The following is a 72,089-nucleotide window of genomic DNA, read 5'->3' as shown; positions in this document are numbered from 1 at the left end:
ACTTCTCCGCCCTGACTGCTCCTCTCTCCGCTCTGACCAAAAAGGAGGCTAATCCAAAGGACTGGTCACCTGCGGCCGACGCCGCATTTTGCTCCCTGAAGCGAGCATTCGCCTCCTCTCCTGTACTCCACCGACCAGAGTTAAACCGCCAGTTCACCTTAGAGGTGGATGCTTCCTCCTCAGGAGCCGGAGCAGTGCTCATGCAAAAATCCTCCTCCGGGAAGATGGTGACTTGCGGTTTCTTCTCTAAAAGCTTCTCAGCACCTGAACGTAATTACACCATCGGTGACCGAGAGCTATTAGCGGTCAAACTGGCTCTGGAGGAGTGGCGCTACCTCCTGGAAGGAGCAGTGTACCCCGTGATTATCTACACGGACCACAAGAACCTGGAATACCTGCGGTCCGCTCAGCGACTGAACCCACGGCAAGCCAGGTGGTCCTTATTCTTTGCCAGGTTTGACTTCCAGCTTCATTTCCGACCCGCGGACAAGAATATACGCGCTGATGCCTTGTCTAGGTCTCTCATGCCCCTGGAGCAGGAGGAAGAGACTATCCAACCTATCATCTCTCCTAACAAGATTGTTCCGGTGGCTCCTGTCACTCTGGCCCAGATACCACCCGGGAAGACCTATGTCTCTGAGACCGACAGGGAAAAAGTGTTACACTGGGGTCATGCCTCGAAAACAGCCGGCCATGCAGGCCAGAAGAGAACATGGGGTGCGATTGTACGCCATTACTGGTGGCCATCCCTTCGCACGGACGTTGCCGCCTTTGTCTCTGCCTGCCCCTCTTGTGCCAGGAACAAGACGCCCAAACACCTGCCCTATGGCCGTCTTCTGCCTCTGCCGATACCCTCAGTTCCATGGCAACACATAGCGATGGACTTTATTACGGACTTGCCAGTATCCTCCGGACACACAGTCATATGGGTCGTGGTGGATCGGTTCTCCAAAATGGCTCACTTCGTCCCTATGCCCGGACTGCCCTCTGCTCAGGAACTCGCGGAAGCCTATATACAACACATCTTTCGCTTACATGGCTTTCCTTCCCACATCGTGTCCGACAGAGGAACTCAGTTCACCTCCCGCTTCTGGAGGGCTCTCTGCAAACATCTGGGAGTGACTCTGGACTTTTCTTCCGCTTACCATCCTCAGTCTAATGGCCAAGTGGAGAGGGTCAATCAAATCTTGACATCCTTCTTACGTCACTATGTCAACGCCCATCACGACGACTGGTCCACGCTTCTGCCTTGGGCTGAGTTCTCCCATAACCACCACGTCAGTGAGTCGTCCTCCAAATCTCCCTTCCATGTCGTTTACGGACTACAGCCTTCCGTCCCGTTGCCTATATCCCCTTCTTCGGATGTCCCTGCTGCTGATACTGTAGCCCGTGACTTCGCTACCATTTGGGACTCTGTCAAGGCGTCCCTTGGGCGCGCTTCCCAGCGGATGAAGAAACACGCTGACAAAAGGCGTCTAGACCCTCCGTGTTTCTCTCCTGGTGACCTGGTCTGGCTTGCTTCCCAGTACATCCGACTGAAGATTCCTTCCTACAAGCTGGGTCCTCGCTACATCGGGCCGTTTAAGGTCCTCAGCAAGATCAATGAGGTCTCCTACAAACTGAAGCTTCCGGCCACGATGAGAATACCCAACTCCTTCCACGTCTCTCTCCTCAAGCCGGTGTTCCTTGGTCCCTTCTCCGCTGCTGCCAGCCCGGCTCCTCCTCCTATTGCTGAGGACGACATCTACGCGGTAAGGGATATCGTGGCCATGAAGACTGTTCGTGGCCGGCAGTTCTTCCTGGTGGACTGGGAGGGGTATGGTCCTGAGGATAGATCCTGGGAACCCAGGGAGAATGTGGGCACTCCTCTGATCCGTGCCTTCATGTCTCGGTTGCGGGGAGGGGGGCGTGGGGGGGGGGGTACTGTCACGCTCCCCGGGTCCTCGGCTCCCCTTCCCGGGTCCCCTGCCCCGCTCCCCGGCTCACCTGCCACGCTCCCCGCGTCCCAGTCCCTTGTGCCCGTCCTTCCTGGGCTTCCTGGCCGCCGATCCCGGCGCCCGACGGCCTCCCAGGCCCTGCTCGGCTCCCCTGCGTCCTCCTCTCAGCCTCCTTCCCTGGCTTCTGGCACCCGGGCCGCGCGCACGCGCATTAGGGCGCGCGCGCGGTCACTGACCCTTTCTTAAAGGGCCAGCGCCCATTAACAGGAAATGAGGTTAGACAGGTACGGGGTATAAAGGGGGTTCTTGTCCAAGGGGGCGGGGCCTGATCTTCGTGTTTTCTGAGCTAGGAGTCAGGTCTCCTTGTGTTTTCCTGCCATACTTACGTATCTCTCTTCTAGAGCTGATCCCGCCTCGCCATCCAGTCCTGCTGAATCCCGAGCCCCGCACGCTGTCCGTCTGCCATCTGACAGTCCGTACCATCTCGGATCCCTGCGGTGACCTGTCATCTCGCTCCCAAGGTTCCGGACCCCGCCTGACATCATCTCGGCCTCCGAACCTGAGCTACGTCACCCGGACTACCATCTGTGACTCCGTGGTCCCAGGGACTCCTTCGCTACCTTCACTTGCACGGACTGTTCTGCTGCCCATCAGTGCTTCAGCTACCGGACTCCCTACCACCATCTTAGAGTTCGGTCCAGTGGATCCACCTCCTGGGTCTGCCCGACCGCCCGGCCCTGACAGTATACTAGAAAAAGGGTCAGGCAGAACTAGGTTGGAGGAACCCTCTCAAAATATAATAAACCCTTTAAATTAGAGGGGAGCACCATATAGAGTAATTAGAGATAGGCATAATGGTCAGTGCATCAATTCCAAATAATGCGCAAAAAGATGCTTGCCTGCTCATAATAGTGGTGCAGGGGAGTCAGACCGAAGGAATGTCCCAGGCAAAGGCCTGGGTCCTGTGGACAACAATTGTGCTGTTACAGAGTCCCACAATGTGGCTTAGTACATAATAGAGTAGGCCCTTGATTTAATACAATTGAGTGTACTGCTGGACTAGGAAAAAGTGTATATAGCGAGAAATCATCAAGCCCTAAGGCTATGTTCACACTAGAAAAATGATTTTTCTTAAGAAATTTCTTAAGAAATTTCTTAAGAGTGAAGGATTAGTTCACCTGCGTTAAAAAACGCATCAAAAACGCACCTGCGTTTTTGCCGCGTTTTCGGTGCGTTTTCGGTGCGTTTTTGGTGCGTTTTTACCGCTGGTTGCTCCCTGCGTTATTGTGCCAATTATCTATGGCAAAAAACGCAGTTAGCTGCAGAAAAGAAGTGACATGCTCATTCTTTTTCTTAAGAAAATCTACTGAAAGAATTTTCTTAAGAAAAAAACGCAGTGTGTGCACAGCTAATTTTTTTTGCCATAGGTTTTGCTGGGGAATGTCTGCAGAAAGGTTACAAGAATTTCTCAAGAAATTTCTGCCGCAAAAACGGACCCAAAACGCAGGTAAAAAACGCAGTGTGTGAACACAGCCTTACAGTGGAATGAAGGTGGGCAATATGTATTAAACCATATGGAGAGCCATACAGGGGGATAGTCACAGCCCATCAACACGGAGCAAATGGAGTGCTTACCTAGTCACAATGGTGGTGCAGGGGAGCCAGGCCAGACCAGAGGGGAGCCTCCATTGCTCAGTCTTGTAGCAAAAACCTTGGCTAGGATCTTGATATCGGTAGAGAAATGGGTTCGTATAAGTCAGGTAGAAGAGGGCTTAAGTATCACCACTATCACGGCTTCCTGCATAGATTGGGGCATGTACTCCACCTCCGTCGCCTTTTGAAACGTAGTCAGTAGCTGGGGCAACAATACATCCCCAAATTTTTTATAAATTTCCAATGGTAGTCCATCTAGCCCTGGTGACTTATTATTGGCCATGGATGCTACCTCAAGCTCCACCTCCTCTAGCTGTATTGCCTTATTAACCCCTTCAGCCCCAGGGCACTTTCCGTTTTTGTTTTTTGCTCCCCTTCTTCCGAGAGCCGTAACTTTTTTATTTTTCCGTCAATCTTGCCATATGAGGGCTTGTTTTTTGCGGGACAAGTTGTACTTTTAAATGAAACCATAAGTTTTACCATATGGTGTACTGGACAACAGCAAAAAAATTCCAAGTGTGGAAAAACTGCAAAAAAAAAGTGTGATGGCACAATAGTTTTTGGGATGTTTTATTCACGGTGTTCACTATATGGTAAAACTGATGTGTGGGTATGATGCCTGAGGTCGGTGCGAGTTTGTAGACACCAAACATGTATAGGTTTACTTGTATCTAAGGGGGTTAAAAAAAATTCACAAGTTTGCCAATAAAAGTGGCGCACGTTTTGCGCCATTTTCCAAAACACGTAGCGTTCTCATTTTTTGGGATCTATTACTCAGTGTCTGCTTATTTTTTGCGTCTCGAGCTGTCATTTCTAATGGTACAATTTTTGCGCAGATGCTACGTTTTGATCGCCTGTTATTGCATTTTGCGTAAAACTTGCGGCAACCAAAAAACGTAATTTTGGCATTTGGATTTTTTTTGCCACTACGCCGTTTACCAATCAGATTAATTGATTTTATATTTTGATCGGGCATTTCTGAACGCGGCGATACCAAATATGTGTATATTTATTTATTTTTTAACCCTTTCATTTTCAATGGTGGGAAAGGGGGGTGATTTGAACTTTTAGCTTTTTTTTTTTTTTTTTTTTTATTTTACTAGTCCCCCCTAGGGGACTATAGCGATCAGCAATCCGATCGCTCTTATCTATCTGCTGATCACAGCTATACAGCTGTAAACAGCAGATTCAGTCACTTTCTGTTTCTCTCTGCTCGCGGCCGAGGGAAAACGAAAGTGAAACTTCATAGCTGCAGGCGTCATCACATGACCCTGTGCTACGATGGCAACCACCGAAAGTCACGTGATCATGCACGTGACTTCCGGAGGGGGCGGCGGTAAGTAAAAAACATGGCCGTGCGCATTTAGATCTTGCTGCCAGACTTTGGCAGCGAGATTTAAGGGGTTAATGGCCGCGGGTGGAAGCAATTCCAGCCGCGGCTAGCAGGCACACATGTCAGCTGTTAAAAAGCTGATATGTGTGCCGACCGCCGCCACCTTCCCGCGGCAGGGGGCGGGGCTTAACGGTACACTCTCCATGATGGATACATCTGTCCATGGTCGTGAAGGGGTTAAGATATTCACAATCTACATCCGATAACGTGGGGAGAGGGACCTCCTTAAGATATGAATATATTTGCTCCCTGGACCTGGAAACTCTGGAGCTGTACAACTCCTCATAGAAACCTGAGAAAACCCTTAGAATATCCAGAGGCTGATTTAGTATAGTGCCCTCTCTATATCTAATGGCCACTATGTACACATTTCCCAAGTGAGCCCTCGCAATCAGAGCTGACAAATGACTGGCCTTCTCTTTTTCAAAAAAGTGCTGTCTAGAAAACAAAAGATTGCTTTTAAGTTTTTTCCGTTACATGAGCATTATATATGGCCTGTGCTCCCTTCCACTCCGCCAGATCCTCTCCTGTCCCGCACCGTACAAAATGCTCCTCTGTGATCCTCACCCGCTCCTGGAGAAAGCCCACAAATTGGTATGTCTTAGTTTTGGAACTATTAATAGCTTGTATTAATATGACCCTTAAAAAGGCCTTCATAGACTCCCAGACAATGCTCTGTGAAGCCGAGCCAGCATTATTCTCAAACTAATAATAATAATCTTTATTTCTATAGCGCCAACATATTCCGCAGCGCTTTACAATTCAGGAGGATAATATACAAACAAGTAACAGTTATAGAAAATACAATATTTAGAGGGAGAAAAAAAAAGAAAAGAAAAACAACTCTGCTCGTGAGAGCTTACTATCTGCAATTAGATATAGTTAGGTCCAGAAATATTTGGACAGTGACACAATTTTCGCGAGTTGAGCTCTGCATGCCACCACATTGGATTTGAAATGAAACCTCTACAACAGAATTCAAGTGCAGATTGTAACGTTTAATTTGAAGGTTTGAACAAAAATATCTGATAGAAATTGTAGGAATTGTACACATTTCTTTACAAACACTCCACATTTTAGGAGGTCAAAAGTAATTGGACAAATAAACCAACCCCAAAAAAAAAAATTTTATTTTCAATATTTTGTTGCGAATCCTTTGGAGGCAATCACTACCTTAAGTCTGGAACCCATGGACATCACCAAACGCTGGGTTTCCTCCTTCTTAATGCTTTGCCAGGCCTTTACAGCCGCAGCCTTCAGGTCTTGCTTGTTTGTGGGTCTTTCCGTCTTAAGTCTGGATTTGAGCAAGTGAAATGCATGCTCAATTGGGTTAAGATCTGGTGATTGACTTGGTCATTGCAGAATGTTCCACTTTTTTGCACTCATGAACTCCTGGGTAGCTTTGGCTGTATGCTTGGGGTCATTGTCCATCTGTACTATGAAGCGCCGTCCGATCAACTTTGCGGCATTTGGCTGAATCTGGGCTGAAAGTATATCCCTGTACACTTCAGAATTCATCCGGCTACTCTTGTCTGCTGTTATGTCATCAATAAACACAAGTGACCCAGTGCCATTGAAAGCCATGCATGCCCATGCCATCACGTTGCCTCCACCATGTTTTACAGAGGATGTGGTGTGCCTTGGATCATGTGCCGTTCCCTTTCTTCTCCAAACTTTTTTCTTCCCATCATTCTGGTACAGGTTGATCTTGGTCTCATCTGTCCATAGAATACTTTTCCAGAACTGAGCTGGCTTCATGAGGTGTTTTTCAGCAAATTTAACTCTGGCCTGTCTATTTTTGGAATTGATGAATGGTTTGCATCTAGATGTGAACCCTTTGTATTTACTTTCATGGAGTCTTCTCTTTACTGTTGACTTAGAGACAGATACACCTACTTCACTGAGAGTGTTCTGGACTTCAGTTGATGTTGTGAACGGGTTCTTCTTCACCAAAGAAAGTATGCGGTGATCATCCACCACTGTTGTCATCCGTGGACGCCCAGTCCTTTTTGAGTTCCCAAGCTCACCAGTCAATTCCTTTTTTCTCAGAATGTACCCGACTGTTGATTTTGCTACTCGAAGCATGTCTGCTATCTCTCTGATGGATTTTTTTTTTTTCAGCCTCATGATGTTCTGCTTCACCTCAATTGAGAGTTCCTTAGACCGCATGTTGTCTGGTCACAGCAACAGCTTCCAAATGCAAAACCACACACCTGTAATCAACCCCAGACCTTTTAACTACTTCATTGATTACAGGTTAACGAGGGAGACGCCTTCAGAGTTAATTGCAGCCCTTAGAGTCCCTTGTCCAATTACTTTTGGTCCCTTGAAAAAGAGGAGGCTATGCATTACAGAGCTATGATTCCTAAACCCCTTCTCCGATTTGGATGTGAAAACTCTCATATTGCAGCTGGGAGTGTGCACTTTCAGCCCATATTATATATATATATATATATATATATATAAAATTGTATTTCTGAACATGTTTTTGTAAACAGCTAAAATAACAAAACTTGTGTCCCTGTCCAAATATTTCTGGACCTAACTGAATGGGGGGCGGGGGCAAGGTACAAGTGCTTTATTTACAATGACAATCCAGCCATCTCACGGAAATGGGGGATGGTTTCCTGGACCAGTTGGCCAGAGCCTTGAGATGCATTTGGATGCTATGGAGTTTGTTGTGGAGCTATGTTGTGAGACGTAGAGGGACTATGTGAAACGAATCTGATTAGGGAGTGTGATAGGCCGCCCTAAAAAGATGCGTCTTTAGGGTGCGCCTGAAGCTGAGTAAGTTATGATTCGTCCTAACTTCTTGGGGTAGAGTGTTCCAGAGGGTTGGTGCAGCTCGGAAGAAGTCTTGGATCCGGGAGTGGGAGGTTCGAATTAGTGTGGATGTTAGTCGAAAGTCGTTTGCAGAGCGTAGAGAACGGGTGGGGTAATAGACAGAGGGGAGGGTGGAGATGTAGGGGGGTGCCGCACTGTGGAGAGCTTTGTGGGTGAGCACAAGCAATTTGAATTGGATCCTATGATATATGGGCAGCCAGTGCAATGACTGGCACAGAGCAGAGGCATCCGAGTAGCGGTTAGCCAGATAGGTGACTCTGGCTGCTGCATTAAGGATGGACTGTAGAGGTGAGAGTCTAGTTAGGGGGAGACCAATTAATAGAGCGTTACGGTAGTCAAGGCGAGAGTGGAGCAGGGCCACAGTGAGGGTTTTTGTCATTTCCATTGTGAGAAAGGGGCGGATTCTTGAGGTGCAGGTGGCAGGTGCGGGCAAGAGATTGTACGTGGGAGGTGGACTAATGGACAATAGCTTTCTTTACCATTTGGAAATCTATGATTTGAAGCCAGAATGGGTTCTGGGTTCATAGACCACATCGTCTGAGATCTACCAGGATCGGGCAAGAGGCACAATTCCATGATTAAGGGGGAGTGGTCTGACAGCAGCCTGAGAAAATATTCTATCCTTTTTTATCAAGGCAATGCAAAGAAACCTGAGTTTTTATAGTGCTAAACATTACAAAAAGCATTTTTCTTAAATAGACATGGTGACATAAAGTGTATTAAAATATATACAGAAAATCAGGGAATAGTCAGCGATTAAATAACATGATTTCAGCCATGTAAGATAGGCAATATTTGCTCATTAAACAAGCAGTCCGCAGAGAGCCAAAAGTTTTCATACCTAATAAATAATTATAATAGCAGTATATATCTCCATTAAGGTGCATAACAATTAATTAGCTCTATTTGCTGTAGCTTTGTCATATGAACTGTGTGTGGACTAAGCCACACTTACATAGGTAATAATAAGCTGTCCCGATATGGTAACCTTAGCAAGCCCACGCACGTTTCGCAGATGCGATATTTTTAACTTTGTCAGGGAAAAGAGGCTCAGTCCTTTTTTTTATCAAGGGTATAATACATTCCGACTCCTGGATCATGTCTATATGGAACACAGCGTCATGAGATTTGGAGTAACAAGAAAATTGCCTATCTCTTGGGTGACGGCTCTGCCACAGATCTACAAGTGGGAGTTCAGTCAGCATTCCCCCAAATCTAGATACCAGATCTGACTAGCGCTGAGCCACATTTAAATCTGTCGCAGTATGGATGTACAATGTTGTTAAAATCTCCCATGCAAGGGACCACTGCTCTTGGTGTATTATCAATGTATTTCACCACTATGTTTTGGATAGCACCATTATACGGGGGTGGGATATATACTGCCAGCAACAGGTACTCTTTGGTAAAAATTCTACAATTGACCACCACCAACCAGCCCTCCCCATAAGCCCCCGAGGAAATCAACTCAAATGGCACATTTTTATGAATTAGAACGCTAACCCATTGAGAGTAGATGGAGAGCGTGGAGTGGAAGATATGACTAATCCACGACCATTTTAAACAGGAAATTTTTTCCATCTTTAGATGTGTCTCCTGCAGGCAGATCACCCCAGGACTTCACGCTCGCACATAATCCATCCTGCAACCGTGCATAGAGGGAGGCAAGTAAAAAAATCCAGGAACAAGAATAACGGGTTGCAACACAAAAGCCGTCCGCCTGGCTTACAGGAGAAAATACCAAAATATATACGGTATCACTGGGCCGTGGATCAGTAAAGTAACCTATAACCATGTGGCGCCCTGGACAAACCAGGACGTCACAGGTACTACAACACACCCCACAGCCCGGTTAGGCACATCAGTCACACACACAAATCCTTGTTGCCTCCCTCCAGGGGCTGGTGTCCACACAAGGTGGGGCGGGGCCAGGCGGTTGGCCACACCCACCAAGGAGCACACAGTCCTGGAGGCGGGAAAGGAAGGGAGTAGAGAGAGGGAGAGTGGAAGTGGAGGAGCGTGAAGTAGTAGTGAAGGAACAAGAGCAGACTGACGGTGTCCGGGTACGTGGCCCAGGCACTCAAGAGCAAGGTTGGCAGACGGTGGTGACTGTCTGCAGACGAGGCCGATTGACGCACAACCGTAAGGACCGGGGACGGGCGGTGGCTCGCCGGTACCAGACCAGGGAGCGAAGAGAAGCCACCACCATTCGGCAGGGCCTACGACCCCGACCAGGCTTGGAGTCGCCGTTAAACCGGTCAAATCTGTCAGCGACGGGAACCTCTGGGGTTTCTCAGCAGCAAAGACTCGACTGAAGGCAAGCGCTCAACCGTGAAGGGAAATACAGCTACCGCCACAGCTAGAGTTCCCAGGGCCAGAGCCTGCAGGCAAAAAGGGGCTCCTCTGGCAAATACACCGCTGGGGAGTGGGTTACCGGTGGGAAGCCATCGGAGCCGAAGACACATTACAGGTGCAGGGAGAGACAGTCACCGCCAACCTACCGGGAGTGACCATCGCAGCCGGCTGCGGGACCCGTCCATCCAGCCATTTGTTTTATCAGAGACTCAGTCTGCGTCATTGGCTGAGTGAGTACTACCGTGCCGCCTGGCACTGCGCTGCCCCCGCGACCCTGCACCTCACCAAACCCCGCCATCCACCTTACAGTCACCATCACTGGGCCCCGGGACCCCCAAAACCCCCCTACCCACGGAGGGGAGAGAAACATCTCGGCTGCTCCCTGTCATCGCTCCCGGGATCCCCGTCCAGAGCAGCGGTGGTGTCCCAACTTCACCACAACCGTGGGTGGCGTCACGGACAAAATCCCCAAACCAAACCACCCCCTTTCACTCACGGGCGAGGAGCGCCGCTCGAGTCCCCGGATCCGGCCCACCGCTTGAGCCACCGAGCAGCAGCAGCAGCAGCGCCGGACCCGAGCGTGGGGAGCGCAGCGTCCCCTCCCCGCCCACGACAACCATATTAGGACAGTCAGGCAACAAGAAACCAAAGATTGCAGCTTGTGTAGATAACATTACTTGAGGACTGCTGTGGTCTGCGGAGCCGTTGGCCTTTCTGCTCAGTTCAGCGGAGGGCATCCTTGGGATTTTCATAAAAGGCAGTTAAGTCGAGGGCAGCCATCTGCAGCTGATCCGGATAACGCATGGAGTATGGTACCTGCAAATTTCTCAGATGACATTTCACATCCACAAATTGTGCTGTACGCTTGGAAACTTCAATGGAGTAGTCCAGGAAAAAGGAAACTCTAACCATTAACGGATATTTCTTCTTAGGCCCAAGTGGCTCTCAGGATAGTGTCTCTGTCTCTATAATGAAGCAGCTTGATCAATACTGGTCTTGGGGGGCACCAGGTGAAACCAGTGTAGTGGGGACCCTGTGTTCCCTCTCCACCGCATATAGATGAGACAGGGTGCCAGTGCCAAACAAAATGCGGAGCCAGTCCTCAAAAAATTCTATGGGAGTGTTTCCCTTTGTTTTTTCGGGGATCCCTATATCTCCCACATTATTCCTCCGAAGCTGGTTCTCAAGGTCATCAGCCTTAAGTTGTACAGACAAGATTTGCTGATCATGCCTGCAGAAGTCGCGGGACACCTGTGGAAAAGAGTCCTGCATGCTACTGACCCTATCTTCCATCTCCATCACCTAGTCATTGGCTTTTTGGAGAATTCAGACATGAACTGGACACCTCTGTCGGACACTATATGAAGCAGAAGTCCGTGAAGCTGGAAGATGTGCTGGATGAAGTGCTCAGCTACCACTGGCACAGACGGGAAACCAGTCAGCGGGATGAAATGGTCAATTTTGTAAAATCTATCCACTACTACCCAGAGGAGTAAAATGTTGAAGAACAGTCCAGCTCACCTGTTTTAGTTTATTGGAGACCAGTAGTTTTGACCGTGCACGGACCAGAAAGGAGAAAGCCAAACTCCAGGATAGATAAGCAGGTATATTAGAGTATAGTCCAGCAAACCGGTCCAGAAGAATTTTCTTTAAAAATAGTACATTTATTTCATCATAGATAAAAGTTCCATCATGTCAGGCAAAAGAAAATAGAGCAGGAGGACGCGTTTCGGATATCACATCCTTATTCTGTCCTCATATAGAACACAATGAAACAGGCGGTTTTAATTAGGAGTGTTCATGGTGGTAGCCTTGATAGCCTGCAGGTGAATGCCCTGGAGAGAGCTATGCTACCGCGTAGGGGAGGCGATATAAAAAATATTTTACAACGTCAAGAAGCACATTGGATTTTTGATATAAAAACAAGATCACCCGCGGGTCTTAATCTCAAGAATGACTTAATGTATTTGTATTGAATGTTTATTTGTACACATATGTTGCCTAATTAATTTGTACATGCATACTGCTGTTGCTATTTTGACCTCATGTCCGGTTTATTAGCCTTTTTTTAATCTTCTGTGTAGTTTTACAGTCGTTTCCTAGCATCTATGGTTTTGACCATCTTTGGTTTTTCTTTTAGTGTTTTCTCATTGTTTTTGTCACAGATTTTTTACTGCACTTTTAAGTAAAAGCAATGGTAAACACAACAAAAGATGTCTGGACATCTCCCAAGCCTTGCCATTGATCTACATTGTAAAGTACAGAGCATCTTCTGAGTGGAAAACACCAGAAGAATGGAGCGGTCACTTCTTATAACCGCTTGATGGGTTTAGAAACCTGAAGTGGTTAAAAGATGCTCAAAATCCTGAAACTGTGCACAGCGAGTAGATGCAGATGGTCATTCATTTGAGTATTTTTCATAGTAGTTTCCATGGTGGGATCTTCCCCCAAAAATGTCATTGCACATTCCTGAGTGGTATGCACCTAAAATTAGCATCAGTGAAATACAGCTTCCCTGATCACCTATCTGTAGAATAGGTCATCAATATTAGTTCAGGGTGATCTGATTTTGTATCCCTGCCCATCAGCTATGTCACCGCTGCTTATATGGAGAGCAGCATCCTCTTCATTATCTGCGAGACCCAGCTCTGTAGGGACAATAGCGGCTTCACCAGGTCCTGCTACTAAGAGCAATAAATAGGCCTGTGCTGTAATACTGGACGCAGCCGTGACTGCATGTTATATGGTCGTGTTACACAATCTACAAGTGCACAAAGATATTACACATTCACCACGCGACAATTGGGCCTGTGTACCCCCAAATGCCAGGGCTGAATTTTAGTCCCAGTCCGGCCCTGATCAGATCGCACGCACACACCACATCCGTTGATACCGATTGCTTCCAGTTGGCATGGGAACCTGGGACGCAGTGCATTGAAACACATAGAGAACCTGTGGTTTAACCCCTTAAGGACGAAGCCAGTTTTGTACTTAATGCCCAGGCCATTTTTTGTAATTTTGACCAGTGTCCCTTTATAAGGCTATAACTCTGGAACGCTTCAATGGATCCCGGTGATTTTGAGATTGTTTTTTCGTGACATATTGGGCTTCATGTTAGAGGTAAATTTAGGATGATATATTTTTTTTTTACAAAAAAAATTTAAATTTTGCAATTTTCAAACTTTTAATTTTTATGCCCATAAACCAGAGAGTTATGTCACACAAAATAGTTCATAAACAACATTTCCCACATGTCTACTTTACATCATCACAATTTTTGAAACAAAATTTATTGGGGTTAGGAAGTTATAAGGGGTCAAAGTTCATCAGCAATTTCCCATTTTTTCAAGAAAATTTACAAAACCATTTTTTTAGGGACCACATCACATTTGAAGTGACTTTGAGAGGCCTAGGTGACAGAAAATACCCAAAAGTGACCCCATTCTAAAATCTGTACCCCTCAAGGTGCTCAAAACCAAATCAAAGAAGTTTATTAACCCTTCAGGTGCTTCACATGAACTAAAGTAATGTGGAATGAAAAAAAAAATTTACATTTTACCTAAAAATGTTGCTTTAGCACTAATTTTCTCACTTTTTCAAGAGGTAGCTGCTAAAATTGGACCTCACACTTTGTTACCCACTTTCTTTTGAGCACGCGGATACCCCACATGTGGCGAGAAACCTCTGTACGGGCAAATGGTAGAGCTTGGAACGAAAGGAGCAATATTTGAATTTTTGAAAGCAAATTTGGCAGAAACAGATTGCGGGCACCATGTTGCATTTACAGGTCCCCTAAGGTACCTAAACAGCAGAAACCCCCCTCAAGTGACTCCATTTTGGAAACTAGACCCCTTAAGGCTTCTATCTAGGGGTATAGTGAGCATTTTGGACTGACAGGTACTTCACAGAATTTGATAACATTAGGTTGTCATATTGAAAATTTTCAATTTTTTAGCAAAAATGTTGCTTTAGCATCAATTTTCTCACTTTTTCAAGAGGTAGCTGCTAAAATTGGACCTCACACTTTGTTACCCACTTTCTTATGAGCACGCCGATACCCCACATGTGGCGAGAAACCTCTGTACGGGCAAATGGTAGAGCTTGGAACGAAAGGAGCAATATTTGAATTTGGGAAAGGAAATTTGGCTGAATTTGGAATATATTCTCAAATTTGCAGAGCTTTTGGGTTTCAGGAACAACAGACAAACCCCATAAATGTCTTTGTAAGTTATACCCTGTAATGTATTTCTTTACAGAGGTAGGGAGTAGTTTGACACCATTTTTTATGCAGCTGATGCCTATTATAGATGGTGCACCATTTGGTCTTCAGGGTAAAACTGATTGAATCCCAGAACCTATTCAAAGCTTACAGAGAAATTATGCTACCAAACAAGAAAATCCTTCCAGGAATTATTACTCACAAAGGGCGGCATGCCCCTAAAAACACATTTACTGGACTTGGTCTTGCTAACAAAACAGTTGTAGAAGAAAGAATAAACTTTATTGGACGGAAGGGCAAAATGTTCAAATGTGGAGGAGTAGGCAGCCACTATGTGGCAAGCCTGAGTGTGCCAAAGATGACAGAACACCAGCAGGGCCGGAAGGACAGCTTTATCTTCCAAATAACTGGTCGTACAATGTCTTCTTAGCTCCATCAATCCCTATATGAGGGACAAATGTGCCAAGCGACATGGTACACCATAACAGGCTCCTGCCCGCCAAGGTAGGAACCGCTATGTGCACAAAACGACCAATCCGTTACAGAATTCTGAAAGTATTGTTCGATGCAGGTGGTTCGGCAGGAACCCTGCAGTAAAGCCCATAGTGTATGAATATGGCACAGCATCATTGTTAGGGGATCCTCCAATAAAATGATCATGCCCATAATACCAAGATAAATGCAAAGAAAAGTTTTGTGTAGCAAGACCTAGTGGTAATATGAGTCAAACTAAAAGAATTGGTAAAAAAAAAATGTTTGAGTAATGAAGTCCTGGAAAGTTGTCAAATGATGAGACTTTTCAAGAACATTAGTGGGGTCCACACTCTGGAGTCTAAAGACGTGGGCATGTGGACTGGGTTTTGTCTGAATAATTGTTTGGTATGTGATGATAAAGTCCTGGAATTAATTGTGAAATGGGGTAAAATGTGTTTTACTGCTAAAAATTTTCTCTTTATTACTAGTCCAAGAAAAAAAAATTACTGAACAGAAATATAAAAGTAAAGTATTTGCAAAATTAAAAAAAAGCTGCTACCACACAGTTTGGTGTAATTTATTTATGCCAATTAATAATTGTGGGATGTGTGGTAGGTTTCAAAACAGGGGGAGATGCAAAGGCCTGGTTGGGAGGGGCACATGGGGCAGTAGTACCGGGAATCGCTCCTTGTGCCGTGCTTTCTACAAACACGGCATCATTTTGGGGATACCTTTGGGTGGGAGTGGAGGGGATGGGGTGAATGAAATGACGCTCGGACAGTCTCCGGACATCCTCTGACTCGAAGGCTTCCTCCTGTGCCTCCGAGTCAAAGAGGAGGCTCTCAATAATTTTCTTCTGGTATTGGAGAAAAGAGAGCGGTCCTTGAGATTTTTTATAGAGGATGAAGCTATTATAGGTAGCAACCTGTAGGAGATAGATTGATACCTTTTTATACCAGGTCCTGGTTTTCCGCTTCACTAGATAAGGCTGAAGCACCTGGTCAGACAGATCTACACCTCCCATGAACTTATTGTAGTCTGCGACACAGAGCGGCTTCTGTTTGTCCCTGGTGGCGCCCCTGTCCCTTACCGTCACAGTGGTGTCCGCATGCAATGTGGTGAGCATGAAAACGTCCTTATGGTCTCTCCATTTTATGGCAAGAAGATGGTCACTTGCCATTGAGGAGGACGCACCCTTCTCCACACGTTTAGACACCAACTGTGACGGTAGACCAACTCTGTTTTTTCTGATTGTTCCACAGGCCCCTGTGTTTGCAGCGAGGAGGGATTTAGAAAGGGGGACACTGGTGTAGTAATTATCGGTATACACGTGATAGCCTTTCTCAAGGAAGGGGGTCATTAGCTCCCAAACTATTTTGCCTGGGATGCCAATTGCCTGGGGGCAGTTTGGGGGGTTGATTTGGCGATCCCTCCCCTCGTAAATGAGAAAGGTACACGTGTAACCGGTTGTGCTTTCGCACATTTTGTATAATTTTATACCATATTTGGCACGCTTGGAGGGGATAAATTGGCGGAAAGACAGACGGCCCTTGTAGCTCATAAGGGACTCGTCTATAGAAACATTTTTGTCAGGGGTATACGAATTTAGGAAGGTAGTTTTTAGAAGGGATATTAGGGGTCTCAATTTATAAAGTCGGTCATAGTTTGGGTCATTTCTTTGGGGGGCTTGGGAATTATCGTTAAAATGCAGGAATCGCAAAAGGGTTTCATATCGGGATCGGGTCATGATGGCTGCAAACACAGGGGTGCTGTGCACTGTTTTTGTTGCCCAGTACGAGCAGAGTGTAGGTTTTTTCACTAACCCCATGTTAAAAGTAATGCCCAAAAATTTTTTTAGTTCGGGGACATTTGTGGGGATCCAGGAGCGGGAATGGATGGAGGTAGGATTTTGGGATATATGTTGACAGGCATATAAATTGGTTTGGTGGACAAATAATTGGAGGACTTCTGGGGTAACATAAATTTGGAAAAAATCTAATGGGGTAAAATTTGTGACATTTACATTTATACCGGGGGTTGCTACAAATGGAGGAATTTGAGGGGAGAAGGACGGATCAGGATACCATAGTGGCCGGGGAAGGGCACTACTTGGTCCGGCCCCTTACGTTTCAGCAGTGACGACTGACTCCGCTACCATCGGGCTGTCGGATCCCGAGGAGGAAGCCGAGTCGTCACCATCCGAAAATCGCTCGATTTCAGAGGCAGACTCTGTATCCGAGCCTGAACTGCCGGAGGCAAGAAGCATGTATGCCTGCTCGGCGGTAAATGTTCTCCGCGCCATTACGGTATTTTTCACTGCCTAGCAAAAAAAAGAAAAAAAAATATTACAAATTTTTTTTTTTTTGAAAAATAGATTTTTTTTTTAACCCTAACCCTGATCTTAACCCTGATCCTAACCCTGATCCTAACACTGATCTAAGAAAAAAAAATCTAAAATAAAAATTCTAACTAAAGGGGGATACTGACGGAGGTGATGAAGATATTTGGGGGGGGGGAATATTTTGGGTGAGGATATTGGAGATGAGGATGAGTGATTTATAATATAAATTGGTGGGTTTTGTTTCTGACAGAAACAGCAGCAAATGTAGTCTCTCTCTCTTCTCTCCCAGATCAACTACAAGGGAGAGAAGAGGGAGGCAGACCCAAATGCTGCCATTTCCAAAATATTTTGGGTATTTGATCACTGTGATAGGGTCTAACACAGTGATCAAATGTCAGGAACCAATGAAATTAATTCCTGACGTTGCTAGGTGGAAGGAGGCAGACTTCAGCGGTCGAACTGCACATGCGCCAGCCATTTTACACGGACACAAGAAGGAGGGGGGCCAGGGGAATGCCGTGGGAACTCGGTAACGAGACCCAGGTACCGGGGGGGTACCGAGAGGGACCGGACAAGGACCGTTCTCTCACATTTGACTGTTAGATCACGTCAAATGTGAGAGAAACCATTAAAAACCGGCATTTCATTTTTCAACCCCCGGCAGCTGAGACCCCGGAAATTTTCTGACTCTGGGGGGCGCTAGACCCTTTTTTCCGACCGCCGTTAAAAAGCGGCGGATCGGAAGAAGTACCCTAATTTGTCGCCGTTAAAAGGCGTATCGGCGGTCGTTAAGGGGTTAACTCATCAAAACGTTCCACCGCAGGTCGTCCATGTGTTCCACCGCAGGTCGTCCATGTGTTCCACCGCAGTTCCTCACGCTCCACTGCACTATGTCCCAGGTTGCCCTGCCAGCCAGAAGCAATCAGTATCGCCAGATGTGGTGAGTGTGGGTGTGTGATCTGATGTGTGTGGGTGTGCGATATGGTGTGTGTGGGTGTGCGATCTCATGTGTGATTGTGTTTGTATGATCTGGTGTGTGTAGGTGTGCGATCTGGTGTGTGTAGGTGTGTGATCTGGTGTGTGTGGGTGAGTGATCTGGTGTGTGTAGGTGTGCGATCTGGTGTGTGTAGGTGTGCGATCTGGTGTGTGTGGGTGTGCGATCTGGTGTGTGTAGGTGTGCAATCTGGTGTGTGTAGGTGTGTGATCTGGTGTGTGTGGGTGAGTGATCTGGTGTGTGTAGGTGTGCGATCTGGTGTGTATAGGGTGCGATCTGGTGTGTGTAGGTGTGCGATCTGGTATGTGTGGGTCACGGGTGAGTGATCTGGTGTGTGCAGGTGTGCAATCTGGTGTGTGGGTGAGTGATCTGGTGTATGTGGGTGAGTGAACTGGTGTGTGTAGGTGTGCGATCTGGTGTGTGGGTAAGTGATCTGGTGTGTGTAGGTGTGCAATCTGGTGTGTGTGAGTGATCTGGTGTGTGTAGGTGTGCGATCTGGTGTGTGTGTGATCTGGTGTGTGTGGGTGAGTGATCTGGTATGTGTAGGTGTGCGATCTGGTGTGTGTAGGTGTGCGATCTGGGATGTGTGGGTCACGGGTGAGTGATCTGGTGTGTGTAGGTGTGCAATCTGGTGTGTGGGTGAGTGATCTGGTGTATGTGGGTGAGTGATCTGGTGTGTGTAGGTGTGCGATCTGGTGTATGTGGGTGAGTGATCTGGTGTGTGTAGGTGTGCAATCTGGTGTGTGGGTGAGTGATCTGGTGTGTGTAGGTGTGTGATCTGGTGTATGTGGGTGAGTGATCTGGTGTGTGTAGGTGTGCAATCTGGTGTGTGGGTGAGTGATCTGGTGTGTGTAGGTGTGCGTTCCACCGCAGGTCGATGATACGTTACACTGCAGATCCTCCGCTGTCTGGTGAGTATGATTGGGGGTCTTCTGCCTTCTCTCTTTTGGTGGTGCCCGCTGTCTATAATGAAGTGTCCTATAATATTCTTTAACTTTTTTAGCTGCACGGACACTTCATTATTGAACAGCGACTGGGGTTTATTTTCGGGGGAGGGCTTATATTTAAGCCTTATGCTGAAAGTTCCTGCTAGGGCTTATTTTCGGGGCATATATATGTACATATGCCTGTATGTGTACGTATCTGTGTATATGTTTGTGTACATGCTTGTCTGTGTAAGCATGGGGCACAATGAAACGCTTTAGCCCCGGACGCATGAAAACTTGGAGCCGACCCTGACCAATGATATGTCCGACTCTGATGTTCATACCTTTATGTGGTTGTGAATAGTGAAGGGCGATAGCACGCTGCTGGCACTGCGGGATGATGACTGGGAGAGCGCTATGGCTTATCGGGTATAAAGCATGTTGGATGAAGCGGCATTTATCAGTATAGCACTCCCCATTGCTTCATACAAGCTATGCAGTAGCAACAATCCACGACTGCACTGTCTATATGGGTGACGGCGCACCGCTAGCCTGACAGGTTCTCGCTCCCTCCTATGAGTTGCTCATGCACATCCCGCCGGCAGAGGGCGCAATCCAGTGCTGAGCGCCAAATCCCCACACACGCTGCTCGGCAGTGAACTCAGCCCTGGTGTCACCACTCCCAACAGGCAGCGCGGTAGAGGCGCATGCGCGGTAGGTTTTCTCGGCTAGCTGTGCGCACCCGGTTGTTCCTGTGCCGGTGTCTGTACGTGTTGTGGTTAGAGCAAAGGTGAGACGACCATTCCTGGGGCCGGTAACTGCACGGAGGACTCGTGTGTGAGGCCTGCTCCCCGGGCCTGTCCGCCTCACCGTGTGGACAGTGTTGTTAGCGTCCAGGCATTCCCGCTATTATATGAGCGCAGGGCACGTCACACTGAGAGCTGCCCTGATATGACTGATATGAGTGCAGCAGACCCGGCTGTGTCCTTTGCACTGTGCTGACGCAGGCCTGGTTTTCCCAAGTTTGGAGATATCCTCTATTCACAGGATAGGGGATATAACGTCCTGATTGTTGGAGGCCGGACTGCTGGGACCCCACTGACCCTGAGAACCAGACCTCTCCATCATGTGCTGCTCCATTCAGTCCTATGGGAGCAGCCGAGCGCAGCGCTCTACATCTGGCAGCTCAAGTTGATCACACTGTGAGGATTCTCCAGTGTCAGACCTGGGTATGACGCCCCCCCCCTACCCTGGGTATGACGCCCCCCCCCCCCCTACCCTGGGTATGATGCCCCCCCCCTACCCTGGGTATGATGCCCCCCCCCCTACCCTGGGTATGATGCCCCCCCCCCTACCCTGGGTATGATGCCCCCCCCCCTACCCTGGGTATGACCCCCCCCCCCTACCCTGGGTATGACGCCCCCCCCCCCTACCCTGGGTATGACGCCCCCCCCCCCTACCCTGGGTATGACGGCCCCCCCTACCCTGGGTATGACGCCCCCCCCCCTTACCCTGGGTATGACGCCCCCCCCCTTACCCTGGGTATGAGGGCCCCCCCCCTTACCCTGGGTATGACGCCCCCCCTTACCCTGGATATGACGTCCCTCCCCCCCTTACCCTGGGTATGACGCCCCCCCCCCCCCTACCCTGGGTATGACGCCCCCCCCCTTACCCTGGGTATGACGCCCCCCCCCCCCCCCCTTACCCTGGGTATGATGTCCCCCCCCCCCTTACCCTGGGTATGATGTCCTCCCCCCCCCCCTTACCCTGGGTATGACGTCCCCCCCTTCCCCTAGGTATGACGTCCCCCCCCGTATGACGTGTCCCCCCCCCTTACCCTGGGTATGACGTCCTCCCCCCCTTACCCTGGGTATGACGTCCTCCCCCCCCTTACCCTGGGTATGACGTCCCCCCCCCCTTACCCTGGGTATGACGTCCCCCCCCCCCTTACCCTGGGTATGACGTTCCCCCCCCCCTTACCCTGGGTATGACGTCCCCCCCCCCCCTTACCCTGGGTATGACGTCCCCCCCCCCCTTACCCTGGGTATGACGTCCCCCCCCCCTTACCCTGGGTATGACGTCCCCCCCCCCCTTACCCTGGGTATGACGTCCCCCCCCCCCCTTACCCTGGGTATGACGTCCCCCCCCCCCCCCTTACCCTGGGTATGACGTCTCCCCCCCTTACCCTGGGTATGACGTCTCCCCCCCCCTTACCCTGGGTATGACGTCTCCCCCCCCTTACCCTGGGTATGACGTCCCCCCCCCCCCCTTACCCTGGGTATGACGTCCCCCCCCCCCCTTACCCTGGGTATGACGTCCCCCCCCCCCCTTACCCTGGGTATGACGTCCCCCCCCTACCCTGGGTATGACGCCCCCCCCCCCCTACCCTGGGTATGACGCCCCCCCCCCCTACCCTGGGTATGACGCCCCCCCCCCCCTACCCTGGGTATGACGCCCCCCCCCCCTTACCCTGGGTATGACGCCCCCCCCCCCTTACCCTGGGTATGACGTCCTCCCCTTACCCTGGGTATGACGTCCCCCCCCTTATCCTGGGTATGACGTCCTCCCCCCCCTTACCCTGGGTATGACGTCCTCCCCCCCCTTACCCTGGGTATGACGTCCTCTCCCCCCCTTACCCTGGGTATGACGTCCTCCCCCCCCCTTACCCTGGGTATGACGTCCCCCCCCCCTTACCCTGGGTATGACGTCCCCCCCCTTACCCTGGGTATGACGCCCCCTCCCCCCCTTACCCTGGGTATGAGGCCCCCCCCCACCCTGGGTATGACGCCCCCCCTCCCCTACCCTGGGTATGACGCCCCCCCCCCCTACCCTGGGTATGACGCCCCCCCCCTACCCTGGGTATGACGCCCCCCCCCCTACCCTGGGTATGACGCCCCCCCCCCCCCTACCCTGGGTATGACGCCCCCCCCCCCCCTACCCTGGGTATGACGCCCCCCCCCCCTACCCTGGGTATGACGCCCCCCCCCCCTACCCTGGGTATGACGCCCCCCCCCTTACCCTGGGTATGACGTCCTCCCCTTACCCTGGGTATGACGTCCCCCCCCTTATCCTGGGTATGACGTCCTCCCCCCCCTTACCCTGGGTATGACGTCCCCCCCCCTTACTATGGGTATGACGTCCCCCCCCCTTACCCTGGGTATGACGTCCCCTCCCCTTACCCTGGGTATGACGTCCCCCCCCTTACCCTGGGTATGACGCCCCCTCCCCCCCTTACCCTGGGTATGAGGCCCCCCCCACCCTGGGTATGAGGCCCCCCCCACCCTGGGTATGAGGCCCCCCCCCACCCTGGGTATGAGGCCCCCCCCCCACCCTGGGTATGACGCCCCCCCCCCCCCCCACCCCCCACCCTGGGTATGACGCCCCCCCCCCCCACCCTGGGTATGACGCCCCCCCCCCCACCCTGGGTATGACGCCCCCCCCCCTACCCTGGGTATGACGCCCCCCCCCCTACCCTGGGTATGACGCCCCCCCCCTACCCTGGGTATGACGCGCCCCCCCCCCCCCCTACCCTGGGTATGACGCGCCCCCCCCCTACCCTGGGTATGACGCGCCCCCCCCCTACCCTGGGTATGACGCGCCCCCCACCCTACCCTGGGTATGACGCGCCCCCCACCCTACCCTGGGTATGACGTGCCCCCCACCCTACCCTGGGTATGACGCGCCCCCCCCCATACCCTGGGTATGACGCGCCCCCCCCCCCTACCCTGGGTATGACGCGCCCCCCCCCTCCCTACCCTGGGTATGACGCCCCCCCCCTACCCTGGGTATGACGCCCCCCTCCCCTACCCTGGGTATGACGCCCCCCGCCCCTACCCCGGGTATGACGGCCCCCTCCCCTACCCCGGGTATGACGGCCCCATCCCCTACCCCGGGTATGACGGCCCCCTCCCCTACCCCGGGTATGACGGCCCCCTCCCCTACCCCGGGTATGACGGCCCCCTCCCCTACCCCGGGTATGACGGCCCCCTCCCCTACCCCGGGTATGACGGCCCCCTCCCCTACCCCGGGTATGACGGCCCCCTCCCCTACCCCGGGTATGACGGCCCCCTCCCCTACCCCGGGTATGACGGCCCCCTCCCCTACCCCGGGTATGACGGCCCCCTCCCCTACCCCGGGTATGACGGCCCCCTCCCCTACCCCGGGTATGACGGCCCGCCCCCCCCTACCCCGGGTATGACGGCCCGCCCCCCCCCTACCCCGGGTATGACGGCCCGCCCCCCCCTACCCCGGGTATGACGGCCCGCCCCCCCCTACCCCGGGTATGACGGCCCGCCCCCCCCTACCCCGGGTATGACGGCCCGCCCCCCCCCTACCCCGGGTATGACGGCCCGCCCCCCCCTACCCCGGGTATGACGGCCCGCCCCCCCCTACCCCGGGTATGACGCCCCGCCCCCCCCTACCCCGGGTATGACGCCCCGCCCCCCCCTACCCCGGGTATGACGCCCCGCCCCCCCCCTACCCCGGGTATGACGCCCCGCCCCCCCCTACCCCGGGTATGACGCCCCGCCCCCCCCCTACCCCGGGTATGACGCCCCGCCCCCCCCCTACCCCGGGTATGACGCCCCGCCCCCCCCCTACCCCGGGTATGACGCCCCGCCCCCCCCCCACCCCGGGTATGACGCCCCGCCCCCCCCCCACCCCGGGTATGACGCCCCGCCCCCCCCCTACCCTGGGTATGACGCCCCGCCCCCCCCCTACCCTGGGTATGACGCCCCGCCCCCCCCTACCCTGGGTATGACGCCCCGCCCCCCCCTACCCTGGGTATGACGCCCCGCCCCCCCCTACCCTGGGTATGACGCCCCGCCCCCCCCTACCCTGGGTATGACGCCCCGCCCCCCCCTACCCTGGGTATGACGCCCCGCCCCCCCCTACCCTGGGTATGACGCCCCGCCCCCCCCTACCCTGGGTATGACGCCCCGCCCCCCCCTACCCTGGGTATGACGCCCCGCCCCCCCCTACCCTGGGTATGACGCCCCGCCCCCCCCTACCCTGGGTATGACGCCCCGCCCCCCCCTACCCTGGGTATGACGCCCCGCCCCCCCCTACCCTGGGTATGACGCCCCGCCCCCCCCTACCCTGGGTATGACGCCCCGCCCCCCCCCTACCCTGGGTATGACGCCCCGCCCCCCCCCCTACCCTGGGTATGACGCCCCGCCCCCCCCCCTACCCTGGGTATGACGCCCCGCCCCCCCCCCCTACCCTGGGTATGACGCCCCGCCCCCCCCCTACCCTGGGTATGACTGTGACGGGGTATGCAACAGAGCAGTGAGGGACGCCAGGCCAAGGAACAATCGAAAGGGCTTTATTGGAACCACAAAGAATAAGCAGCAAACATAAATATAAATCCTTCAAATCTGCAAGGAGTCCACAACAGAAAAAACAAAAGATCCAGGGGCACCGCCTAGTATTCTGATGCCAGGGGAATTAGGGCAATGGTCCTTACATGAGTTCCTTGAGTCCAACAGGTGAACAACAAAACACAATCCCACGTGGCCGCGGATCTCCAGTCTGTAACAGTCCACACACACAGACCCCAGGATCCAGCCTCAGCTATGGATCCTAGTCCTTCTCCAGCCGAGCTCCAACTAACTGACTAACATGTTCTTCTCTCCTGGGATCAGCCCCTTAGGTGGGCACACCTCCCCCTGGCCATTTGATGCATGAATGGACTTTAGACTGCTGGCTCTGTTCTGTTTACCAAGTTGTAGATTGGAGAAGTCCCATGCTGAGAAGAACAATATATATATGCAACCCCCACCAAATCAATGACAATAGCTACTGCTGAAGCCTGATTGCAATATGATACAGGCTTGGGGGAAGGTATGGTCACTTACATCCCAAGACATAGTATTACAGCAAATACAGTGAGAAGGTAAAATACATCACATGGCATCTTATACAAAAATATGGGATGGAGAAAACTACATACATCATGACAATGACGCCCCCCCCCCCCGTACCCTGGGTATGATGCCCCCCCCGTGCTCATGTATAGCTGGGAATGGCCTGGACGCTCACTATGCTGCCCACACGGTGAGGTGGAGAGGCCTGGGGTGCCGGCCATACACACACTGAAGACTTGTGAATCCTCATGTCGCTTGCACTGTGGGGATTCTCTGGTGTCAGAGCTGGGAATGGCGGTCACCTGGTTCGAGTATGTGATATGCGGACTCCTTTCCAGAATCTGACTAGATGGACACAGCCTCGCTCAATACACTAGTTAGATTTTGGCCGTGTTTTTGCACATTGCTCATGGCCAGGTGACTGCTGTTCCCGACTCTGACCTCACAGTGCACAGTGTGAGCGATGGGAGGATGAACGAGTCTATAATTACATAGTGACAGCAGACTTGTGGATTTATCCCAGACAGCCTCTTTACCTCTCATCCCATGAATAAGGGATAACTTGCAAACTCGAGAATAGTCCTTTAATACCATCATTTGGCCAGTTGAACTCTTCTACATATATTTTCTTCCAGCTGTGCTTAAAGGGGCTATCCAGCTTATTTTGCATTTTCTTGTCATTTCACTATTGTGCTACATTGGGGCAGGTAAGTAGATAGTAACTACCTACCTGCCCTGCTGTCAGCCCCTCTCCTCCGGCTCAGAGCGGTCATGTGACTGCTCCTGCCGTGATTTTGCTGCTTCCTGTGATGTCATGTTGACAGGGGCAGGACCATGTTGACGGGCAACACAGCCGACTTCATGTTGGCACCCTGCTAGGCAGGTACAGTGTGTGGCGTCCCTGCCCCCCTTCCCTGCACCCTCCCACACATCCCTTAGTGCATTGCCTTCATGCAGCCCCCAATGCTGCTTGCTGAACGCTGCCAGTGTAGTCAGTGCTTTATATCCAAGGACAGATTTCCGGGCACTGCGCAGATGGGAGCACTGTATACAGCGATGATCAGCCGCCTGCTAATCAGAGGTCAGCAGCGGATCATTGCAGTAGCTTTATACAGAGTTCGGCTCTGCAGAACGCCCTGGAATTTGTCATCTGATATAAAGTGCTGTCAGCTGCGGCTTCTGATTCTGCTTGTGGCGCGCAGGCCTGTTGGCCCCCTTGCTGATTGCGGCCTGTGCAGGGGGCCATGCAGTCAGTGCTTTATATCAGATGCCAGATTCCCGGGTGCTGCTCATATCCGAGCTCTGTATATAGCTATGATCAGCTGCCGGCCAAACAGGCAGCAGCTGATCACTGGAGGCGCTATACGGTAACAGTGTATACAGAGCATGTCCCTGCACAGCGCCTGGAAATCAGTCATCTGATATAAAGCCCTGTCAGCAGTGGCTCCTGCACCTGCAGCGATCACCAAGGGGGCTGTGGCAGCAAGAGGCAGGACACCGAGGAACGAGGACAGGTGAGAAGGATTTTTTTTTTCGTGTGAAGACTGGCACACTTGGGGCAATTCTACAGGACAGAGCATTACTACAAGAAGAGGAGCCCAATGAGAAATTACTACAGGATGGGCAGAAGGATGGGGCACATTACTATAAGATGGGCACATTACTATATTATGGTGACCGGGATGGGCACATTACTACATTATATGTGCGGTGGATGTGAGGAGATTGTGCTGTAACAGATGAGAGAAGTATGATCACTGCTCTGTACTGCCAATGATTGGAAATACAGAGCAGCGATATCTCATCTGTGCAGCACAATCCCCTCACATCCAACGCACATTTAATATAGTAATGTGCCCATTTTTGCTGGAGCGATGAGAGGTCAGTGCTGGGCAGAATACTCACAGCCAATGGCCGGGCAGGGGGCGGGGCTGGACATTGAGGCCGGGTGGTGCCCGCTCTGACTGTGAAGTTTGGCAACCAAGGATAACCAAAAGTTAAGTTTGCTTGAGCTGCAGGTAAATATAGTGTCTGCAGAGAATAAGTGATTCAGGAGGAACAAAAGTTAGAAAACAAAAAAAAATACTTTTTGGTTGTTGTATATGACAATGCAGCACAGATTAGCTTAAAAAAAATGTTTAAGTTTATGTTGGACATCTGTCACATAATGACAATGCAGAAGTAACGTATTTTTCGTTTTATAAGACGCACCCCAAATTTAAAGATAAAAAAAGATAAAAATGGGGTCTGTCCTATACTCCGGTGTTGTCTTACCGGAGGTGGGCAACAGTGGTGGTGAAGTGGGGTCACAGGAGGCAGAGGATGTGCTAGCAGTGGCGGGTGGTCAGTGGTGGCGGCTAAGTGGCTTCAGCTCAGCAGCGGTGGTGGGTCATTGGTGGAGCAGGCCGATGAGGTGAGTGTCCCAGTCTGTCCGCAGTCATGGTTCAAATGATGGCGCCTGGAGCGGCGCATGCGCAGATGGAGCTCTCATCCAAGGGCTCCATCTGCGCACGCGATGACTCCTGGTGTCATCATTTGAAACTGGAACCGCGGACATACTGGGACACCTGCAGCACAGCCACCGCAGCCCGCACGCACAGAGTGGCAGCCAGCAGGCCGCCTGCACAGAGAGACAGCTGGCCTCCAGGACAGGGAGGCAGCCGACACCGACAGGCACCCTGCCGGCCGCCCGAACGCACCCGGTCGCCGCACAGACAGCCCGCCGGTAAGCTAAATTCGGATTTTAAGACGCACCCCTCATTTTCCTCCCAAAATTTTTGGGAGGAAAAGTGCGTTTTATAATCCGAAAAATATAGTACTTCTTTCTTAAAGTCCTAGAACTGAGAGTCCTAGGTTTTATAATTATAGAAAACTAGCTTAACCCTTCAACATCCTGTGATGATTTATCCATCATGCACAGGTGCTATTTCCGGCATCATGACTGATAAATTCATCTTGCTGACCTGGTGAGTATTGCCTGGATGTCATATACCTCCAATGCTGACAGTTTTACGTCGTGTATACCATAGTCAATAGTGACTACAGCATCTACAGTGTTTGACTGAGTGAGGTATGGCATATTAAAAACCTGCAAAGGTTCGATTAGCAATACTACACCCTGAATCCCTGACCTACCCGATCTAACCTGGACCCTACAGCGTCATACGCTGCAGTATCTTATACCTACCTTGGATCTGCATAGACTTCTCTTTGTACTGTTTGACGCATAGTGGCCACACAACTTCCACGGGTTTCATCTTCTTCACACAGGCAGTCATAGTGTCAGACGTGATTTTCATTCATGTAATTTTGTTCACACAAGTTATATTCACATTACAGTGTCATACAGCGCATTTATACTTGCTCTGCTCTTATTTAAGGTACTAGAAGGTGGCCCGATTCTACGCATCGGGTATTCTAGAATTTACGTATTGTGTAGTTCATGTATGATTTTTGTTTTATATATATATATATATATAGAGAGATGTTGTCTGTAGTTACCAAGTGTTTGTGTAGGCGCTACATGTTCTGGGTGTTGTCTGGGTGTGACGGGGGGTGAGAGCGGTGTTGTATGTGTGTTGCGTGTGTTGCGTTGTTTGTGGAGCGCTGTCTGTCTGTAGCGTTGTGTGTGTGTTGCGCGGTTTGTGTGTGTGTGGTGTGTTTTGGGGGGAGGTATGTTTTGTGCAATGTGTGTGTTGTGCGGTATGTGCGTATATTTGTGTGTGCCGCGGTGTTTGTGTGTTGTGTGTGTGCAGCGTTGTCTGTGTGTGTGGGTGTCTGTGTAGGGCAGTTGTTTGTGGTTCCCAGTGTGTGTGTGTGTGTGTGGTGTGTTGTGCAGTGCGCGCGCGTGTGTGTGTGTGTGTGTGTGCATCAGCCTCTCTTCTCTCAGCCTACCTCTCCCAGCCTCCCTCCTCCCAGCCTCCCTCAGCATCAGCCTCCCTCTCCCAGCCTCCCCAGCATCAGCCTCCGCCAGCATCAGCCTCTCTCCTTCCAGCCTCCTCCAGCATCAGCCTCCCTCTCCCAGCCTTTCCCAGGATCAGCCTCTCTCCTCCCAGCCTCCGTCCTCCCAGCCTTCCCCAGCATCAGCTTTCCCCTCCCAGCCTCCCTCAGCATCAGCCTTCCCCAGCATCAACCTCTCTCCTCCCAGCCTCAGCCTCTCTCCTTCCAGCCTCCCCCAGCATCAGCCTCTCTCCTTCCAGCTTCCCTCAGCATCAGCCTCCCCTTCCCAGCCTTCCCCAGGATCAGCCTCTCTCCTCCCAGCCTCCTTCCTCCCAGCCTCCTTCCTCCCAGCCTCCCTCAGCATCAGCCTTCTGCTCCCAGTCTCCCCCAGCATCAGCCTCCCCATGCATCAGCCTCCACCAGCATCAGCCTCTCTCCTTCCAGCCTCTCTCCTTCCAGCCTACCCCAGCATCAGCCTCCCCTTCCCAGCCTTCCCCAGGATCAGCCTCTCTCCTCCCAGCCTCCTTCCTCCCAGCCTCCCTCTCCCAGCCTCCCTCAGCATCAGCCTTCCGCTCCCAGTCTCCCCCAGCATCAGCCTCCCCCAGCATCAGCCTCCCCCAGCATCAGCCTCCCCAAGCATCAGCCTCCACCAGCATCAGCCTCTCTCCTTCCAGCCTCCCCCAGCATCAGCCTCTCTCCTTCCAGCCTCCCTCAGCATCAGCCTCCCGTTCCCAGCCTTCCCCAGGATCAGCCTCTCTCCTCCCAGCCTCCTTCCTCCCAGCCTCCCTCAGCATCAGCCTTCCCCTCCCAGTCTCCCCCAGCATCAGCCTCCCCAAGCATCAGCCTCCACCAGCATTAGCCTCTCTCCTTCCAGCCTCCCCCAGCATCAGCCTCCCCAAGCATCAGCCTCCACCAGCATCAGCCTCCCTCGTCCCAGCCTCCCCCTCCCAGCCTCCCCCAGCATCAGCCTCTCTCCTCCCAGCCTTCCCCATGATCAGCCTCTCTGCTCCCAGCCTCCTCCAGCACGCCGTGCTCCTCTGCCGACACTCACACACCCGATCGCATCCACTCACACACACCCGATCGCATCCACTCACACACACCCGATCGCATCCACTCACACACACCCGATCGCATCCACTCACACACACCCGATCGCATCCACTCACACACACCCGATCGCATCCACTCACACACACCCGATCGCATCCACTCACACACACCCGATCGCATCCACTCACACACACCCGATCGCATCCACTCACACACACCCGATCGCATCCACTCACACACACCCGATCGCATCCACTCACACACACCCGATCGCATCCACTCACACACACCCGATCGCATCCACTCACACACACAGACACTGACGATATCGCACATACGCGCTTATACTCACAACATCCGGGGATATCACATGCTTCTGGCCATGTGATCCTCCGGCAGGTCCTGGAAGATCACAACAGCACAGTATCGAGGCCGAGAAGCAAGCGATATCCCAGGATGTTGTGAGTATGTGGATGCGATGTGATGTGTGTGTGTGAGTGAGTGTGATCTGATTTGTGTGTGTGTGTGTGTGTGCTGTTATGTGTGTGCTGTTATGTGTGTGCTGTTATGTGTCTGTATTTTCCGCCGCTGCAGGACCTTGATGTGTGGATGCGATGTGATGTGTGTGTGAGGTGTGTATGAGAGTGAGTGTGAGCCGGTGTACACTGGTAACTATGATACACATCGGGTAACTAAGGGACCTTAGTTACCCGATGTGTATAATGGTTACCAGCTTTCACGGCCTCCGTGAAGATCCCAGCATCGCAAGGTTATGTCTGGCGCTGCTGGGATCCTGACGGAGCCGGTGTAGAAGCAAGAGATATCCCAGCATGTTGTGATGTGTGAGGTGTGTTTGAGAGTGAGTGTGAGAGTGAGTGTGATCTGATGTGTGTGTGTGTACTCACCTGGGAATCGGGGCTCCGTGTCAGTTGGGCCAGAGCGAGCGTGGATTGCGTGAGGGGGGCGGGGCCTGCAGAGAGCCGGGGCGAGAGGCCAATCCGTGTGGGGGGGCGGGGCCATGGCGAGCCCAGCGGCCAATCAGCTTTGTGTCACCGTAAGGACACAATTTCGGAGCATGACAGACAGACAGACAGACAGAATAAGGCAATTATATATATAGATTAAAGGGAACCTCTCAGCGGATACATGCTACCCAAATCACGTGCATGTGTCGGACGCTGGCTACATGATTTCAGCCATATATGTTTCACTTTGAAACACTGAAGCATTTCAGAGAAAAACATACTTTAAAAGTCAGCTGCAAGAGTGACTAGTTGAAAAGGCTTCTCCTTGCCCGCTAGCAAAGACTGCCAGGTTTCCCTATACATGCTACCAAGGAGACACTTGTCAATCAAGGGGAGTGGGCGGGTAGAAGATGTCACCCTTGCGGCTTCTAAAGTATGTTTTTCTGTGAAATGCTGAGGTCATACAGCCAGTGCCTGATTCATGCTGCTTATGGTGCAGGCAGCATGGATATATTGTCAGGTTCAGGTTTCCTTTAATTACTTCTGGGCTGCCAATAGACTTTAAATGTCTTGGCAGTCCATAGTTTACTCTGCACTGACATTCTAAAACATCAATGCAGTCTAAGCAGCTAGCCTGAGATTGTGCAGGTGAATACACAGCTCTGAACTAGCAATTGTGTACACAGATTAGGAAGCAGTAGCACTTACAGTGCTTCCTTCTCTGGACCAAGGGAATGTGATCACTGGTTGTAGGGAGGTCGCAGGAGCTGCTGGGGCCTAGGAGAAACAGTCAGCTCTTCTATACAAGATTACAGTCGGTACGGAAAGTATTCAGACTCCTTTAAATTTTTCACTCTGTTTCATTGCAGCCATTTGGTAAATTCAAAAAAGTTCATTTTTTTTCTCATTAATGTACACTCTGCACCCCATCTAGACAGAAAAAAAACAGAAATGCAGAAATGTTTGCAAATTTATTAAACAAGAAAAAACTGATATATCACATGGTCATAAGTATTCAGACCCTCTTGGTCAGACACTCATATTTAAGTCATATGCTGTCCATTTCCTTGTGATCCATGAGATGGTTCTACTCCTTCATTGGAGTCCAGCTGTGTTTTACTAAACTGATAGGTCTTGATTTGGAAAGGCGCACACCTGTCTATATAAGACCTCACAGCTGACAGTGCATGTCAGACCAAATGAGAATCATGAGGTCAAAGGAACTCCCCAAGTAGCTCAGAGACAGAATTGTGGCAAAGCACAAATCTGGCCAAGATTACAAAAGACTTTCTGCAGTACTCAAGGTTCCTAAGAGCACAGGGGCCTCCATAATCCTTAAATGGAAGAAGTTTGGGACCACCAGAACTCTTCCTTTTCCCCTCCACCATTCGGGCCTTTCTGGCAGAGTGGTCCGACAGAAGCCTCTCATCAGTGCAATACATATGAAAGCCCGCATAGCGTTTGCAAAAAAACACATGAAGGACTCCAAGACTATGAGAAATAAGATGCTCTGGTCTGATGAGACAAAGATAGAATTATCACCAAAAAGTTCTAAGTGGTATGTGTGGAGAAAACCAGGCACTGCTCATCACCTGCCCAGTACCATACCAACAGTGAAACATGGTGGTGGCAGGATCATGCTATGGGAGTGTTTTTCCAGCTGCAGGGACAGGACGACTGATTGTAATTGAAGGAAAGATGAATACTGAGTAAAGGGTCTGAATACTTATAAACATGTGATATTTCAGTTTTTCTTGTTTAATAAATTTGCAAAAATGTCTACATTTCTGGGGGTTTTTCTGTCAATATGGGGTGCAGAGTGTACAATAATGTGAAAAAAATAAACTTTTTTAAATTTACCAAATGGCTGCAATGAAACAGAGTGAAAAATGTAAAGGGGTCTGAATACTTTCCGTACCCACTGTAAACCCTGGAACAGCAATAAAAAGAGCATTAAATAGAATGTGTCAGCAGTTTTTTTTCTATTATACCTGCGGGCAGCTGATGCAGGGACAGAGACCCTGATTACAGTGATGTCACACTGTGTGGATTCAATAAAATCAGTGTTTCATCAACAGATTATAATTAGGGGACTAGATGTTTCCTGCCATGTAGTGCTCCTTTGTGTAACTTTACCCATACATTTGATTACCAGCTTTGTGCCAATGTACATTATACACAGAGAGTTTCCAATCAGTGGTGTGGGTGTTATATGACAGTCATATGACAAAATAATGCAGATGAACCATAGGTAAAGATGGCTAAAATGCAATTTTATTAAACAAAATTAAAGGGTAAAGTATAAATATGACAATTAACCAGTAGATGGCACCAAAACACAGAAATGGGGAATTAGGCAAGAGTACGAAGAAGATGGGCGAATTACTAGTAAAATACAGAAAGTCATCAGAGTACAAGTGAATAGCTGTAATTAATCTTTTATCTCCTGTTAGGATGTGGTGCCAGTTTCCCAACTCGCGTTTCGGTGCTCTGCCATATTCTTGACTTCCTCAGAAGAAGGCACAGTGCCAAAACGTGCATTGGGGGATCGGCACCACATCCTAACGGGATAATAGATTAATTACGGCTATTCACTTGCCCAACGATGACTTTCTGTATTTTACTAGAAATTTATCCAGCATCTTTTCACTCTGCTCTTGCCATTTGATTTTCATTTACGATCAATATTTGCTATATCAAATTGCTCATTTCTGTGTTGTGGTGCCATCTACTGGCTAATTGTCATATTTACCTTTTACCCTTATATTTTGCCTAATAGAATTAAATCTTATCCACTTCTATCATTGTTTCATTTGCAACATTTTTTCATGTGATTGTTCTAAATGCTCTTGGTGCAGAACCGTATACAATAGTCCTAGTTAGAGTACGACATTTTGGATTAATATTTTAGTTAATATTGTACAAATTGCTTAATTAGCTAATACAGTGTGTAAAATGAATAAAATAAATATCTTAAAAGCAAAAATAAAATAGAAAAAAGCATAAATTAAATCACTGTCTAGCCCTGCCCCCATCAAAAAAACACTATATAAAAATAATTGTAGGGAAATGGGACAATTATTAGCAGTCCTTTATGGTCATAAAAACAAATTGGAAAAATTAGCACGTATTACTTATTTTTCTTTACATTTTATTATATAGCGCCATTAATATCCATAATGCTTTACAGACATCATAATTAGGGATGATCGAATACCTCAAATATTCAGCTTCGCAAATATTTTCCGAATAGGTCGCCGCTATGCAACAATTCGTGAATATTCGATGCGCAATGTAAGTCTATGGGAAGCCCGAATGGTTCCGAATAGTTGTTATTCGGGTTTCCCATAGACTTACATTGCGCATCGAATATTCACGAATTGTTGAATAGCGGCACCGTTTCGGAAAATATTTGCGAAGCAGAATATTTGAGGTATTCGATTATCCCTAATCATTATCTCTGTCCCCATTGGGGTTTATAATCTAAATTCCTTATCAATATGTCTTTGGAGTCTGGGAGAAAACCAGAGTACCGGAAGGAAAAGCACACAAACACATGGAGAAACCTACAAACTAGTGATGAGCGAGCACTACCATGTTGTGGGCTCAGTACTCCTAGCGAGCAGTTGGATGCTCGGATGGGCTCGACTCGTGTACTGAGTATAATGGAATTCAGTGGAGAACTGTGGAAGATCTTCCAGAAAAATGCTCGAGTCCCCCATTGACTTCCATTGTACTCAGGTACTTGAGTCGCGCCTATCTGAGCATCTAACAACTCGTTACAAGTCCTGAGCATGGTAGTGCTTAATACAAACTTGCCATAGAAAGGTCCAAAAATTATTTGATATCCGGACAAGAAAATGTTAAAGTTTGAAAAGCACTTATCCATATATGATAAAAGCCTAAAATGTAATTAAGTGGCTAAAGAAATAAGCATATAACTACGGAATAATTAGGTGTATAAAGAATGGATGTTGCACAAGTTAATATAAACTTGACACCCCAGTGATTGATCAAGATAAATTACTTGGTGTATATTGAACCCAGCCCTTCTAATAAAGGATTAGAAATATCACTAGAGTATGGCAGATAAGAATAGAAGCAAGCCCATCTGAGGAGGGATCAGAAATATTTATGAAGACTACAAAATCCTGCTAATTAGGGATTAGAAAGGTAAACAAAACGAACCCATAAATACAAGTAGACCCAAAGTGTCCCAATGAGAATTTAGTATGGAATCATCTGATACAAAGAATTTGAAACACTACTAAACCCATCCATTATATAAGCATGGTGCAGCCCCTAAAAAATAAGTGTATGTAATAAACTGCAACCCATGCAATATCGGATTAAACATAAAGTAAACAATATGAGTCTGCCAAGATAAGCGAAGGAGTACCGCATTTTTCGGACTATAGGACGCACCGGACCATAAGACGCACTCTGGTTTTAAAGGAGGAAAATAGGTAAATAAAATTTTAAGCAAAAAATGTGGTCATGACAGACTTATGGGGTGAGGATCTGCTGCTGACATGTTATGGGGGTAATGTCCCCAAATTCTCTACTAAGGTACCCCATCCTGGTAATGATCCTCCTGCCTTGTATATTATCCCCATCCTTGTAATTATATCCCCCATCCTGATAAATACCCCCATCCTGGTATTTGCTCCCATCCTAGTATATGCCCTCATCCTGGTATATGGCCCGCATCCTGTGGTACACATAAAAACATAAACCTTTTATACTCACCTTTCCTCACTCCATGCAGCATCGCTAGTCTTCCTGTCTGTGCCAGCAGCAGCGCCGCTGACCTGTGTGGAGCCGTGCGCACAGCAATGTCGTGATCGCTGTGCGCATTGTTCTCCACACACATCAGCAGGTTGGCAGACAGGAGGTCAATGTGATGCCGCAAGGAACAGTGACCAGTGAGAATACTTATTCACTGCCTCCCCGCGCTGATGATGATGATATGCAGGGGGCAGTGAATACAGCCGCACATGTTCACTCGAGGCTGTATGAGCCAGGGATGATCACGCAGGGATGATCACGTGGGCCTGCTGTTTAGTATGCGCGCATCACCCGCCCATCATCCCGCCCACCTGTCAGCACTGGCTTCAACGCTGAGAGATGATGGGTGTCGGGAATGTAGTGCATATGAAAGGAGGCTAATGAGCGGGCTCACGGTGGGCGCTGCTACTGCCTGCGCATGCCTCTGATGACACACTCCACCACCACCGCACCCCCCTTCCCCACAGCCATCGGACTATAAGAAGCACCCCACACTTTCCCCCAAAATTTTGGGGAAAAAAGTGTCTTATAGTCCGAAAAATACGGTAATAACCAATAAACGTGTTGAATATTGGTATGCATGTGATATGTGAGGTGGAGAAAGGTACAACCAATAGAATTGTAACAAGGTTAAATAAAGATGCAGTAATATATTTATTATGACGGATTACATTTAAAAAAAAAATTGCTGATTCCCTGTTTTTTTACTTTTTTTTTCCCTATGTCCCTCTAATACTAAAATTTATTTTAAAAAAAATGTAATTTTATGCACCTCAGAATAGAACTAATCACAATGACCACTCGTTCTACTAAAAACAAGCCATTGCAAATAAAAAGAAATTATCCATCTAAGGACGCAGCGACAAAAAAATTAGTTTTCTTTCTAAAATGCGTTTCATAAAAACTTTCCATAGTTTGTACATTTGCATTTCTGCCGACCTGTAATATAAAGTTGCCATGTTATTCTTACAGCATAAAATAGGGTTTAAAACAAAATAATGGCATTACTGTTTTCTTCCTATTTGCATCCCCCGCAGACATTATTCAAAAGGGAAAAAAAATGAATCAAGTTTTACTAACCTCAAAATGGCAACCGTGAAAAATACAACTCTTCAAGAAAAGAAAAAGGGCCTCATAAGTTATATAGAGGGGAAATAAAGCAAAGTTATGATGGTTCTTTGAATGTGAAGGTGAAAAAAATCAAAACAATGCCTGGTTAATTATCTGCTTTAACCCTTTAATGACCAGGCCTGAATGGGCCTTACAGGGTTATTTCCTCACATTATTTTTCACAAAACAGTAAATGCATACTTATTTTTAACCCATTCACCACAGAGCCTGTTTTCACCTTCCTGACCAGTTCAATTTTTTTCAATTCTGACCAGTGTCCCATTTTTGGGTAATAACTCTGGAACGCTTCAATGGATCCCAGTGATTTGGACATTTTTTTCATGACCTATTGCACTTTGATAGTGGTAAATTTAGGACAAATCTGTTTGCGTTTATTTGTGAAAAATAATGGAAATGTAATGTATCCAAAATTTCGCAATTTTGAATTTGCATACCCTTTAACCAGAGCGGTATGTCACACAAAATAGTTAATAAATAACATTTACCACATGTTTGTTTTACATCAGCACCATTTTTGAAACATATATATGTGACGCCCTGGCCTATCAGGTCATCACAAGGGTGCTGTGCAATCTGCTTTTCTGCATGGTACCCGCTCCTCCTTGGTTACGGGTCCTGTCACTTTGGTGTTGCTACCAACAGGCGTACACAAATCCTGAGGAACACTCTGCACCACACCCACCAAACACCCATTGGGCAGCCTGAGGGGAATATGGCCACCCTGATGGAGGGCTGGTAGAAGGAGGGCAGAAGTGTCAGTGCAGTTAGTGAGTTGGAGAGTGGAGGTGGAAGGAGAGACAGCGGTGACAGTGCAGGTCACGCTGTGGAGCTGGGCTCCTGTATCCGTCCCAGGTGCCAGACGTTGGCCTGGCCAGGAGCTGGAACCCCGGTTGCAGGGGGTAGTGACAGGGCGTACGGTGCTTCTACAGAGAGCAGGCCGGCTGCCTTGTGCTACAACCGGGCAGGGGCCAGGGTACGACGGGGTACGCGGACCCTAGGCTTGGAAGTAGCTTCACGCAGCCCAGTAATTCACCCGAAGGGAACGGAATCTTCAGGAACCATTCCCCACCCGCTCCAGAATCGGGGTACTACTGCAACGAAGGGGATAGGACTTCCCACAACCGTCCAGAAAATCCCAAGTGTGAACCCTGAGAGCAAGCTCACCCTGCTAGCCACGCAGGTGAGCGGGACCCGAAACGCTTCAAGTGTAAGGGATCCACACGTAGGACACACAGTGCCAAGGGACAAGGCTTCAGGTCAACAGGCAACACCAAGAGGACACGGACCCAGCGTGCCCGTCCAAGGACCACATAGTGTTCAAGAGTTTGGTTTACATGGTGTCAGCGTCAGTGACTTTGGACTGTGTGAGTACGCATTACCCCCCCTTGCACCCGACGGGTTCCCCACGCCATCCATCACCGGGCCCCGGGACACCACTCCCCTGCCCACGGAGGGGTTAACACTTCAGCTGCCACACACTAGTGTCCCCGGGCTCCCCAAACCGGCAGTGGTGGTCTCTCACGCTACCACACACCGTGGGTGGCGTCACGAACACTATCCAAAACAAACCCCCCTTTTTTTATTTTTATTTCAAGAGGCTGCGCGACCCTGCCTCGGGTCTGGAGACCCCTCGAGCCACTGCGGATATGGATCTGAGCAGCCCGTCGGCTGTTGCGGGGGCGGCACATATATTTTATAGAAAGTTAGAAGGATTAAAAGCTTTTCAGCAATTTCTCATTTTTCCAGCAACATTTACAAAACTCTTTTTATTAGGGACCATATCACATTTGAAGTGACTTTGAGGGGCCTATATGACAGAAAATACTCACAAGTTACACCATTCTAAAAACTGCACCCCTCAAAGTTCTCAGAACCACATCCAAGATGCTTATTAACGTCATTTGGCAAATGATTTTAATGGAAAAAGTTTATATGAAAAGTCTTGATAGTTAGGTCCTCTGTGCGCTGGAATTTTTGTTTTTTGTTGGACTTTCTGCCTTGCTCAGGCCTCCAAGCTGCAGATGTAAGACCGGACTCTATACTCAGAAAGTGAGCTGACACAATTTTCTTTGCAAATGTTAGTCTATGGGGCCATTCCGATTTTTTTTTTTTTCTTTCATAATCGGACTGAGAAAACAATTGCAGCATGTTGCGACTGTCAAGAAGAGACGTGTCACTCGCACCCATACAAGTCTATGGGTGCAAGTGAAAGAGACTGAACTCAGATGACATCCAAGTGCAGTGTGATTTATATATCATCTGACATGGAGGAGATGGGGAGATTAGTCCCTCCCTCTCCTTCGTAACTGTGATCAAATCACAGGATTGGATCACAGTTACATGACACAGCAGAGCGGGAGCCGAGGTTAATTAGCATATCACATCCAATGCACTCGCTTCGAATGCCAGTCTGATCGTATGGCCCTAGCCTAAAACTTAGTGTACACGCAATAGAGAGTCAGATGTTGCAGGTTTGAAACAGGCACCGCAGGTCAGTTTACGCTAAGAAAGAAGCACAGTGAAACAGAGATTTTCTATAAATCCTATCCACTTTGCTGGAATTATAAAATGTTAAGTTTCTGATGCAGCGAAAATGTACTGCTTCAAAAAACTCACTAAAAACTCAAAGTGGGCTCAGAGCCTAAAGGCCTACGATCAATGTTCACAGTGTTTTGGATGCAGCATGCTTTCACTGCTTCCAAAATGTTGTGTTGTATAGTACAAGTACAGTGGATTGGATTTCTAGAAATCCCATTCCCACTGTGCTTGTTTTTCCCCGCAGCGTACACTGACATGCGATGCGGCTTCCTGAACTACAGAATGTCTATTTATTGCTGCAGACCCTCGAGTGTTCTCTGCCAGGAGAACAGAGAGAGACCACAGCGGCCCAAACCCTGATCGTGGGCACAGACAGCTGCGGTCTCCTCTCCTGCGGAGAGCACTTGTGGTCCCGCAGGAGAGGACTTGCGTCCAGGAGGCAGCATGTCCGGATCGTGGGCACGTACCCTAGGAGGTTAAAAAGCATGGTTGTTAAAGGATTAATCACTGTATATAGAAACGTTCTGGAACTTTTTAATATTCTTTGTTTCTAAGCTCAGCATTTTTTAGATTTCTTCTACTATATTAAAAATGATCCTTCCTGTTTGTCCAGAGGTTAAAATTCTGTCCTGATCATGTCCAGCTGATCCTGGAGCATGGTTTAGTTAATAATAATATAATCTTAATTTCTATAGGGCCAACATATTCCGCAGCGCTTTACAATTCAGAGGTTCATATACAAACAAATATTAGTAACAGTTATAGAAGATACAATAATTAAAGCAAATACTAAAGACAACTCTGCTCGTAAGAGCTTACAATCTACAATGCAATGAGGTGTGGGTGACAAGGTACAGGGGCTTATTTACGACGATGGTTCAGCCATCTCCCAAAAAAATGGGGGGATAGAAAAAGGCTGCATGAACCAGACATAAGCCAATCTTTATATTGCTTTGGGTACAGTGGAGTTTGAGGGAGCATTAAGTTCTGGGAAATCGTGTAGGGAATATATATAAATTAACTTTGATTAGGTAGGGTGCTAGGCCACCCTAAAAAGATGTGTTTTTAAGGAGCGTCTGAAGCTGTGCAAGTTGTGGGTCATCCTAGTTTCTTGGGGTAGAGCAAGTTAGTTCTGATGTACATACACAGAGGTGTGTTATGGCTCTGAGTCGTATATTTGGAATCAAGCCAGTGATCTGATCCTTTACTTGGCTCAAAATATAGTTCATTTGCAGGAAGATTTAAGATTCTGTTCACTTGCATTATATACAGGTTTTAATACAGCAGTTTTCTCTTTTAAATAAATGGGAGAATATGTGGAAAAATGGAACTACTTCCAACATCTGACGATATGAAAATACAGCTTAAATACTACAAAAGTCTGAACTTGACCTTAAAGGAAACCTATCACCAGGTTTTTTTCTCTATAAGCTGCACCAGTAAGCCCTTATATACAGCACTACAGAATATTGTATATAAGTGGCCAGGCCGATCTGTATAACGTAACAAACATCTTTTATTATACTCACCTGTGGGTTGGTCCGGTCCGATGGGCGTCGCTGGCCTCGGTCCAGCGCCTCCTCTTCCTTCTGTTGCTGTCCTCCTTCCCTGCTCTGTGTGCATAAGGCATCCTACGTCATCCACACAGAGGCCTCCATTGCGTTCCTGCACTTGCATACTTTTCTGCCCTACTGAGGGCAGAGTAAAGTATTGTAGTGCGCATGCACGGGTGGACTTTGACCTTTCCCCACTCCTGCGCACATCCACTTCTCTGCCCTGCTGAGAGCAGAGCAAAGTACTCTAATGTATCGCCACGTTCAGAAATGCCTGATCTATCGAAATATAAAATCAGTTAATCTGATCGGTAAAGGGCACAGCGTGAAAAAAAAAATCTAAAATTACGTTTTGTTTATCGTTCCTATGGGAGACCCAGACATTGGGTGTATAGCTTCTGCCTCCGGAGGACACACAAAGTACTACACTCAAAAGTGTAGCTCCTCCCTCTGAGCTTATACACCCCCTGGAGAAACCAGATCTAGCCAGTTCATTGCTTTGTGTTCAGGAGGCATACATCCACACATGCATTCTCATCTGATTTTTTCATTTTTGGAAAGAGTTTGAAGAAAAGCGGGTCCAAGCTGGACCCCCGGCATGTCCCTTCTCACCCCACTGTGTCGGCGGTGCTGTTAAGGTTGATTCCAAGGCTGGAGCCTTACATGCCGCGCTCCTTCACCATCCCTTGGGCTCTGGCTTGAAGTGGGAGCCAGCACGGTTCTCCATGCTTTGCAGGAGACCGGTCTCCATCCGCAGCCCTTCAGGATCCTGCTGGACGGAGCACTCATCCCCCAGGGACTTGGAATCCTGCGTCTCAGCAAGCTAAGTACCTGAGACGTTTATATTCTTTGGGTCCCTGTACTTTATTATGGTGGGAGAGTGTGCTGAGTGAGTTTTCTGACATTTCCGGCCGGTTCTCTGGCTGTCGCCTGAGAACCGCGCCGATGGTGCCTGCGCGCCGGCCGCACCGCTCAAATTTAGGCCCCGGTTTTGCCGGAGGCCTACTTTCGGTTTCACTGCCCTCGCATGTCATTCATGCAGAGGGACAGTGCGGCTCCGCCCAGCGGCTGTTTTGCACAGGGGAGAGACACTCCTCACTGAGTACATGTCTCCTCCCCTGTAATTCTCTTTGGCCCTCCAGATCCCGCTCTCAGAGTTGGTCCCGCCCCCTCTCCTCGCTCCGGCGCCATTTTATCAGCGTTTTTCTCTGCGATCATCACTGGCTGCAGCATCCCTGCTGAGGTGCTTGGGGGTCCGGGCTTTGGGATCTGGAGGGCACACAACACCGCTCCAGCGGTCTGGTAAGCCACAACCTCTGGTTGTGGGCCTCTGTATATACTCTCTGGGGGTCACTCTAGCAGAGCCCCCACTTCAGCAGCATGTCTCACACGAGGAGCAAGGCTCCAAAGCTATATTCAGTATGCACTGCATGTAAGCTCCTGCTGCCTGATCCGAGCATATATCCACATTGTGATGCCTGCTCTAACCTGACGATGCCTCAGCCTGGAATCGCACCCACAGTGGTCCCTCCGGCTGCTCCGGCTCCGGTGGCTGAACCCCTGGCTTGGATAGAATCCTTATCTAGGTCTATCTCCCAGTCTTTTGCCGACTCCATGGGACAGCTCTCCCGGACTTTGCTGAACATGCATCAGCCCCCTTCACAGGGTGCCTCTGCTGCTAGGGCTCTCTTAGCGGAGCTCACAGAGGATTCTTCATCTGGTCCCAGGCCCCGTCCTCCTAAGAGGAGACGTAGGGCTCCCTCCCCTTCCTCGTCCCGCGGCTCTGTTTCAGAGGCTGACTCGCGGGACAAGGAGGATGCCTTTACAGGGGGCTCGGATGCTACCTCCATGTGCCCCATTGATCTGTCCGAAAGTGACTCAGATGTTAGTGATTTAATTGCGTCCATTAATTCTGTACTGGACCTCAATCCGCCACTATCAGAAGAGCAACCCTCTCTGGCAGAAAAGCACCAGTTTACCTTGCCTAAGAGGACAAAGAGTGTGTTCTTTAACCACTCCAGTTTTCAGGCCACTGTGACCAAGCCTAGGGCCTGTCCTGACAAACTCTTCCCAAAGCATGGTTCTGATGACCGTTTTTCCTTTCCACCTGAGGTGGTCAAGGAGTGGGCTCATTCACCAAAGGTAGACCCCCCGGTGTCTAGACTCTCAGCCCGGACTGTGGTATCAGTGGCTGATGGCACCTCTCTTAAGGATTCCACTGACCGTCAGGTTGACCTTCTGGCCAAATCTGTATATGAGGCGGCAGGGGCCTCGTTCTCCCCATCTTTTGCAGCAGTGTGGGCTCTCAAAGCCATCTCTGCTTCTCTAGAGGAGATGCATTCCCTCGCCAGGGAATCTATGCCCGAGATGGTTGCCTTAACTTCCCAAGCTTCCGCTTTTTCATCCTATGCCATGTCTGCCATGCTGGAGGCTTCTCACCGCACTGCAGTGGCTTCGGCTAATTCCCTCGCTATCCGCAGGATCTTGTGACTTCAAGAGTGTAAGGCAGATGCTTCTTCAAAGAAGTACCTTGCTGGGCTCCCTTTTGCTGGGTCCAGGCTATTCGGTGAACAACTGGATGAAATTATTAAGGAAGCTACTGGCGGGAAGAGTACTTCCATGCCACAAACCAAAACCAGGAAACCTGTCCAGGGTAGGAACCAGTCGAGGTTTCGTTCCTCCAACTGGTCGTCCTCTAAGCCCTCGGCCTCGTCCACTAACTCAGCCAAGGACCAAAAATCCAACTGGCGCACAAAGGCGCGTCCACAGAAGACCGCAGGAGCTGCTGCCACTAAGGCAGCCTCCTCTTGACTGTCCGCGCCAGCAACGTCCTTAGTCGGTGGCAGGCTCTCCACTTTGGCGACGCGTGGTTTCAACACGTCTCCGATCAGTGGGTGCGGGATGTCATCTCCCACGGCTACAGGATAGAATTCTCTTCCAGCCCGCCAAACAGATTTTTTCTGTCAACTCCCCCCTGTTCCAAGGCCGCCGCCTTCTCTCAGGCCGTGGCATCCTTGCGGGCCAACGGAGTAATTGTACCGGTTCCCACCCGGGAACGGTTCAGGGGTTTCTACTCAAACCTCTTCCTAGTCACCAAAAAGGACAGTTCCTTCCGGCCCATCCTGGATCTCAAGCTTCTCAACAAGCATGTTCAGGTGCGGCATTTTCGCATGGAATCTCTGCGGTCAGTCATTGCCTCAATGACCCATGGGGATTTCCTGGCATCCATCGACATCAGAGATGCCTATCTGCATGTGCCAATTGCAGTTTCTCACCAGCGTTGGCTACGTTTTGCAATCGGAGAGGAACATTTCCAATACGTGGCTCTCCCCTTCGGGTTAGCCACGGCTCCTCGGGTATTCACCAAGGTCATGGCAGCAGTGATTGCGGTCCTGCACCTACAGGGGTTGGCAGTGATCCCTTACCTGGACGACCTTCTAGTCAAGGCTTCATCCAGCACAGACTGTCAGCGGAGTGTCTCACTCACTCTCGCCACTCTAGCCCAATTCAGGTGGCTGGTAAATCTGCCCAAATCCACTCTGACTCCGACCCAGAGTCTCACGTACCTAGGGATGCAGTTCGAGACTCTTCCGGCACTTGTGAAGTTGCCCTTGATCAAACAGCAATCCCTCCAACTGGCGGTGCGCTCTCTGCTGAGGCCCCGCCGTTATTCCATCAGGCACCTGATGCAGGTGCTGGGTCAGATGGTGGCGTCAATGGAGGCTGTTCCCTTTGCCCAGTTCCATCGGCGTCCTCTGCAGCTGGACATTCTCCGCTGTTGGGACAAGCGGCCTTCCTCCTTGCACAGGTTAGTGGCTCTGTCGCCACAAGCCAGGAGCTCTCTTCAGTGGTGGCTTCGGCCCCTCTCTCTGTCTCAGGGACGCTCCTTCCTGTCTCCGTCCTGGGTGGTCCTCACCACGGATGCCAGTCTATCCGGCTGGGGAGCGGTATGTCTCCACCACCGAGCACAGGGCACTTGGACTCCGTCCGAGTCAGCCCTCTCGATCAATGTGCTGGAAACCAGAGCCGTGCTCCTGGCTCTCCTAGCTTTTCACCACGTATTAGCGGGCAAGCACATCCGAGTCCAGTCAGACAACGCGAAAGTGGTTGCCTACATCAATCACCAAGGCGGGACACGCAGCCGCCTGACAATGTTGGAGGTACAACGTATCCTTCAATGGACGGAGGACTCCAAGTCCACCATATCCGCAGTCCACATCCCAGGCGTGGAAAACTGGGACGCAGATTATCTCAGCCGTCAAACCGTGGACAGTGGCGAGTGGTCCCTGCATCCGACAGTGTTTCAGTCAATCTGCCGCAAGTGGGGCACTCCGGACGTGGACCTAATGGCATCCCGTCACAACAACAAGGTTCCAATTTACGTGGCTCGCTCCCACGATCCTCAGGCCTTCGCAGCGGACGCTCTGGTTCAAGACTGGTCCCAGTTTCGTCTGTCCTACGTGTTTCCCCCTCTAGCTCTCTTGCCCAGAGTTCTGCGCAAGATCAGAATGGAGGGCCGTCGAGTCATTCTCATTGCCCCGGACTGGCCCAGGCGAGCTTGGTACCCAGACCTGCTCCATCTGTCCGTAGAGGTGCCGTGGCATCTTCCGGACCGTCCAGACCTTCTCTCACAAGGTCCGTTATTCCGCCAGAATTCTGCGGCTCTGATTGATGGCGTGGCTCTTGAGTCCTGAATCTTGTCTGCTTCTGGTATCCCACCTGAAGTCATCTCCACGATGACTCGGGCCCGTAAGTCTTCCTCTGCCAAGATCTATCACAGGACTTGGAAAATTTTCCTGTCCTGGTGTCACTCTTCTGGCCATTCTCCTTGGCCTTTTTCCTTGCCGACCCTTCTGTCTTTTCTACAGTCTGGTCTGCAGCTGGGACTGTCCCTCAACTCTCTCAAGGGACAAGTCTCGGCTCTGTCAGTGCTGTTCCAGCGGCGTATCGCCCGGCTGGCTCAGGTCCGCACCTTCATGCAAGGTGCGCCTCACATCATTCCCCCTTACCGGCGGCCCTTGGATCCCTGGGACCTCAATTTGGTTCTCACGGCTTTGCAGAAACCCCCCTTTGAACCTCTTAGGGAGGTTCCTTTGTTTCGTCTTTCACAGAAAGTGGTCTTTCTAGTGGCCATAACTTCCCTCAGGAGAGTATCTGATTTAGCTGTGCTCTCTTCGGAGTCCCCTTTTTTGGTTTTTCATCAAGACAAGGTGGTTCTCCGTCCGACTCCGAACTTTCTCCCTAAGGTGGTTTCTCCTTTCCACCTTAACCAGGACATTACCCTACCTTCCTTTTGTCCGGCTCCTGTTCATCGCTTTGAAAAAGCGTTGCATACTCTGGATCTGGTGCGGGCGCTCTGGATCTATGTGTCTCGCACCGCTGCCCTTAGGCGGTGCACCTCTCTTTTTGTGCTCACCACAGGTCGGCGCAAGGGCCTCTCTGCTTCTAAGCCGACCTTAGCCCGTTGGATTAGGTCCACCATTTCGGATGCCTACCTGGGTTCTCAGGTGCCTCCCCCGCCGAGGATCAAGGCACACTCGACCAGAGCTGTCGGTGCCTCTTGGGCTTTCAGGCACCAGGCTACGGCTCAGCAAGTCTGTCAGGCTGCCACTTGGACTAGCCTGCATACCTTTTCAAAGCACTACCAAGTGCATGCTCATGCTTCGGCAGATGCGAGCTTGGGCAGACGCATCCTTCAGGCGGCTGTCGCCCACTTGTGAAGTTAGGCTCTGCCTACTTCTCAGTTTTTTCTGTTTATTCCCACCCATGGACTGCTTTGAGGCGTCCCAATGTCTGGGTCTCCCATAGGAACGATAAAGAAAAAAAGAATTTTGTTTACTTATCGTAAATTCTTTTTCTTATAGTTCCGTATTGGGAGACCCAGCACCCTCCCTGTTGCCTGTTGGCAGTTTCTTGTTCCGCGTGTTATCACCGGCTGTTGTCATAGACAGAGGTTCCAGTTCTTGCTCTGTTTTTACTTGTGGGTGGCTATTCTCCTTCAGCTTTTGCACTAAACTGGCTAGATCTGGTTTCTCCAGGGGGTGTATAAGCTCAGAGGGAGGAGCTACACTTTTTAGTGTAGTACTTTGTGTGTCCTCCGGAGGCAGAAGCTATACACCCAATGTCTTTGGTCTCCCAATACGGAACTATAAGAAAAAGAATTTACCGTAAGTAAACAAAATTCTCTTTTTTTTTTGGTCACCGCAGCATTACATTAAAATGCAATGCCAGCCGATCAAAACATCGCATCTATCAAAAAATGGTATAATTAAAAACATCAGCTCAAAACACAAAAAATATGCCATCACTGAGCCCCAGATGCCAAAAAATAACATTACAGGTGTTGGAAAATGGTGACAAAAGCACAATTCATTTTTTGTCTTGTTTTTCAGTACAATTTGGAGCAGAATGAATGGTGTTGTTCGAAAGTACAACTCGTCCCGCAAAAATCAAGCCCTCATATGGCTATTTTGAAATAAAAAAGTTGTGGGTCTCGGTAGAAGGGGAGGAAAAAACATAAAAAGGAACATTGCCTGACTCTTGCTTTTTTCAAACTTCTTGGCTCCATTTACCGTAGCTTCAGGGAAAGGCACAGAGTTACCAACTTCTAGCTGCCTGGGCCTTATTAGCTGACCCCAGCATTTTAACATTTATCAATTATCAAATAGATACATGATAAATATATAACAGAAAACCACTTTAATGTCCACTCCAAATAATATACAGTAGATATTCCAGAATAACAAAAAGTGTGTATAACAACATGTAGACTGGAAAATTGAATTTTACCGTTTGTCGTTTTTCTGTATTTTTTTTTTTTAACCTGTCCCTTCCTCGCTCAAAAATGCCTCGTCAGATACTACTTTAGAATCTGTAGCAAATATTGAAAAGTCTACATACACAGCACAGGCTGAATTTTTAATATTTTATGTTTTAACCTTTTCCTTTTAATTTCTTTTTAGAATAATGCTGCCAACATGTCGGTGGATTCTATGCTCTGCGATCGTATAGCGATTGCCAAAGAACTCATAAAGAGAGCGGAAGTCCTCTCTAAGGCGCGCGCTGGAGGTGTAGAAGGTGGAGCAAAACTATGCAGCAAGCTAAGGGCCGAACTAAAGTTCTTGCAAAAAGTGGAGGCTGGGAAAGTAGCCATTAAGGAGTCTCACTTAAAGAGCACTAATCTCACTCACCTACAAGCCATTATCGAGTCAGCCGAGAGTCTAGAAGATGTTGTCAGTGTTCTCCATGTCTTCAGCTATAACGACCAGTTTGGCGAAAAGCAAACACTAGTAGTCGATGTGGTTGCCAACGGTGGACATACATGGGTTAAAGCCATAGGGAGAAAGGCAGAGGCTCTTCATAATATATGGATTGGACGTGGCCAATATGGCGATAAAAGCGTCATTGAACAGGCAGAGGATTACCTGCAAGCAAGCCGCCAGCAGCCTGTGCAATATAGCAATCCTCATATCATATTTGCCTTTTACAACAGTGTCTCCAATCCTATGGCTGAGAAGCTAAAAGAGATGGGAATATCTGTACGTGGAGATATTGTTGCTGTCGCTCTTGGGATTGCTCAAGAAGAAAATGATTTAAGCTGTAGCGAATCAGATGGGGAGGATGATGATGACTCCGAGATTCTGCATATTGGCAAGGTAGATAGGGAAAATATAGTTGCCAGTGTGGCTTTCCCTAGAGAGAATAAGGTTGAAGTCTGCAACCGGGTGAACTTGGACATAACAACATTAATTACCTATGTATCTGCTCTCAGCCATGGGGGCTGCCATTTTATTTTTAAAGAGAAGGTATTGACAGAGCAGGCAGCACAAGAAAGGCAAGGAAAAGTGTTACCTTTGCTGGACTCCTTCATGGAGGGCAAGGAGCTCTTTGCCTGTGAATGTGCCGTGAAGGACTTCCAATCCATATTGGAGACTTTAGGAGGCACACATGAGAGAGAACGAGCTGCGTCACTAATACAGAAAATTAATGTAGTCCCCGATCAACCTTCTGAGCGTGCCTTAAAACTTGCTGCTAGCTCCAAAGTGAACAACCGTTCAGTCTCTATATTTGGGACTGGGGACACTTTACGGGCGATCACTATGACTGCTAATAGTGGCTTTGTTAGAGCAGCCAACAATCAGGGTGTTAAATTCAGTGTGTTTATTCACCAACCTCGAGCACTTACCGAGAGCAAGGAGTCTTCTGCAAGTCCTATACCAAAGAATCACGTAGCTTCTGACCTGCACTGACCTCAAGCATTGTTGTATGTCAGGATCTCATTAGCCTTGTTCTCTTATTCATAAGAGGAAATTCCTAATGTTCTGTTTAATGCTTCCCATAATGTGGCTTCATAAGCATGTCATGTGCAGAAACATGTTCAATAAAGATTCAAAGCTATGCACTTTAGCCACACTTGGCCTCCGAGTAGTTTACATTTCTTATAGGAAAGTGCCGGTCCTTGGCCAAGTTCTTGTTTGCAATCAGTTAAAGGGCACATCTTATATACCATTTGAGAAGTAGCACTTTTTTTTTTTCTGGTTTTCAAGATCACTGCTTGTAGTTACTGAATGGAAACCTTCACTGATTACTCTCAAAGGATGTTCTGGTCGTGTGATCAAGCGCACATCAAAACTGAGCTCTCATTACCATACTGCTGCTGTAAGGGGCTGAGTACTTAGGTGGGCTTTACTTGACTAGAACCGATATTCATACTCTGGGAGTTATCGGTGAAGAATTGAATTTCTACATCCAGAGTATTGAAAAGTAATAAGTCACTCACAGTATTAAAAATTGCAGACTTGCTTTTCATCAGAGACCTAAACAAAAACAATTGATTTGTATGGGATTATATTGAGAGCATTTTTGTGCCACGTGCTGGAAAGTGCAGCTGAGCTGTTCCCATCACCTATTTTCTGTGCATTATAATCCTGCTGAAGATATAGAGCGATCACTGCTTATACACTGACTCCAGTACATGCAGCATATGCTGAAGTAATCTCTACAGTACACATCATCAAATGTCAGTTTCTCGTATGTAAGCAAATGGTCCAAGTATTTTAGATTAGTGTCCTCACAATTTGGTCAGTCAGTTTTTACCAATGGAGTATGGTCAGTTTCTTCATTTGTTCTCAAATTAAAAAAAAAAAAATGCAGATGCTTGCTCAACCTTCCCAATCTGTGATAAACTACAGCACATGGATGGCTCCTGTATGAGTTTTATTTTTCTCTATCCATATACTTGCATTGATGTTGTTGCTTATACAAGTCTCAGCGATTTTGTGCCGACCACTCAATCCGAGGGAAAGTAGGACATATGAACTACTCCATAGGCTATCATAGGTATGAGTAGTTTGTGTGGATAACACAGATAGCACTCATGTGAGGAAAACCAACTGATCTGAATGAGGGCTCAGTAAAAGCTGATAATTAGAGTTGATCGGACGGCCAATAATACGGTACCGGCCGATCACTGGCAAATTTAAAAAAAGAGTCCGATCCGCTCCGAAATCCGGTGCCCATATAAGTCAATGGGGACCGGAATCCGGATGTTAAAAACGTTTGTGGAGGTGCTAGTGGGCTAGGAGCGAGTGCGGCATACTCACCGAGGTGCTGTTATGGCGGCACACTACTTCCGCCGGCTGGGAGCTGGTATTCCAGCCCGCAGCCGCCCTCTATTGCCGCATCTATTGGATGTGACAATACCGGTGTACGATACCGGCTCTTCCCGCAGGCGTGATGCGGTGCCAGTCGGGGTAATAGCAGGGGTTAATAGCGGCACACAGCTGCTACTAAACCCTAGGTTGTGTGGTGGCGTCTATCAGATACCTGCATCTCACAAACCTCTAAGTGAAAGTAAATAAACAAGACACGTCCTTTATTTGGAATAAAATACAAACACCCCCTCCTTCACCACTTTATTAAGCCCAAACACCCTGCAGCTCCGACGTAATCCACAGGAGAAGTCCCACGGCGCTTCAGCTCTGCTACATCTGAATATCACAGAGAGCGGCACAACCAACTGCTCTCTGTGAGCTCCAGAGAATGAATGAGCTGCGCATTGAGCGGTGACATCACTCAGGTCGTTTGCGGTCACAGCTGGAAATTCCCACGGTCCTTCATCTGTGATCGCAGGTAACCTGACCTCAGGTGGAGGTCACTGAGTTCACAGACCTGCAACTCCTAGCAGAAAAATCGCAGGGTTTTTTTGGCCAAGAGATGCAGATTTTGAGCTGAAATTTTTATACTATATTCCTGCATCCATTCTACGCCTCCTGGCAAAAAAACCGCGGTGTTTTGGCGCAATGTTTTTTCTGCGGTTATTTTTCCGTGATTTTTTACACAGTTTTTTGCCAGGAGGTGCACATATGGTGCTGAAATCGTCTGCACCAGCTTTCAGCAGCAAATTTCCACCTGCTGGTAGAATTTTTTTTTTTTTTTTTTTTTTTGGGGCCAAAGGATGCAAATTTGATGCTGAGATTTTTACACCATATGCCTGCATCCAATCTACACCTCCTGGCAAACAAACGTGGTGTTTTGATGCAATTTTTAAGCCGCGGTTTTTGCAGTGGTTATTTTTACCAGGAGGTACCTAGAAACGCATGCACGCTCCTGTCAGAAGTGTGCAGCAGTGCCGGTGATGCGCTGTCAGACTTGTGCGGGTCTGACATCACCCAGCACAGCCTGCTGCTGTCTGAACATGAGCGTGCATGTACCTAGAAACACATGCATGCTCCTGTCAGAAGTTTGCAGCTGTTCTGGGATGTCAGACTCGTGGTAGTTCCTCATAAGTTTGACTGCGGCGTAGGAAAAAAACGCTTTTTTTTTAAAAATAATTTAAAAAAAAAAAACGACGTGCGGTCCCCCCCCCGGTTTTTATCCCCAGCCATGGTAACGCCGGCTGGGGGCTGGTATATTCTCAGCCCGCAGCCACCCGGTATTGCCGCATCTATTAGATGTGACAATACCGGTGTGCGATACCGGCTCTTCCCGGAGGCGTGATGCGGTGCCAGTCGGAGTAATAGCAGGGGTTAATAGCGGCGCACGGCTGCTGCTATACCCTAGCATTGTGTGATGGCACAGGCGTCCATCAGATACCTGCATCACACAAACCTGTAAGTGACAGTAAATAAACACAGACACAGAGAACAATCCTTTATTTGAAATAAAGTACAAAATACACCCTGCTTCTCCTCTTTATTAAGTCCAAACACCCTGCAGCTCCGACGTAATCCACACAATGTCCCACGTCGACACATCCAGCACTGCTACATTTCAGAGCACGCAGCTATAGAGAAGACTGCCCACTCTGAGTGCAGCCTATTACTGAGCCGCGATAAGCGATGACCGCGGCAGAGACTGTCACAGGCTGGAGGGCGCGTCTGCCTGCAACTAATCACAGCTGAGAGGACGGCCGGTGGGCGGGGAAAACACGGAAAGCTGTGTGATTGCGTGACACCAAGTCTCGGTAAGTATGAAACGCTCATTTATTTATTGTTTTTTTTTCATTTTTATTAATTGCCGATTCCAGATCGTACTCCCGGAATCCCGCGTCCGGGTCCGACCCTGAGATAGCACTGAAACCGCACGGATCCGTACGTTTACAGTCAGTGTCCGCTCAACACTACTGATAACGTTTAAAGACTAGGGACACCATTGTACTGAAATTTATTTTTCATTGTTCATTATCTTTTATAAATACAAAATGAAAGGAAATCTGTAAACCGAATCCCCGCACTATATGTGCATATAGCTTTTTCACAAACTAGTTAAGCTATATCTTTGCATAACTAGTCAATTCATCCATTACTGCAGGGGTAGGGAACCTCCAACCCAGCTCCTGCTTCTGTGACCACCCCCCAGTGCCAGCATTATTTACTTTGTGTGCTGAGCTAACGCGCAATGCTTGCTCGTCCCACAAATGAAGAGACCAGCGACAGCACCACTGGCCCCATGCTGTATGTGCCCCCACCCCCCACCATCCCCAGTGCTGTGTGTGCCTCCGCAGTCCCCAGTGCTGTGTGTGCCCCCGCCGTCCACAGTGCTGTGTGTGCTCCCACCTACACCCAGTCCTGTATATGCCCCCAGCCCTCGCCAGTGATGTGTATCCTAGACCTCACCAGTGATGTGTATCCTTGCCCTCGCCAATGATATGTATATGCGCCCAGCATCTGCTGTGGTTTTTATGCGCCCAGCGTCTCCTGGGATGTATATATGCGCCAACCGTCTCCTGGTATGTAAATGCACCCAGCGCCTCCTGTGATGTATACACAGCAGTCCCAGCATCTACCATGTGATAAGTTTTGTAAACCATTTATATCACAAAGAGTTGACTGCGCTCCAGACTGAAACAAATGTTAAGAAGAAAAATGATCAATACCCCCTATCATCGCAGCCGCACCAAAGAGAAGCAGCTCCAGCCACCACAGTAGGTGTTAGTTAATTGTTCGACTAAATACTGCAGTGTAATTTTCAATATGATAATTTTGTGCGGACCCCAAATGATGATAGAAATTTCCCAATGGCTATTGGCAGAAAAAAAGGTTCCCCACCCCTGTATTACTGTGAAATCAGCATTTAAATTAATATTAATATGCAATGCTTTGGTAGACCTGAAGCCTCTGTCATTCCTGCTCTACTCACTGCCCAGTTCTGGCTCCCCCTGCATGACTTCTCCTTTCTCTAAAGTCACATAGCATAGAGGCTGTTGGTAAGGGTACACACACATGAGTGTGAAAAACGGACGGGTGCAATGTGAGAAAATCTCACACTGCCCTCGGACCAATGTTAGTCAATGAGGGAGAGCAGTTGGTCAGCTTTTCTCATACAGATGCTGGATGCGAGAAAAGTCGCAACATGCTGCGATTTTCTGCTAGAGCCGTATCACTCGCACCCATTCAAGTGAATATGTGCGAGAGAAACATCGGACTGCACTCAGATGTTATCCCAGTGCAGTGCGATATACGCAAAGGCTGACAATGGAGGAGATGGGGGGATTAACCCCTCACTCTCCTCTGCAGCGCCCACCCTCAGCTTCACAGCTATGATCTGATTGCAAGATCGGGTCACAGTCGCATGACACTCGGCTCATGCTCTTAGCAGAGCCTGAGCCAAGGGTCATTAGCATCTCGCATCGGATGCCATATGTTCGTGAGAGTCCAGCCAAAAGGAGGAGCTTGTGGTGAATAGAACTGGCTTCAGATCTTAATAGTCTTTCAGCCTAATTTGCATATCAAATCAAATCTGATTTCTCGGTAACAGAGGAATGGACTGGACATGTAAATGTATTGCTGGCATGTAAATGTATTGCTGAACTTGTCTGTGAAAGAGCTAAATGCACAATGGTGGGGGGAGGTGAAATCCTGCTGACTGATTACATTTTTTACTGTCCTCTTGATTTGAATAAGGCAAGCAGAAATCCACATTTGATGCCTAAAAAAAATTTTTCAATAGAAATTTTTCTGCAAGAAATCTGCCACATTGGAAATACTGACAGAAAGAAGAAGGTTGTTCAGAGCAGGGGGAGGAAAGCCCCTAAGTTTTCATGGAGGGCAGATCAGAGACTGTAGGGCATTACATACAGAAAACACTCCTTAGCATCACTGTTTGTCAGCACAACGGGAAAGAGGTCCATCATGGAATTTTAGAAGGTGATTACAAAATAGAAATAAAGCTGTACTGATGCACGAGATCTTGAGAAGTCAACTGGACACATGAGGTTGATTCATTCAGACTGGAGTATCTCACGCCCATCTTAATGAAGGAATCAGTGCAGTACTCTGCTCATTAAGCAGCGATCACCGCTTAGAATCTGGTGTGTGTGATTCCCAGCATGCGCACCCGGCTGGTGTACATTTCTGGAGTAAGTTACCCCACTTTAGTGGCCTTACTTCTGATTAATTTGACGTGTCGGTGTGTCCTGTCTTGCACACGCAATGCCCGTATTTGTGTAGCTGTAAAGGATTGGTATTTAAGCACCAAAGTCGCAATATTTTTGTGCAAGTATTGAGTTGCACAAAAATATTGCAACTTATTAAGGTGTATATGTCAGATTTCTGGAGTAAGCACCTTGATGAATCGACCCCACAGAACTCACATCTAGCATGTATAACTGGATGGGACAAACTAGGGGCAGCTTATAAATTTTGAGCGTCTGAAAAGAAGACTGAAGATTAGTGTGAAATTTAGTGCAACTTTCTTATTAAATGCTACAATAACTTAAAAATATTTTCCATGTCAATAAGTCTCCATAGTCTTTAACTTAGGCTACTTTCACACATCAGTTTTTTTCCATCAGGCACAATCCGGAAAAAAACGGGTAAAACGGATCCAGTACCGCATCCGTTTTATCCCCATAGATTTGCATTCATTGTTACCGAATTGTGCCTGATGGCTTTGCGTTGCATCCGTATTTTTCCGGATGCGGCAAAATTAATTAAAGCGGTGGCCGGAGGCAACGTATCTTGCAACGTTCTTTTGTCCGGCAAAAAAGCCGCATCCGGCCTCTGCGGCGCATTTTTCAATGCATGCCTATGGATGCCGGATGCGGCGCGATGCAGAAAAAAACGCATCCGGCCACCGCATGCGGTTTCTTCCACTGCGCATGCTCAGTAGCGTGCCGCAACCGGAAAAAAACTGACGGGCTGCATGTAAAAACTTATGCAAAGGATGTGGTGTTCTCGCTGCATCCGTTGCATAGGTTTCACAGCTGGATTGAGCCGCACTGCTCAAACCGGATGTGTGAAAGTAGCCTAAAAAATGTGATTGAAGCAATAGGTTCTTATCAGAATAATAAATTCTTTCTATACAACATTGTTTATGATCAATCTTAGTGAAAACTCCAAAAGTTGCAGATTTGTGCAGGTAGTATCCAAGAAACAACTTGTTTATCCAATTTTTCATATAAATTTAGTATTTTCAGTATTTTATGAAATAAAATTTTTAACCCCTTCGCCCCCGGGTGATTTTCCTTTTTTTGGTTTTCGTATTTTGCTCCTCTTCTTCCGAGAGCCATAACTTTTTTTTATTTTTCTGTCAATCTTGCCATATCAGGGCTTATTTTTGTGGGATGAGTTGTACTTTTGAATGAAACCATTAGTTTTACCATATAGTGTACTGGAAAACAGGAAAAAAGAATTCCAAGTGCAGTGAAATTGCAAAAAAAAGTGCAGTTGCACACTTGTTTTGGGGATATTTTATTCACCGTGCTCACTGTATGGTGAAACTGACATGTCAGAATGATGCCTCAGGTCACTACAAGTTCTTAGATACCAAACATAACTACTTTTATTTTTATCTAAGGGGTTAAAAAAATTCAGAAATTTGTCCAAAAAAGAGCAGTCGCCTGTTATTGCATTTAAAAAAAAAAAAAAATCGTGGGGATCAGAAAACGTAATTTGTTTGATTTGGAATTTTTTTTCTCGACACAACATGTAACAAGCAGATTAATTGATTTTATATTTTGATAGATTGAGCATTTTTGAACTCAGCAATACCACATGCATATTTTTTTTAACTGTTTTAGTTTCAATGGGGTGAATAAGGGTGATTTGAACTATTTTTTTTATTTTTTTTCATATTTTTAAAAACTTTTTTTTTTTTTTTTTACATTTTTAATTCATTTTACTAGTCTCATGTTATGGGTCAGCAATCTTATCGCTCGTTCATTTCTGTTGATCAGAGCTGCCCAGCAATGATCAGCAGAAATGCAGCGTTTCTGTGAGAGCCGCCGCTCTTTCAGCTTTCACAGGAAATATGTCATGGTTGTATCAGGGGTCATCATATAACCCCGAGCTAAAATGGCAACAATCATCTCCCTGTGATCACGCCACGGGGAGCCATTAAAATCACGCTGTCACATGTTGACAGTGGCAAGCAGGTGCGGGTGGATCGCAGATCCACCCGTGCCTGTTAGTCCCACATGTTTGTTGTTCAAATCAGCAAACGTGTGGGGATCACTGCCGCCTCACCGCAGCAGCCGGCGGTGATTACTGCGACATGACCGATGACATACCAGTACATCGTGAAGGTGTTAAGAACAAACTAAGTTATGTTCACAGGTTGTTTTTTTTTCTGCAGCCAAAATCTTTACTCTTGGCACTAAATCTCTGCATTTTTCTGGCAGATTACATTTGTGATTTGTCTGCAGTAAGTGTTAATAAAGTTAGTTTTACTGATCAAAAATGCAGCACAGTCGGTATGCTACTTTTTTGCAGCTTTTTCCCTCCTTTTCATTGCTTCATGTGAGTGAAAAAAACGCTGTTTGCATGAGATTTTTGAAATAATAGCTCTTCCTGGTATTGTAAAATGCAGCTTTTGATCTGCAGAAAAAACATAGCAAATAAAACGCAACGTGTGAACAGAGCCTTTCTAAAGGGCCATTTACACGCTGCGACATCGCTAATGATATATCGTCGGGGTCACTGTTTGTGACGCACATCCGGCGCCATAAGTGACATTGCAGCTTGTGACAGGCTGGAGCAACCTTAAACGATCGCAAAAGCGACAACAATCGTTTGTATATAAGAGGTCGTTCATTTACCAAAAATCGTTGTCTTGTACGTAGCGATGTTGTTCGTCGTTCCTGCGGCATCACACATCGCTGTGTGTGACACCGCAGGAGCGACGATCATCTCCTTACCTCCGTCCACCGGCAATGAGGAAGGAAGGAGGTGGGCGGCATGTTATGTCCCGCTCATCTCCGCCCCTCCTCTGCTATTGTACGGCTGCCATGTGACGCCGCACGAACCACCCCCGCATGAACCACCGGCCAGAGCGACGTCGCATGGAAGGCAAGTCCGTGTGACGGGTGTTAGCGATGTTGTGCGCCACGAGCAGCGATTTGCCCGTGTCGCACAACCGACGAGGGTGGGTACGCTCGCTAGCGATATCTGTACCGATATCGCAGCGTGTAAAGTACCCTTCATATTATTGTGACATGCAGTTTGGTTTTTCAATACTTTTTGTATTCTAATACACAGCCAGCAGGTGGCGCATGTGCTGCATTCTGTTTACTGTTTCCAATGCTGCATTTTCTGACTGGTGTCCATGCATTATAGTGGCAGTGATGTGTGTTATTATTAACTATAAAAGCAAAATAAAATATGCAGTTGTTAGATGTAAAGGAAGACTGTGAATATAGCTATACATTCTATGCCGGGCTATACAGATTAACTGCCTTTCCCTGGATGCCAGGGGGCACAGTGCTTCAAGTTGGACATCACTATACGGGATAACTATTGCACCAAGTGTTGGGGCTGATTTTACAAATTTGAATTGATTGGAAGGAACATTAAACTTCATTATTTTTTTTATCACTTACTTTTAATGATCTTTTAATTGTGTTACTATTTTCACTAGTTACTGTAGTTGTCTGTTAACGTCACAAGCAAGTTTCAGGACCCATCTGCTCAATCACTGTATTTCAGAACATGAGAAAGCTATGTTTTTTGTCTTTTTTTTTTTTAAAGTGACGGCTGTTTTTGTCTTTAGTCTAGCAATTCAGTATGTGACCACTGTGTGGCAGTGTTTCATAACGATGATGGACTTTTTTTATTTATTATAAACGCAAAGCCTATCATTCATGATCTATTCAGAAAACGCTCTAACAGAGTGGAATTACTCTTGCTGAAAAGAGGCCAAACTTAAATTGAGTTATGTTGCCTGCCAGAACATATTCATATTGTGTACATGCATTAACCAATAAACTTATTCCAATCAGCATCAGTTCTGGGGACTAAAAAGTAATCGTTATATTTCGATGAATAGAAGTGATAAGAATGTGAAGAATAAATAGTTAAATAGGTTGAAAAAAAGACCAAGGTCCATCTAGTTAAACCTTCCTCCACCAATTATACATTTTGGCACAGAACTTAAATAAATAAAAACAAGACACAGTTACTTGTTCACTATTTTATTAGCTTCCCCCACAAGTCCAATATAATCCAATGTGAATAACAATCCCACCCCATTCAGCGATTTTCTAATAGAAGCTATGGAGCCTGGTTCAAGTGAATGAGGCTCTATAGTTCACTCCCGGTCAATTGTCACGAGTGGTGATGTCATTATCCTAAAGGCCCCGAAACACGCAACGACATCGCTAACGAGATATTGCTGGGGTCACGGAATTCATGACGCACATCCAGCCTCATTAGCGACGTCGTTGCGTGTGACACGAGCGACCGCGAATGATCCCAAATACTCACTAAATCGTTGATTGTTGACATGTCGTTCATTTTCAAAATATCGTTGCTCGTTTGGTACGCAGGTTGTTCCTCATTCCTGAGGCAGCACAAATCGCTACGTGTGACACCCCGGGAATGACGAACAACACAGTACCTGCGTCCTCCGGCAATGAGGTGGGAGTGACTTTCATGAGGCTGCTTTCCACCCCTCCGCTTCTATTGGACGCCTGCCGTGTGACGTCGCTGTGACACTGTACAAACCGCCCCCCTTAAAAAAGGTTGTTCTCCGGCCACAGTGACGTCGTTTGGAAGGTAAGTTCGTGTGACCCGTACCTGCAATATTGTTCGCCACGGGCAGCAGGGGCGGGTGCTATCGCTAGCGACATCGCTGCGTGTAAAGCGGCCTTTGTGCCCACAGGGAAAGTGTCCTGCGGATATATCCACAGGAGCTCCCAGAAAATCGCAGCACAACTTTGTCTGTTTTCAAGCTGCGGATGTATTGCGGAATGTCCTGCGGATATGCTGCGGTCATTCTGCATTGAGGATACAGTACCATGGCTTTGGCATTGCATCCTCAATGCAGAACAAGTGTTGCAGTGATCGGGGAGTTCATGCTTACCTCCATCATGCAGCACTTCACTTTCCCGCCGTGTCTGTCAATGTCTGCACTTTGCAGGAGAAGGTGGGCGGGCCTGAACTAGCTCTGGCTGTCACATGACCGGAGCTCATGCAGCCCCCGCCCACCACCTCCTGCTGCTCGCTCCTGGCTCCATCGCGCTTCTCTGCAGTGGAGGAAGTGACTCTGGTATCTTCTATAAAGGCAGGTAAGTATGGGACCCTGCGGAGAAACCCACAGGAATAATTGACATGCTGCAGATTTTTCCGCAGGGAAATCCGCATTATTTCCGCTGCGGAAAAAAACGCAGCATGGGCACAGCAGTTCCAAAATGCCATTGAAATGGCTGGGGACTTGCTGTACTGCGGGTTTTTGAAATAGACGCAGAATTTCCAAGAAAAAAATGCGGCAAATTCCACAAATTTACCGCAGCATGGGCACATAGCCTTATATGGCCTCACCCCTCGTTGGACATTGTGGGTGTTTTTTTTTCGAGCTAATAAAGTGGTGAATGAGTGACTGTCTTATTTTTATTTACTTAACCTCTCTTTTTATGTTTTTCAGGCCCCCATTATGGGATTACATCTGTATCTGTGGATCTACATCAGATCTTCATGGTTTACTTTTTTTTATATATATATATAATAAATTAATGAGGTAGTCAGGAAATGTTTTTTTAAAATAAAATATTTTTTTCCTGTGTCAAAGTTTGAGTTCGCCAACTTTCCTGATGTTCGCCAAACATTTCTGAACACCACTGAATTCAATGGGAGGCAAAACTAATGTGCTAGTAAGGGCTAGGGAAGCTGGTGTTAATAAAGACTAGGGTGGCTCTAAAAGAAAGAAAAAGGAATAAAGCAGAACAGTTATATTTACCGTGTCTTCCGTATGGTTGTAACGTTGCTTCCGGGTCCACTCATTAATCCTCATACATCACTGCTTACTCTGCCCATCAGCAATCCTGGCGTCTCTGCTTGCAGTAAGTAACTTGTGTGACAATGTCTGTGATTGGTTGTAACACACACGCTGTCTAGTTCCCCTAATGGAGTGTAAAAATAAATTTTAAAAAAATTGTCGTAGGGCCCCCCATATATTGATAACCAGCGCAGAAAAAGCAGATGGCTACAGGCTGCAGCCCCCAGCTGTGTGCTAATCTTGGCTGTGTATCAAAAAACGAGGGACGCTATGTTGCTTTTTTTTTTTTATTTTAAAACCTAAACAAATCAGGTATGCAGTCCCCCCCCACTGATTTCTCTTTTGCAGTGGCAATCGGGGTAATATAAGGGATTAATGAGAGCTCACTAAGCCTTAGATTAGTAATGGGAGGCATCTAGAAGTCCGTAATCTGTAAGTGAAAAGAAATGAGCACAAACGCTGAAAAAATTCTTTAATTTGAAATAAAATACAAAAACCACCCCCCTCTTTCATCCCTTTATTAACCCCCAAAACACCCAGGTCTGACGTAATTCAAATAGGTCCCACAAGTGATCAGAGTCCCTAAGAGGACTAGTAAATACAATGAAAAGTGAAAAAAATGTAAAAATATGACAAAAATAAAAACAAAAATTCAAATCATCCCCGTTTTGCCCCATTGAAAGTAAAATCATTAAAAAATAAATAGAACATGCACATATCGTTGCATTTACAAATGTCCAATCTATCAAAATATAAAATAAATTAATCTGATTGGGAACAGCGTAAGGAAAAAAAAAATGAAAAACGCCAGAATTATGTTTTTTGGCTGCTGCCACATTGAAATAAAATACAATGGAAGGTTGACGTAGATGGACCTAGGTCTTTTTCCAACCTATGTAACTATGTGACAATATGAGGCGACATTGAGGTATGAGGTATGCAAAGGAAAAGTCCAGCTTGTCAAACAGCATAGTAAAGGTTCTGGAGGCGACAGTCCATTCAGGTACAGTGCTGGCCAAAAGTATTGGCACCCCTTCAATTCTGTCAGATAATACTCAGTTTCTTCTTGGAAATGATTGCAATCACAAATTCTTTGGTATTATTATCTTCATTTAATTTGTCTTCAATGAAAAAAAAAAAAAAAATTGTCATAGAGCCAAATTGGATATAATTCCACACCAAACATAAAAAAGGGGGTGGACAAAAGTATTGGCACTGTTTGAAAAATCATGTGATGCTTCTCTAATTTTGTGTAATTAACAGCACCTGTAAGTTAACTGTGGCACCTAACAGGTGTTGGCAATAACTAAATCACACTTGCAGCCAGTTGACATGGATTAAAGTTGACTCAACCTCTGTCCTGTGTCCTTGTGTGTACCACATTGAGCATGGAGAAAAGAAAGAAGACCAAAGAACTGTCTGAGGACTTGAGAATCCAAATTGTGAGGAAGCATGAGCAATCTCAAGGCTACAAGTCCATCTCCAAAGACCTGAAAGTTCCTGTGTCTACGGTGCACAGTGTCATCAAGAAGTTTAAAGCCCATGGCACTGTGGCTAACCTCCCTAGATGTGGAAGGAAAAGAAAAATTGACTAGAGATTTCAACGCAAGATTGTGCGGATGGTTGATAAAGAACCTCGACTAACATCCAAACAAGTTCAAGCTGCCCTGCAGTCCGAGGGTACAACAGTGTCAACCTGTACTATCCGTCGGCGTCTGAATGAAAACGGACTGTATGGTAGGATACCCAGGAAGACCCCACTTCTTGCCCCGAGACATAATAAAAGCCAGGCTGGAGTTTGCCTAAACTTACCTGAGAGCCTAAGACGTTTTGGAAGAATGTTCTCTGGTCAGATGAGACAAAAGTAGAGCTTTTTGGGAAAAGCCATCAACATAGAGTTTACAGGAAAAAAAAGAGGCATTCAAAGAAGAGAACACGATCCCTACAGTCAAACATGGCGAAGGTTTCCTGATGTTTTGGGGTTGCTTTGCTGCCTCTGGCACTGGACTGCTTGACCGTGTGCATGGCATTATGAAGTCTGAAGATTACCAACAAATTTTGCAGCATAATGTTGGGCCCAGTGTGAGAAAGCTGGGTCTTCCTCAGAGGTCATGGGTCTTCCAGCAGGACAATGACCCAAAACACACTTCAAAAAGCACTAGAAAATGGTTTGATAGAAAGCACTGGAGACTACTAAAGTGGCCAGCAATGAGTCCAGACCTGAATCCCATAGAACACCTGTGGAGAGATCTCAAAATGGCAGTTTGGAGAAGGCACCCTTCAAATCTCAGGGACCTGGGGCAGTCTGCCAAAGAAGAATGGTCTAAAATTCCAGCAGAGCATTGTAAGAAACTCATTGATGGTTACCGGAAGCGGTTGTTCAGTTATTTTGGCTAAAGGTTGTGCAACCAAGTATTAGGCTAAGGGTGCCATTACTTTTGTCTGGCCCATTTTTGGAGTTTTGTGTGAAATGATGAATGATTTGATTTTTGTTTCATTCTCTTTTGTGTTTTTTTCATTGCAAGCAAAATAAATGAAGTTAATACCAAAGAATTTGTGATTGCAATCATTTTCAAGAAGAAACTGACAGAATTGCAGGGGTGCCAATACTTTTGGCCAGCACTGTATAACAGACCCTGCTTCAGCTTCCCAGCCCAACCACCCTCCCATATTGAGAAGTTCTTATGCTGTGCTAATCCTGCCACTGTGCACCTTGGGTGTTGTTCCAAAAGCCTGCAATTGCAGAGAAGTTCCAGAATAGGGTTTGACCTCTTTCCTTGCTGCTCACCAGTGCAAAAGTCATTTGCTAGGTGGAATATATCCCCCATCCACCACCATACCCTTTACTGCGTCACAGGTGACAACTTCTTTAAGGTCCCATCAGTTTTTCTCCTCTGTATCTTTAAACTCCATTCATGGTCTTTTCTCATCTGTTTTTTTGCAGATCAGAAACGTCCATTAAAAGATCTATTAAAAATTATTGCAAAATGGAAGGCGTCCAGTTTCAGCAATTTTTGTTATCCATTTTTAACGGATTTATGGACAAAAGTACAGACACTTTACCATCTTAGGTTTTCAAAAATTAATACAAAAAAAAAATACGATGTGTGGGAATGTGCCCTAATAAGCATGAAAAACTAATCAAAAACTTTGTAAGCCTCTTCAAAAATTACAACTAATTGAAAGCAATTAACAACAACCAAGACAGTCAAAAACGACTTAATAGAGTAAGAGGCAACAACTTCAAAGAACATATTGAAAACAGCAGAAGGGAAGTCTTTAGATTTGCCTCATATTATACCATATCCCATGGCCCAAGAACCACCAATGCAGAAGCACATAGTTGCACGTAAAAAAACTTTTTTATTGGGTCAGGCATATAAATATTACATGGGATATAGAAAATTGTAAGAGGTAGAAAGGCTAAATGACACAAAGTAGCGAACAAAAATCCCCATGTGGGGCTGCATGGACATAAAAGAGTAGGCACATAGGTATATTTGCTCCCTGGTAGGGCCAGTGTAAGTGGTTTTACAGTTAACAAGGCAAAGGTTCAATATGTTACAACAAGGTTATAGTCAGTAGGAGAAACACAAGCACACTACCACAGCACATAGCCCAACAGGGAGCTTACCATCTATAGACACTCACATGCAGACACACATGGGGAACAGTCCCAACATGTGTTTCGTGATGACTTCCTCGGGGGGTGCTTGTGGTTCTACTGACTATAACCTTGTTGTAACATATTGAACCTTTGCCTTGTTAACTGTAAAACCACTTACACTGGCCCTACCAGGGAGCAAATATACCTATGTGCCTACTCTTTTATGTCTATGCAGCCCCACATGGGGATTTTTGTTCGCTACTTTGTGTCATTTAGCCTTTCTACCTCTTACAATTTTCTATATCCCATGTAATATTTATATGCCTGACCCAATCAAAAAACGTTTTTTACGTGCAACTATGTGCTTCTGCATTGGTGGTTCTTGGGCCATGGGATATGGGATATGGTATAATATGAGGCAAATCTAAAGACTTCCCTTCTGCTGTTTTTAATTGAAAGCAATGCGTGAGCTGCAATTTCAAAGATTTCTTTTTATAATTGGAGAAAGAAGCCCTCCGTCCATGGGTTGTGTCTGCTATGGCAGCTTTCCTCCATTCACTTCAATGCTCTATGGCTCTGTATACCGGAGAAAACATTTTTTGTTATCTAATCTCATAAAAGTCTCTTAGGAGAGACAACAGATAAGATAACACTTTCTGGTCAGTTTGGATGTGATCTGCAGGTCACTATTTTTTCTGTGCTGATGAATACATGATGTGCGAGAACAGTGCGACTTTTAGCAGTGCATAAATCGGCGCCTATCAGACGGTCAGTTTTCCAGTCTTCATATTTTTCTATGTAGGAAAAGTATCTAAAACTGGAGACAGAAAATCCAGCATATCTGAATAAACAATTTTTCATGAAAACATTTATTATTTTTTACTCTTAGTATTTTCTCACCACATGATAAATCTGTAGCCATATTTTACCCTGGATTCATTCCAAATACAATATTGTTGCCATTAGGCCAATACTAGTTTAAAAAATATGGTCCTGTTTACTTCTAATAAACCTGCCGGTAATATTAATGTTATTTCCATTTAACACCACACCCTGCACTGGTTCTTGTCACACTATGGTTATGATGTGCCAACCAATAATGTATAGGTGATAAAACGCCACATTCCTAACTCTTGGCCCGTATTAACTCCTTAGTACTTAGACTAAATAGAATGTCCATGGTGCTTGAACAGTCTCATATACAGTGGGTCTGTAATTTTTAATATAGGTACACTTCAACTGTGACAGACAGACTAAAAAAAAAATCCAGATAATCACATTGTATGATTTTTATAAGATTACTTTGGATTTTATTGAATGAGGTCAGATGTTCCCTGTAGTTCGTGACCAAGTTTGCACACACTGCAGCAGGGATTTTGGCTCACTCCTCCATATAGATCTTCCCCAGATCTTTCAGGTTTTGGGGCTGTCATTGGACAACATTGAGTTTCAGCTCCCAGCAAAGTTTTTGCTATTGGGTTCAGGTCTGTAGATTGGCTAGGCCATTCCAGGACCTTGAAATGTTTCTTATGGAGCCACTCCTTAATTGCCCTAGCTGTTTGTTTTGGGTCATTGTCATGCTGGAAGACCTAGCCACAACCCATCTTCAATTCTCTTATTGAGGGAAGGAGGTTGTTGGCCAACATCTTGCATTCATGACCCCATCCGTCCTCCCTTCAATACGTTGCAGTCATCCTGTCCCCTTTCCAGAAAAGCACCCCCATACTATGATGCTTCCACCCCCATACTTCACAGTTGGGATAGTGTTCTTGGGATTGTACTCATCCTTCTTCCTCCAAACACAGCAAGTGGAGTTGATACCAAAAAGTTCTATTTAGGTCTCATCTGACCACATGACCTTCTCCCATGCCTCCTTCAGTCATTGTCATAGTCATTGGTGAGCTTCAAATGAGCCTGGACCTGTGCTGGCATGAGCAGGGGGACATTGGGTCCCATGCAGGTTTTTAAATCCATGACGGCGTAGTGTGTTACAATGGTAATATTTGAAATATTACCCAGATCTCGTCATTTTTTTGGCCAGATCCTCCCGTGTAATTAATTATTTAAAAATCATACAATGTGATTTTCTGTATTTTTGGGGGGATTCTGTCTGTCACAGTTGAAGTGTACCTACAGACCTCTCCATTCTTTGTAGGTGGGAAAACTTGCAAAATTGGCAGTGTATCAACTACTTATTTTCCCCCCTGTAAGTCTTTGATGCTATTAAGGCTATGTGCGCACGTTGCGTTCTGTACCTTGCAGAAATAAATGCATCCTCTGGCAGAATTTGCCATTGTCAAATTTGGTTTTCACCACATAAACACAGGAAATACGCATGCGTTTTTCTTGCGTTTTTGCTGCGTTTTGACCGCGTTTTACATGCATTTCCAGTGCTTAAAATGGGATGCGTTTTCAATTCAAAAACACTACTAAATAAAGTTTGAACATTCAAACACTAGGAAAAAAGTGAAAAAACAAAACAAAAAAACAATCAATCAAATCATACACTATAATGATAATTTTCCGAAAATGATAGTTGAGATTTAATAATTATGTTAAAAATAAAGTAAAATTAATGTTTGACTCTTTTTTTTGGAGTCGGGCTGGATGTGAGGGCAAAAGGAAACCTCTTGACCTCACTATAATGCCAAAAATGCATGCTTTGATTTTGACAAAAAAAGCATGCGTTTTGCATCAAAAAAGCATGTAAAACGCTAGAAATTTGTTTTTGGATGCGTTTTGATAATTCTCATTGACTTCAATGTTACCAAAACGCTGCCAAAACGCTCAAAACAATTGACATGTTGCTTCTTTAAACGCAGAGATTTTGACAAATTTTTGTCACACAAAAAGCAGCGTTTTTGGACGCATAGTGCGCACAAAATATTCCTATTTCCCATAAACTTTGCTTCGAAATCAAAACGCATGCATTTTTGCATTGAAACTCTGCAGTTCAAAACGCTGCGGAAACGCTTGAAAAAACGCAACATGTGCACACAGCCTAAGCGACTTGTCGGACTGTGAATGTCAGACCCGTGAAACTTGCCTAATACTTTTACCTCATATTGACTCATTAGATAGAGGTACTACAGGTATGAATGGACAAAACGTCAGCGTCCTGGAATGTACAAGTGACTTACACATAAAGGTATATCTGTCATGATTACATTGACAATCAAATAAGCTAAGACTACTGTTTGTACTTTCTGATGGCAAAGTAGTACATGTATTGCATGATATGTGCGTTATAACGTGACAACTTGTACCAACTGTTTCCCCACGTCAACTAAAAAATAGGACACTGGATACGAGGAAACTACATAAATGCAGTCATTAGATTATTTACATTACACCTGTCACTATTAAAGAGGATCTCTCACTAAATACTTCTTGGTGAACTGTACACACGATGTTATATTAGTGTCACAATAGTGCCTGCAGAGCAGAATACAACATTTTAGTTTTTTATTTCACCTCTCCATTTTAGAATTAGTAGTAAACAAAGTATTTGAGACCTAATGAGTTAATTTTCGTTAAGTCTAAATGGGTGTTATCACTTAATTTTCACTGGGGAGCAAATCATAAGCAGGCACCAACACATCGGAGAAAAAGAACACACCCCACAATAGCTGTGAATAGGCTCCCCTTGGTGAGATATACCGTATTTTTTTGGACAATAAGACACACCGGACCATAAGACAGACACAGGTTTTAGAGGTGGAAAATAGGAAAAAATGGAAGCAAACAATGTGGTTAGGATACACTTATGGGGGGGAATCTGCTGCTGACACGGTTATAGGGTTAATGTCCCCTAATTCTGTATTATTGTCCCACATCCTGGGCCCCTTCCTGGTATATATGTCTCCAAATCTGATGTGTATATGTGGTCCATCCTGATATATATTACCAATCTGGGTATATATGTCGCCCATCCTGGTGTATATGTTCCCCATCCTGGCATATTTGTCCCCTATCATGAGCCCACGCTAGTATATATGCCTCCTGGTATGCTACTTTTTTCAAAATATAAAAAAATAAACAATTCTTCTCACCTTCCATCTGCTCCCTCGGCGCACGACGTCTTCTTCTGATGTTAAAGTCAGCGTGTAAGTGGTGAGCAGCTCTTGTCATCACTGACAATCACCCCCACTCACAGCAGCTAATCCAACATAAATATTCACTGCTCCACACACCCATAATCCCACCCACCTCTTTGCACCATCGTAAGTGATAGCAAAAATGTTTACAATCATTTACTATCACTGACCATGGTGCTGAGAGGTGGGCGTGATTATGGGCATGGGAAGCAGTGAATATTCATTTCCCTTTATAGAGGACACACGTGGTCGCATTACTCCTGCCACCGCCAGCTTCTTGCAGCGGAAACCCTGCTCCTGCCTCCTTTGACCCTGCTCCACTGCTGCCAGTGCCCCCGACTGCAAGCCAGGTACATTTTGGACTATAAATGCACCCCCACTTTTCTCCCAAATTTTTTGGCAAAAAAGTGCGTCTAATAGTTAAAAAAATACAGGAATAACAGGCTGTTCTGAACTCACTGCAGAGTAATTACAAGTTGCCCTGAGCATAAAAAACATATGTGTGATTACACATGACCTGACACCTTTGATCTGTTATCTCCAGAGAGGCAGTGTGTTTGTGTGTGGGTGGGATGGGAAGTACAGCAGAGATGACAATGCTATAGGAGGAGGAGAGCTAATAGAAGTGTTTGTAATTTGGCACAGCTAAACTCATTTGTGCTGTCTCTCCCCTACACTGATTGCTATGACCTTTTTTTAAAGGTGTTAGTCATACAGTGACAAACAAAAGTGTAACAATTTTTTGAACTTTTGATTTTCAGGCTCCATACCTCACCATCCACTACAGCTTTGCGAGTGAGACTACCTTTATTTGATAGAAAATCATCTTGGGTTTCTCATACATAAATTTGACATGCAACCATTTAAGATATGATTAGTTATGCAAATTTTTCTCATGTCACTGCATTGTTACGGTTTTGCTACAAAAATATACATTTTAGTTTTTATTTTGTTAGTATTTTCTAAATCCACCTTTGGCTTTCACATTGCCTGAATCCCTCTGGGCATGCTCTTGATCAGATTCAAGCATGTCTGACCGAAATATGATCCCAGGTCTCTTCTACACATTCCGAATGTTGGTGCATACTTGTCGACTCACTTGGGTATGTATACAGATTTTTCTTCAACTCTATCGACAGGTGTTCGATTGGGTTGAGATCTGGGGACTGTGGGGGCCAATACAGCACCTCTACTTCATTATTATTGAGCCATTTCTTCTCCAATCTTGACATATGCTTTGGGGTGTCATCCTGCTGGAACATTTTGGCCTCCTTTTAATATCCATAGTACTTGAGTGTACAAACTATCTTATCTTGTAGGATAATCACATATATCTCAACATTGAGACCACCATCAATCCTGGTCAAGTATCCAATGCCTTTGTGGGAAAAAAAACCCAATTTTATCAGTCTTCCTCCACTGAACTTGACAGTTCCTTCAATTTCTCAATCCATTAGCCACTTTTCCCCTTGTTTCTTCTAGACCCATTTGCAATCATCAGAATCTAGTCTATTGACTTTCGTCTCATCGCTCCAAATCACCCGTTTCTATCCTTCTACTCTCCACTTTTTGTATTTCTTTGCAAACTCTTGCTGCAGGCAAGGTGAGTGGAGCAGAGCAGAGTGCTGGCACGTCATCCCACAGCTTAGCATGCAGCAGTGTGATGAGGTCACCACTCTGCAACCTTATCACACTGCTGCAGGCAACAGAGCCGCAGAGGTGGTGAGGATGCAGGCGGCAGCCAGCTGGGACAGGTAAGCATTCAGGGAGCTGAAGACGATCGCTGGGGGTGGTGGGGGCCCACTAACATCAGCCCCTGTTTTGCTTCAGCTTGATGTGTGTCAGAGGGCGCACATCCAGCTGAAATGCATGCTGCTCAGAGAGGACGCCGTATGACCTGAGAACCAGGGAGGGTGAGTAAAATGTTTGTTTTTTCTTTTTGCAGCACACAAATATGCCAAGAGGGGCCCAGGAAGGCGACATATATACCAGGAGAAGGATTTATATAACAGGAAGAAGACAGAAACCAGGATGGGGACATATATACCAGAATGTGCCTAGGAGGGGGTTATACCCTGTTTCCCCAAAAATAATACACTATCATTTTTTTTGCCCTGATAAAAAAGCATTAGGTCTTATTTTCGGTAGAGGGCTTATATTCGGGGAGACATGGTTTGGGGTAAGTTTATCCCCCCAAAAAATGCAAATCCCCCTTCCCATGAGAATCATACTTGCCAGACCCCGGACGTCTGTGTGGCTAACAGGTCCTTCTGCGATCTGCGGCGGGCGCTCCCAGCAGGTATGCTCCAAGCCGTCCTCATTTGCTTCTGGCCAACACACACGCACACACTCACACATCAGATCACACACACTCACACATTAGATCGCGCACACTCACACACACACTCACACACTCACAAATTAGATCGCACACACACGCACTCATTAGATCACATACACATCAGATCGCATACACTCACACATCAGATTGCATACACTCACACATCAGATACTCAGACATCAGTTTGCATACACACATCAGATCACATACACTCACACATCAGATCGCATACTCTCACACATCAGATACTCACACATCAGATACTCATGCATCAGATTGCATACACTCACACCTCAGATCGCATACACTCACACATCAGATCACACACACACACACACATTAGATCAAACACACACACACGCACTCACACATTAGATAGCGCACACTCACACATTAGATCGCACACACACGCACACTCACACATTAGATCGCACACACGCACACTCATTAGATCACATACACATCAGTTCGCATACACTCACACATCAGATACTCAGACATCAGATCGCATACACTCACACATCAGTTTTCATACACACACATCAGATCGCATACACTCACACATCAGATACTCACACGTCAGATACTCATGCATCAGATTGCATACACTCACACATCCGATCGCATACACTCACACATGAGTTCGAATACACTCACACATCAGATACTCATACATCAGATTGCATACACTCACACATCAGACACTCACACATCAGATCGCATACACACATCACATATCGCACATACAATCACGCACATGCACACACTCACCACATCCAGTGATACCACTTGCTTCCGGCCAGCAGGGGCAGGTCCTGGAAGCTCCACTGCACAGTATCACATGTTGCTGTCCACTCGCAGGTCCTGGAAGCTCCACTGCACAGTGTCACATGATGCTGTCCACTCGCAGGTTCTGGAAGCTCCACTGCACAGTGCACAGCATCACAGGTCCTTAAGCCGCAAAGAAGAAATCGTTATCGCTGGATGTGGTGAGTGTGTGTGTGCAATCTGATTTGTGATTGTGTGTGATCTGATGTGTGAGTTCCGCCGCAGGTCTTTGATGTGTTCTACTGCTCCCGGACAGCATCTGGTGAGTATGATCGTGGGGGTCTTCTCTATTCTTTCTTCTCTCTTTTGGGGGTGTCTGCTTTCTATAATGAAGTGTCCTCTAGTATTCTTTAACTCTTTAGCTGCATGGACACTTCATTATTGAACTGTGACTAGGTCTTATTTTCAGGAATGTCTTATATTTAGGCCTTACAGAAAACTTCTGCTATGTCTTATTTTTGGGAGAGGTCTTATTTTTGGGCAAACATGGTATATACACCAGGAAGCTCCCAGGATGGGGACTAATAAACCAGGATGGG

The 72,089-nt window shown here is 47.3% G+C and overlaps 1 protein-coding gene across 1 annotated transcript; it reads left to right on the top strand.

Annotated features, from left to right (window-relative positions):
- Nucleotides 1-19,829: 19,829 nt before the first annotated feature.
- Nucleotides 19,830-49,383, top strand: C6H7orf25 (chromosome 6 C7orf25 homolog). The gene is made up of 2 exons (XM_075316598.1): nucleotides 19,830-19,926; nucleotides 47,930-49,383. Exon 2 carries the CDS (start codon nucleotides 47,945-47,947, stop codon nucleotides 49,214-49,216), a length of 1,272 nt encoding a protein of 423 aa, XP_075172713.1. The 5' UTR covers nucleotides 19,830-19,926; nucleotides 47,930-47,944; the 3' UTR covers nucleotides 49,217-49,383.
- Nucleotides 49,384-72,089: the final 22,706 nt, after the last annotated feature.

The sequence above is a fragment of the Anomaloglossus baeobatrachus genome, chromosome 6 (genome assembly GCF_048569485.1).
Source record: "Anomaloglossus baeobatrachus isolate aAnoBae1 chromosome 6, aAnoBae1.hap1, whole genome shotgun sequence".
NCBI classification, from domain to species: Eukaryota; Metazoa; Chordata; class Amphibia; order Anura; family Aromobatidae; genus Anomaloglossus; species Anomaloglossus baeobatrachus.
This window is presented reverse-complemented; position numbering and strand designations above follow the sequence as displayed.

Coding starts and splice junctions, on each gene's coding strand:
- C6H7orf25 (XM_075316598.1), top strand. CDS start 47,945: ATGTCGGTGGATTCTATGCTCTGCGATCGTATAGCGATTGCCAAAGAA.